This window comes from Amphiprion ocellaris, chromosome 2 (genome assembly GCF_022539595.1).
Source record: "Amphiprion ocellaris isolate individual 3 ecotype Okinawa chromosome 2, ASM2253959v1, whole genome shotgun sequence".
NCBI lineage: Eukaryota > Metazoa > Chordata > Actinopteri > Pomacentridae > Amphiprion > Amphiprion ocellaris.
In genome coordinates, this window is record NC_072767.1 from 5,468,337 (window position 1) to 5,540,425 (window position 72,089).

The following is a 72,089-nucleotide window of genomic DNA, read 5'->3' on the forward strand; positions in this document are numbered from 1 at the left end:
ACAACAGGAGAAAACACTCAGAGTCTATCAACACATCCTGCACAACCACACATACACTCACCAGAGAGAACAGTTCCTTTATTCCTGCTGTAGACTGAAAACATCTGACCTCAAACCATGAATATGAGACCAGAGATTTTACATGTTTTTGTGTTGATTTTGCATCTGTTTGTGTTGATGTTGCATCTTTTTGTGCTGATTTTGCATATTTTTGCATTGATTTGCAACTTTTTTATGGTGATCTTACATCTTTTTGTGTTGATTTTACACCTTTTTAACGTTGATTTTACATCTTGTGTAGATTTTCCATTTTTTGCGTTGATTTTAAATCTTTTGTGTTGATTTTCTATTTTTTGTGTTGATTTTCTATTTTTTGTGTTGATTTTACATTTTTTGTGTTGATTTGACATTTTTATGTTGATTTTACATCTTTTTGTGTTGGTTTTACGTCTTTTTGTGTTGATTTTGCATGTGTTTGTGTTTATTTTACATCTTTTTGTGTTGATTTTACATCTTTTTGTGTTGATTTTATGTCTTTTTATGTAGATTTTTCATCTTTTGTGTTGATTTTACATCTTTTTGTGTTGATTTTGCATCTGTTTGTGTTTATTTTACATCTTTTTGTGTTGATTTTACATCTTTTTGTGTTGATTTTATATCTTGTTCACATTTGTTTTCAGCTGGTACCAGGACTGTGGTAGCTAACATTAGTTCTTACATTGAGGTTGATCAGAAAAGTCTTTAACAACCAGCTTTTATCCAAGCTGCCATCAGTTCTCCAAACTTTCTGATGTCATTCAGTGCATCCTGTGGATCTTCTTCACAGCGGAAAATCAGACTTTAGGTTCATTAGTGCCACCTACTGGGCTGGAGTGTTCATCAGTGTTATCGGTGGGACAGAAATTAGGGAAAGATGCCATTAAATGTGCTATTTTTTCTGTAATTAATTAATCTAAATTAAAACGTTAACGTCCCAGCCCTAATATATATTTTAATTGTCTATTATTTTGCATATATTCATATGTTTAGGGTTAATGTAATTTCAGTTTCTCCATAACAGTTCATCGATTTCATAAATGCAACACACTATAGTTGTTTTATATATAACATGAAGGTAAAAAAAATATATATACAATGCTATTTTCATTTTAAGTGTCAGGTTTTGTGGCTCCTGGTGTTTTCTTTTCTGTGGATCCACATGGATCTGTGAGTGTTTAAGGTTTCTGACTCCAGACTTAAATATAGTACCTTCTGTTTGAACCGATTGCTCATGGAGCAGAACTACTGGAACATGTGACTGACAGGTGTGTTTTGTTACGTTGATTATTCAGACAATAAATAGCACTCCATGTCTACGTTCATTTTCAGGTTTGGGTTTTTTCTGCTGATGAGCAGAACTTCCTGTCCTGCCTTTAATTCAGAGAACAGCCACAGATATGATTGTGCTGCAGATGTAATACTGAGAGTTAATCAGCAGCTTCGATCTGCAAAACCTGCAAAAAATTAAAAACTTCACGCAGTAAATAGTTTAAAGCTCAGGGAGAGTTGAGCCAATTTCATTTCTACTGCCAGATATAATAAATCTGCTTGGAGGGGCTTCATAATCAGTCCAGATACGACGGCCTTGATTTAGATCAGAAACTCTCCCTGAAGTGCTCAGAAAACATTAAATCAACAGGACAGATAATCAGACTGACAATAAAAACCATTAACCTTCAGGTCTGGACTCTGACTCCTCCAGAACTTCTACCTTGTTGTCTTCAAACCACCTCTGAAGATCTTTGTCTGTTTGCTTCGACTCATCGTCTGGATGGAAAACTGGTTTTCTCCACATCTCAGTTCTCTTCAGACGGCATCAGGTTGTCCTCCAGGATTTCATTTACCTTCTACCTTTACAAGCCTTCCAGGACCTGCTGCTGAGGAACACCATGATGCTGCCACCACCGTGCTTCACATCATGATGCTGCCACCACCGTGCTTCACATCATGATGCTGCCACCACCATGCTTCACATCATGATGCTGCCACCACCGTGCTTCACATCATGATGCTGCCACCACCGTGCTTCACATCATGATGCTGCCACCACCATGCTTCAAATCATGATGCTGCCACCACCGTGCTTCACATCATGATGCTGCCACCACCGTGCTTCACATCATGATGCTGCCACCACCGTGCTTCACATCATGATGCTGCCACCACCGTGCTTCACATCATGATGCTGCCACCACCATGCTTCACATCATGATGCTGCCACCACCGTGCTTCATGTCATGATTCCGCCACCACCATGCTTCACGTCATGATGCTGCCACCACCGTGCTTCACATCATGATGCTGCCACCACCGTGCTTCACATCATGATGCTGCCACCGCCGTGCTTCACATCATGATGCTGCCACCACCGTGCTTCACAGTGGGGATGGTGTGTTTGTGATGATGTTCAGTGTTTGATGTCCATCAAACATATCATCTAGTCTGATGGACATAAAGCTCCATCCTGGTCTCCTCAGACCAGAGAACCTTCTTCCAGGTATCTTCAGAGTCTCCAAGTCTTCTGGTGAACTCTAGTCCAGATTTAATTGGAGCTTTTTCCATCAGAGTCTTTCTCTTTGTCTCCATAAAGCTTTGACTGATGAAGAACAGACAACAGTTGTTGGATGAACAGTCTGAAGCTGGAACTCCTTCAGAGGAGTCATAGGAGTCTTGGTGGCCTCCCTCACACTAATCAAGGATCACATCACTTCTGTCCTACCAACTTCACTTGACCCACTCCAGTCTGCATACCGTTCTAACCACTCCACAGAGGATGCCATATCCGCTGCACTTCACCTGATCCTGGATCCGTCCCCTCAATGGACATCGCCTGGCCCAGGTCCAGCAGAGAATGGTCCCTGTAACCATCTTCCTCTCTGATAATCACCAGGAACATCTGTCCTTCTGTGTACTCAAGACCCTGCACACCCCTCTAGTCCGAGGCTTTGCCTGGCTCCATCTGCACAACAAAAAGAAGTCTATTTTAGCGAACAATTTAATGACAATCTGACAAGAATTAATCTTTCTAATGATTTTTAATGTATTTGGATGAGAGGGAGTGCGTGTTTTGTGTTCAAACTGTTGAAATTCAGCCACCACAGCATCAACAAATCTCTAAACTGAACAGAATATCAGATCATGGGGGAAATCAATGATCGGTGTGCAGGTTCGACATGAAATGTTTCTCTGGGAAGCTTTTATTTTGACGGGTAGTTCCTGTGTCCATGTCAGTGGCTATGGAAGATGTGTGTTTTTAAAGATCAACAAATGGACTGAAACCTGAGAGCCACAGTAGTCTCTTTCTAGTAACTTCTCCAGAAGAGTCATAGGAGTCTTGGTGGCCTCCCTCTCTTGTCTTTTTTTCAGTAAATTCTTGTCCAAAAAGCCAAATTAAATTGCTGATGATTCATTGTTGCAAAATAATAAAACTTCTTGTAGGTGTTGTATGAAGAAATGTGTTTGCTCTAAACTGATTTTAATGAACCAGAAACTAGGTGTCCACTGGGTTTTGCTAGCAGGCTACAACACAATATAGATGAAAACATGACAGTTATACAACACTGCACATGTCAGAGATGTAGTTCTGAATTTACCGGTCATTTTAGAAGAAATATGTTTTATAATATTGGTTTTTATTGTATTTATTTGGTTGTAATCTTTTAAGATAATGTTATATTTGCTTGTGGCGTTGGCCTTTTGTGTTGACATAATACAATCAAGCCGCCATTTCTCCCTCAGATTTTTTCATTTTGTGGATTTGAAGAGGCCTAAAGGGTCTCAGATATATTGTAGGACTCCCCTGAGTCTCAGCCCTTATTTTGGGAACGTCTGACACCAGGAATGTTGAATGAGTGAACAGAGTATTGGTTTCTGCTTGTCTTCTGCCAATAAAGTTTGAGAGAATGAGAGTGTGGAGGTGGCACTGAACACTTTTATTATATCGACTCTCTGAGGAGCCTAATGAGGAACAAACAGCATCAACGCCTTGTTGTGTTTGTTAGCAGCACAAACGACGCCATGTTAATTAGGTCTTTTCTCTTGCAAATAGACTAATAAACGAACATAAATAACAAAATGTCAAATCTGGAAGTGAAGTGGAAATACCAGCAGCTTAAAACACCAACAGCATGCAGATATCTAGCACTTCAGCTCACATACCGTCCACTTTTACCACGTCAGAGGACAGAGCGTCTAGTTGAACTCATCTCTAGCTTTATTTAACCACCAGCAGTCTAAACCTGAAAACCATCACAGGGACTGATGGGGGCTTTAAGGTCTGCAGGGCGACTCTGTAAACCAGGGGTGTCCAACATGCAGTCCGCGGGCCAAAAGCGGTCCTCCAGAGGGGCCAATCCGGTCCTCAAAGTGTAAAAATTCCAGAGAAGACATTTACTGCAGATTGTAAATTAGTAAAACTATAAATTTAAAATAATTTCTAGACCATGACAAGTTGTTTTGATCAGAAAATAAAATATTAGATTGTTCATTGTTCTTTTGTCATTTTGTGTCTCATTTTTGTAATATTTTGTTATGTTTTTGTCTTTTTTTATCTGCATTTTGTCGTTTGTCTCACGTTTTTGTCGTTTTGTTTCTCGTTTTTGTCATTTTGAGTTGCCGTATTGTCTCTCTTGTGTCGTTTGTCTACTTTTTGTCGCTTTTTTCTCACTTTTGCAGTTTTGTGTCTTGTTTTTGTAAAATTTTGTCTTGGTTTTTGTCTTTTTTTGTAATTTTGACCATAAATCATTGTTCATTTGTCGTTGTGTCTCATTTTTGTCATTTTGTGTTTCCTTTTCGTCTCGCTTGTTCTTCTTGTCTTATTTTTGTCATTTTGTGTTTTGCTTTATTTGCTGTTTTGTGTTTTGTTTTTGTCATTTTGTGTTTTTTGTCTCACTTGTGTTGTATATTTCTTTTGCTGCTTTGAAACTTTTTTCTCAAATTTTTTGTCTCTTGTTTTGTTTCGTGTCGTTTGTGTCATTTTTTGTCTAATTGTGTCTCATTTTTGTAATATTTTGTCTTGGTTTTGTTGTTTTTTTTGTCTTTTTTTGTCTGATTTTGTGGTTTTGATCCTCCATTAAATCCCCTATGGTTCAGTTCCAGATGACTAAATGTTGTGTTCATTTGTCGACACTCTGTGATCTGGAAGTTGTAATGTGGAAATGATAAACTGAGGCTGGATGTTGATGAAACGGAATTTATTTTTCTTCATAAATTTCAGGTTGTTCATGATGTTTAGTAAAAAGATAATTCCTTAAATGTGAATATTTGTGCACTAAAACAAAGGAAGCGTTAGGAGTTGTGGTTATTTAGAGGTTTTTATGCTGTGGTTTTACAGGATGTGGAACCTAGACTAAGATCAGTTTGACTCTCCTGGTTTAAAAAGTCTTTAAGTTAAATTTCTGCTGAATCCTGATGTTTAATTCCAGGATTCTGACATCAATGGAAGTGGGATTTGATGGGAATTGTGGGAGAAAACAGCGTCTCTACTGGGCTGGATGGTGGTTTTAATGAAGTCTTCAAACACTAGGATTAATGGGTTTGTGTTTGGACGTTCTATGTATGTTCTGCATCACATAAGAACCCATTGTTCTAGTAATTAATGTCTCATTTCCAGTTCAATACCACAAATTATTTCTGGATTTCAGTACATACAGTAACATATGGAGAGTTGATGTACAGGTGAGTACGTTCTGAGAATGTTCTGCACAGTTCTACTTATATTTTCAGTTTTCTTTTAGTTCCCAGAATGTTCTTCTTGAAGGTAGGATAACTAAAGATGTTCCAAAAGTGTTTATAGACCGTGATGCCCCAACGTCCTCAAAAACTGAATGTTCCACCAAGAACATTCTTCTTTGGTTATTATGGAATGATGTTGAAGTTGTGCTCATGTTTTATAGATTCCACAATGTGTTCCTCAACAACGGTCCCCAAACATCCTCAGAACATTACAGCAGAACATTGTCACCTTTTTTAACTTATCGCATTACAGGAATGTCTTATAAAGAACGTTTTGTCATCTGAGGTCTTGCTAACATCGTGCAATGTTTTTTGAACGTTGCATTGAGAATATTGTTCCTTTGTTATCGTTGGGGAAACGTCTCAGAAGAATGTTCTATAATGTGTTCCCTCAACAAAAAGACAAAATGTTCCACCTTTAACATATCACACTGAATGTTGGTTTGAGAACATTTTTCCTCAGTTATCATGGAACATTGTGGGAATGTTTTATAGGTTTTATATTGTGTTCCCTCAATAACATCCTCAGGACATTGCAGCCAGAATGTTCCACCTGTGTTAATATTTCACATTACAGGAACATCTCATGAAGAACGTTCTGTCATCTGACGTCTCAATAACATCTGGACAGCATCTAGTTTGAGAAAGTTTTTTTCTTTGTTATCATGGAATATTTTAGAACATTCTTCTATGAAACATTCTCACAATGTGTTCCCTCAACAACATCCCCCAAATATCCTAAAGAACATCACATTACAGGAACATTCTTGTATGAAATCACTCAATAACATCTGGAAAACATTGTTTGAAGGTTGGTGTAAGGACGTTCTTTCTTTGTTATAATAGAACATTATGTCAGTGGCTTATAGAAGAACGTTCTATAATGTGTTCCCTCAACATCATCCCAAAACATCCTCACAACGTTCTGTATGAAAACACTCAAAAACATCTGAAAAACATTGGAACTATTTAAAGGAGTCAGCAGCTGTAGTCGATCAGAATCAGTCAGAAGAAGTTTACACAACGTTCTATATCAACACTGATAATTCAAGTTTCTGCATGTATGTTTTGTCATTATTCCAGAAATGAACCAAAGTTCATGATTGTTTTCAGTGACAAAGATTCAATGATTCCATCACAGAAAACCAAGTGTTCTAGGAGTCTTTGGAACCTAAAGACTGAATGATAAACATGGACTTTACCAACGGATGGAAAGGGTTGTTTCTGACTGTACATTTACTTTAGTTCTTGAGGAAGTATTTCTGATCCTAACCTCCTCACACTGCGCTGTTTCTGAACTGTCCAAACCAGCCCTTCACTGCCCACAAACATCCAATAAACCTCTGTCTGCATTAACATAAGTGTAAGTTGATGGTGCTGCTGGGAGGAGGGTTTCCACGGCGATGAACCACCATCAGCCAAATCTGATATTTATGGAAATAAAGTCATGCTGCTGTTTATGAGAACATCTGTTTGAGTGGAATAAAGGGGAACTTTGGCTCTCTTTTAGCTCCTGTCAGCTGCTGATAATTAAAGCTGCTCACGGACTCCCATGAAGCCTGGATGAGTCTGAATATGGCTGGATGTTTATGGGATGAGGGAGAAATGCAGCGTCGCACACAGCGCTGTTTGCAGAGTGATTAGCATCCATATTTATGAGCCACCACACCCATGGACCTGAAATAAACCTGGATCTGGATCAACGTGACAGGAAGCCGAGGGGGAATCTATTGTCTCTGGCTGTTAGCGTCTGAAAAGGACGACACTCGGCTCAATAAACACATTTTCATATTCATAATTGGTGATGCCTTGTGTAGATTTCTTTGAACGCTTATCACATTAACGCAGAGTGATAATTGTTTGCTATCTCAATCCCCAAAACTCTCATTTCAGCAGAGGTTATTAGAGAGGGAGAGCTAGCCGTTTAGCCCCCGCTACCTGAAATAAGAGCCTCGATCCAGCGATGAGGATGAAGGAAACATGTTCCCACTTCCCTTTTTATCTAGAACCTGTTATCGTAAACTCAAGAGGCTGAAATGATCAAAAATAGGAGGAGACATCAGGATTAATAAACAGGAACCAGAGCTGGAACATCCACAGTGTCCTCTGGTGGTGGAAGGATCTCAGAAGATGTTCTGTAGAGCAAAGTTCTGTAAGGTCAACAAAAAGATGCAATGTTCTGTCACATTTCAAGAACGTTCTGTAAGGTCAACAAAAAGATACAATGTTCCGTCACATTTCAGGAACGTTCTGTAAGGTCAACAAAAAGATACAATGTTCTATCACAGTACAGGAACGTTCTGTAAGGTCAACAAAAAGATACAATGTTCTATCACATTTCAGGAACGTTCTGTAAAGTCAACAAAAAGACCAAATGTTCCGTCACATTCTGTCATCTGAGGCCTTGATAACATCTGGAAAACATTTGTGGTTGGTTTGAGAACGTTCTTCCTTGATTATCATGTAACATTGCAAGAATGTTTTACAGAAGAACGTTCTACAATGTGTTCCCTCAACAAAAAGACAAAATGTTCTATCCCATTACAGGAATGTTTTAACACATTCTGTCATCTGAGACCTCAACAGCATCTTTTGAATGGTTTGAGAACGTTCTACCTTGGTTATCATGGAACATTGTGGGAATGTTTTATAGATTCTATAATGTGTTCCCTCAACAAAAACACAAAATGTTCCACCCTTAATGTTTCATATTGTGGAAACGTTTTAACATGTTCTGTCATCTGAGACCTTGATAAGATCTGGAAAAGATCTTTAGAATGTTGGCTAGAGAACGTTCTTTCTTTGTTCTAATGGAACATTTTAGAATGTTTTATAGAAGAACATTCTATAATGTGTTCCCTCAACAAAAAACAAAAGGTTCTACCTTTAATATATAACAGTGAAGAAACATTATAAAACTATTCTGTCATCTGAGGATCTTAAAAACGTTCTATGAATGTTGCATCCTTTCTTCATTATCCTGGTAGAAACATCTTACAGACAAATGTTCTATAATGTGTTCCCTCAACATAAACACAAAACGTTCCACCTTTAATATATCACATTACAAGAATGTTATAAAAACATTTTGTATAAAACATGTTCTGTCATCTGAAGACTCGATAACATCTGGAAAACATCTTTTGAAGGTTGGTTTGAGAACGTTCTTTCTTGGTTATCATGGAACATTGTGGGAACATTTTATAGATTCTATAATGTGTTCCCTCAAGAACATCCTCCAAACATTGCAGCTAAATGTTCCACCTTTGTTCATATGTCACCATCTTATAGAGAACGTTCTGTCATCTGAGGTCTCGATAACATCTTGAAAACAATTTTTGAAGGTTGGTTTGAGAACGATTTTCCTTTCTTCTCATGGAACATTGTGAGAACGTATTACAGAAGAACGTTCTATGAAGTGTTCCGTCAACAAAAAGACAAAATGTTCTATCTTTAATATATCACATTACAGGAAAAAACGTTCTGTATAAAAAATGTTCTGTCATCTGAGATCTTGATAACATCTGGAAAACATTTGTTTGAGGTTGGTTTGAGAACGTTCTTCCTTGGTTATCATGGAACACTGTAGGAACGTTTAAAGATTCTATAATGGGTTCCCTCAGGAACATCATCAAAACATTGCAGCTAAATGTTCCACCTTACACCCGTTAGTGTATAAAATAACAGAAGAGCCTTATAAAAAAACGTCCTGTCATCCGAGGTCTCGATTACATCTGGAAAACATTCTGTTAATGTTGGTTGGAGAACATTTTTCCGTAGTTATCATGGAACATTTTGAGAGTGTTTTATAGTTTTATGTGTTCCTCAACAACATCCCTAAAACATCTTCAGAACATTGCAACCAGAAAGTTCCACCTTTGTTAATAAACCATTACAGGAACGTCTTATAAAGAACGTTCTGTCATCCGAAGTCTCGATAACATCTCGAAAACGTTCTTCTAATGTTGGTTGGAGAACGTTTTCCCTTAGTTGTCATGCAACATCACTAGAAATGTAAATATTCTTAAAATGTTCTTTGAACATTTGATGAAAACGTTTCTTTAAAGAATTATTGTGGGAAATGTTCTCAGATTGTTGTGGGAACGTTCTCTAGCAGCTGAGTGTGCACACCAACTACGAACGCTCTAAAAACTGATGACCAACCAATAAAAAACTAATGATGCAAACATTAAGCTCCATAAATATTACACATGCTTCTTTCTTTTCCAGTACTTTCCTCCTGTTCTTGTAAACATACTGTACGTAGTTTAAAACTCTGAAAAGGTGGAACATGAACATTAATGAGCAGGAAGCGTCCACAGTGTCCTCTGGTGGGATTTACAACCGTCCTGTTTGTTTGTGGAGTCCAACAGATTTCCTCCTCTCTGCCAGGATGCCTTGACATCTGCCAGAGACCATCTCGGCCAGCTGTCTGAGAAGGAGGCAGCAATGTGGCGTGATTTGGAGGATTCTGCTGTTGGAGGGAGGGAGTCTGGGCGTCCGACGGGCAGAACGCCGTACCATTAGATCATATTTATCCTCACGTCCGTCAAGAAAACAAGCCTGTCGCCTTCGGTTTGCTCAGCTTCCTGCAGTTCCACCAGAAAACAATGAAATGCTGCTTCACTCCCTCGTGTTCTCTCAGCTCCAGCTTCCAGAACCGGTTCTTGGAGTCTCATTTAGCCATTAGCCATTAGCCAATGGCATTTAGCCGTTAACCTTTAGCTGTTTGTCTTTGGGGTCAATTTGTCCACCATTCAAAGTTCAACGTCTCTAAATAAATGAGTGACATCTTTTGCTTTCTTCATATTTAATGGTTTTTGCTACTTTAACACTGACAGCAGTTAAATGAACATGATGATGTGTTTCCATGTCCTGAACACGTGTCGTAGCATCAGAGTTCTTTGAGGCTTTTAGATTTAAAACATAGAAAAAATATCAACATTTCACTTTGTTTATTTTTGGGCTGAGGTCCCTATAACTTGCAGTTTTATAATCTTCAAAAACTGTTAGGGCCCAAAACTTTTTGAACTTGTGTTCGTTTTTCCTGAACCCAAACATAAAACACGTTAATATTCTAGATAACAGAAATAGTTTTCATTCCAAATGTTACAGAAAACAAAAATGCACAACTCTTTAAAAGTTTGGGTCACTTAGAAATGTCCTCATTTAGAGCTACTTTAATAAATATAGAGCAACTTTAACTAATATAGAGCAACTTTAATAATATAGAGCAACTTTAATAAATATAGAGCAACTTTAACTATTATAGAGCAACTTTAACTAATGTAGAGCAACTTTAATTAATATAGAACAACTTTAACTAATATAGAGAAAAGGTTAGAGTTCGGTCGCTCTAATTAAGTTCTAATAAAGGACCTGACACATAAACTTGGGGAACTCTTCTAATTAAAATCGTTTTCTGGATGTTTAAATTGCTGGAGTCAAACTGACGCCAAGGATAAAAGATGTTAGTAAATCTGAAGGTAGTAGGAGGTTAAAAGTGTTTTGGAAACGACGTCGGTCATCTCATCTCTGCTTCCGTCTTGATGAAACATCAGGATGTGATTGTTCTCCAGAGTTCCTCCTCTCTGTGTGGGCTGCTACCCAGAACACCTTCATCCTCATGATTCTCTCTTCAAGGCAGCAGAAACTCGAAGCTCCGTCTGATCTCGCTCTGATTCCTGTTCAGGATGAAACAAGCAAACGCTGCTCTGCTCAACGCTACCACCACAGAGGCTTTAAACCAGGGGTGTCCAACATGCGGCCCGCGGGCCAAATCCGGAACTCCAGAGGGTCCGATCCGGTCCTCAAAGTGTAAAAATTCCAGAGAAGACATAAACTGCAGATTGGAAATTAGTAAAACTATACATTTAAAATCATTTCTAGACCATGACAAGTTGTTTTGATCATAAAGTAAAATACTAGATTGTTCATTGTTCTTTTGTTGTGTTGTTTCTCGTTTTTGTAATATTTTGTTGTTTTTGTTGTTTTTTGTCATTTGTTGTCTAATCTTTGTCGTAATCTTTTGTCTCATTTCTGTCATTTTGTTTCTCATTTTTGTCATTTTGTTTGTCGTTTTTGTAATATTTTGTCTTGTTTTTGTTGTTCATTTGTGTCATGTTCTTGTCATTTAGTTTCTCGTTTTTGTGGTTTTGTGTTTCCTTTATGTCACGCTTGTTTTTTGTTGTCTGTTTTTTTGTCACTTTGTAACTTTTTTTTGTCTCTTTTTATGTTTTGTTTCATTCTGTGTTTGTCTCATTTTTGTCGCTCTGTGTCTCATTTTTAAAAAATATTTTGTCTTGTTTTTGTTATTTTTTTGTGTTTTTTTTTTTCAGAGTTTCCATCTCAGGCAGAAAGCGGGTCGAGGTTTCCTGGTGATTAGATTCACCACACGGGTCATCTGCTAATTATGACTCCTTCCTTTATTGTCTCTGCATAATCAGCTCCGTCAGGGATGGAATAATTGATTCCTCGTTTATGCTAATGCTGTGGATCTGCAAACACTCGTCCTGTTGTCTTTCAGGTCTGACATTTCAGACCAGTCAGATTCCAGTCAGATAGAAGCAGCTCCACACGTTTAGAGATCTTTGCTGCTGATGGAGGGAAATCAGAGCGACTCTCACCAATGAATGCCTCCAAACCGGAGCAAACAGACTCTCAGAGACAGAACGGAGACACATCTGGAGACAGAAACATCTGCATGAACATCTGCAGTTCAAGCAAAACATGAAGAGCGGCAGGAAAGAGCTGAAAACCTGGACGAGATGCAACAGAAAAATAATGGCTCTAAAAGCACCAACAGAAGAACGTCTTCCTCTGTGGTTCTTTAACATGTTAAAGGTTGTTTATGTTTATTGTTTATTTAGTTCAGTGGTGGGAAACAGCAAACAAACAAACAAACAAACCATCTCTGACTCTTGTTTCAGGTCATTTCTACGGTTTTTAAGCTTTTTCTGTCATTTTACAGCATTGAAATAACATTTATCAGAACCTAAAGATGTGCAATAAAACATCAAATGCAAAAATAATGTCTTCAGGTAACACTTGGCTCACTAAAACCCATGAAACCAGCTGCAACTAGCTAATATTTCCATAAACTGTAAATCATCAGAGAACACTGAGAAACACCCATCACCAAATCCACAATGGGGTTTTTAAGGTACTAAAGGTTTTACTGGAGTTATTTTGGTTGAAGAACATCAGACTGGAGCTCAACTAACTACAAGATGTCATTTCACAGCATTTCTTGCACATTTCACGTGTCATTTATATGCTTTTCTGTTTTTTGTATCATTTACAATGTTGAAATAACATTTATCAGAACCTAAAGATGTGCAATAAAACACCAAATGCAAAAACAATGGTGTTCTGGTACCACTTGGCTCGCTAAAACCCATGAAACCAGCTGCAACTAGCTAATATTTCCATAAACGGTAAATTATTTGGTCGATAAATCATCAGAGAACACTGAGAAACACCCATCACCAAATCCACAATGGGGTTTTTAAGGTTTTTATTGGACTTATATTTACACATGATGTCATTACACAGCATTTCTAGTTCATTCCATGTCATTTTTACATTCTTTCAGTTTTTTGTGTCATTTTACGGTGATGAAATAACATTTACCAGAACTAAAAGAAGTGCAGTAAAACAACAAATGCAAAAATAATGGTGTTCTAGTAACACTTGCCTTAATAAAACCCATGAAACCAGCTGCAACTAGATAATATTTTCATAATCAGTGACTTATTTGGTCAATTAACATCAGAAAACAGAGAAACTCCCACAACATGTTCATCATGTACTTTATGGGGTTTTATTAAGGTTTTTGGAGTTCTTTGGTTTGGTTGAAGCTAAGAACATCAGACTGGAGCTGAACTAACTAACAGCATTTCTGGCATCTTAAACGTCTAATTTCTCTGCATTTTTAGCTGATGTGCATCATTTTCCGGTGATGAAACACCATCCGGGTCGACTGTTGCAGCTACAGTTACAGCGATGGAACGCCAAATAAAAAAAAAATGTTCTGGAAACACTCAGAGTGTTAAAAATTTTTAAAACATGTTAATTTTTTTCATTTTTTTAAGAATCATTTGGTCGACAGAACATCAGAAAATAGTGAGAACAGCTTCACAAATCCCAGCTGGTGTCTGGAAACACCTCGTTCTGTTTCATCAACCCAGAAAAAGAAATATGGTCTAATACAGGGCATCCAACATGCGGCCCACGGGCCAAAACCGGCCCTCCGGAGGATCCAAACCGGCGCTCAGGAGGATCATAAAGTAAAATATTAGATTGCTTTTTTGTCATTTAGTGTCTCATTTTTGTAAAAGTTTGTCTCCCATGTGTTTTTTGTCTTATTTTTGTCATTTTGTGTTTTGCTTTATTCATTGTTTTGTGTGCCATTTTTGTCGTTTTGTGTTTGTGTCGTTTTTGTTGTTTTTCAATTTTTTTGTCGCTAAGTAATTTTTGTCGAATTTTTTGCCTCTTTTTCTGTTTTGTTTCATGTCAAATTTTTTGTCGTTTTGTGTCGTTTTTGTAATTTTTGCAATATTTTGTCTCGTTTTTGTTGTTTTTTGTCTGACTTTTGTCGGTTGTCTCATATTGTTGTTGTTTTCTTTCTTGTTTTTGTCATTTTTTGTCTCGTTTTTGTCATTTGTCCATTTTTTGTTGCTTTGTAACTTTTTTGTCTTTTTGTCTCTTTTTCTGTTTTGTTTCATGTTGTTTGTCAAATTTTTTGTCGTTTTCTGTCTTGTTTTTGTAATATTGTCTTGTTTTTGTTGTTTTTCTCTTATTTTTGTCATTTTGTATTTTTGCTTTATTTGTTGTTTTGTGCATTGTTTTTGTTGTTTTGTTTTTTCTCTCACTTGTGTTGTCTGTTTCTTGCCTTTGTCATTTTTTGTCCAATTTTTGTCATTTGTCCATTTTTTTGTCACATTTGAACTTTTTTGTTAATTTTTTCTTTTTTTGTTTTGTTTCGTGTTGTTTGTCTCATTTTTTGTCATTCTGTGTCTCGTTTTTGTAATATTTTCTCTGGTTTTTGTAGTTTTTTTTGTCTTTCTTTGTCTGACTTCTGTCATTTTGAACATACATTTCTGCACTAAAGCAAAGGAACCATGAGGAGATGTGGTTATTTAGAGGTTATTATGCTGTGGTTTTACTGGTTTTACTGGAGATCAGACTGGACTGAATGTGGAACCTGGACTAAGATCAGTTTGACTCTCCTGGTTTAATAGAAGGAACCCAGAAAAGCTGCAGATTCTTACATTTGACCTGAGAAAAGATTCATAAGTCGTGTTGTTAAAGTAGAACCAGGTAGTCGTACAAAAAACTTACTGGTGTCTATTATGAGGCTTAAAGGAACCATTTTGTGATGGATCTTTGAGGCCCCTTTTGGGTTCTTTAAAGAACGTTTTCTTTGTGGAACTAAAAATGCTTCTTCTGTGAAACTAACAACTGTTTTCATTCTCAATCAATGATTTCATTAATAAAACATCAGACAACAGTTAGAAATCTCTTTAAACATCTCAAAACATCCTCACTGTGTTCTTTAGAGGGTTCTTTAAAGTTCTAAGGGTTCTTACTGGAGTTCCTACATACATATATTATATATATTTAACATTTGGAGCGTTAAAAACCATGATTCCAGGCTGTAACTTACAGTTATTTTCATTTTTGATGCAGAATTTGATTCTAAAACATCAGAAAACAGAACAAGTTGGCATCTGGAATCACGTTCTGTCTGAACAAGAACCATAAATATCAAATGAAGATCCAGAAATTCTGTAAATTCATGCATTTGACCTTTTTCAAGATTCAAGTTATATTTATTAAGGGTTTCAAAAAAGAATTTTCCTGAAGATGTTTCATATTTTTTGCTAAAGTTCTTTAGAACTCCATTCATGGAAAGGAACCAGATTTATGGTTCTGTGAGGAACCTTTGAAAGAACCTTTTGATCAAATGGTCTTTGTGGAACTAAAATATAAGCTTCTCTTGTGCAGGTAGTGATTATTTTCATTATCAATGAATCATTTAGTCCATAAAATATCAGTTAAAAATCTCTGCAAACATCTCAAAACATGTTAAACATGTTTTTTATAGGGTTCTTTACAGTACTAAGGGTTCCTACATACATATATTATATATATTTAGCATTTGGAGTGTTAAAAACCATTATTCCAGGTTGCAACTTACAGTAATTTTCATTTTGATGCATAATTTGGTCCATGAAACATCAGAAAACAGAACAAATTGCCGTCTGGAATCATGTTCTGTCTTTAGAACTCCATCTTTGTTCTGTGAGGAACATTTGAAGATCTTTAAAGAACCTTTTGATCAATTCTTCTTTGTGGAACTAAAGTAAAAGCTACTTCGGTGGTGAAGAACCTTTCCCAGTTCCAGTTTGCACCTTTATTTCTGACCTCTCTGAGCTCTTTAAGGGTTTTAATTAGATTTTTTAAAAATGAATTCTTCATATTTCCATCCACTGTTCTCCTCACGTTCCTCCTTCAGTCAGTCAAAGGTTCCATTATTCTTCTAGAACCTCCAGATCTCATTCTATCGGTAGATCTGTTTTAATTTGGCGGTGCTGCGTTCAGCTCCTTCCTGTCAGATCTTCATGGAAACATGTCAGACCGCCTCCTCTCAGCCCGTCGCTCACCTGTCAGGTGGCGTCTGATTGGCTGCCGGCGCCCAGCAGGTGTCCTGCGGGTAGAGTCAATCAGGAGTTCTAGTGAACTGCAGGGGAGGAAGAGAAGAGGAAATGGAATAAATGGAATAAATGGAGTTAAAGTCGAGTAAAACTGAAGTTGCAGATAGTAAAATCTCACAAAGAAATTATTATCAGATGAAAACATCTGCTGGAGATGATATAAATACACAAAAAACTCAAAAATACAGATTCTTCATTCATAATTTTGGCTTTAACATGTAAATTAATACTTATTTTATTATATATTTTCTGTAATTTACCATCTTTTCTTGTTTTCTTAATGTTAAAAAGTGAGTTCTGCTAATTTGCATTAAACTGAACTTAACTTTTTTCTTTTTCATTGACCCTAAAAGCTGGTTAATAATAAAATCTGGTTAACTCAGCTTGAATTTGCTTCATTTTTTCTCCACTTGAGTTCAGGATTTCTGAATAATTGGTGATTTAAACGTGAAGGAAACATGAATGTCCTTAAATCAGTGTTTAATTAGTTAGTTTTAATTAGTTTTAGTCTTCTTTTCTGTACTATTTACTTGTTTATTTTACATTTTTTCTAGTTCTTTGGTTTGATTTCGTCTTTAATTTGTTACTTTTTGATTTCTAACTTTTAATCTTCAACCTTTTCCTTCCATTTTTAAAACGCCTTAGTTTGATAATCGAGCTAATTATTCATTTAACTTATTATTATTATCATCATTTTTACTATTTATTAGATTTTATTTTATGTTATGATTGTCAAAGTGCCTGGTGTATAAATGAAGTTATTATTATTATTATTATTATTATTATTATTATTATTATTATTATTATTATTATTATTATTATTATTATTATTATTATTATCCTTTGACTTAACAGAATGTCACAAGAAGATAAAATTAATAAACCTCCAATTTTATGGTCACACTGTAAAAGAACAGATCACGGTTTGGGACGAGATTTTTGTTCTATTTATTTTTATTCGTCATTTATTTTACAGTCAACATGTACATTTTTTTAAAATCCTGCAGTGGAATAAGACATTATCTGTACTTGAACAAAACAGAGGAAATAAACATTCTTTTTTTTTAAATTACCATTCCTCAATCCTTGATATGTAATTTTTCTTCCAAATAGCAGCAGATCAGATCTCTGTAAAATAATGGAATTTAGGATGATTTAAAATGACAAAAAAATGGTAATTTTGTTGTCAAACATATAAAAATACAAATTATTTATAGCTTTGGCTTTGACATGTAAATCACTAATTAATTTTTCTTGATTTTATTAGATTTTATCTGTAATTTACCAAAACGGTGAAACTTTGCAAAATAACAATGAAAAAATTAGAAAATAAAAATTAAATTAATAATTTTTCTGTCAAAATAACAGCAAATGTTTGTAAAATAGATTTTTTTCAGATATAAATACATTAAAAATGGTTTAATTTTACAGTCAAATGCTGTAAAAGAACTCATCATTATTATTTATGATGTGGACGTTATTTAGAGTTTTGTCAGTTTATAGTTTAATTCTATGGATAAAATTAGGAACAAAAACAAACCAGAAAAATTCAAATTATGAAAAAACACTTCTCAGTTCTTAATATGCAGAATTTTCTTTCAAATAACAAATATCTGAAAAGTAATGGAATAAAATTAGTCATTTATGCTATTACCTGTTATAAAAATACCGTTTTTTTTTTTTTACATTATTTATAGTTTTGGCCTCAAAATCATCTCTTATTTCCTGTGCTTTTATTAGATTTTATCTGTAATATATCAAAACAGTGAAACTTTGTAAAATAACAATTTAAAAAATTATAATTTTTAATTTTTTGCGTGAATATGAGTAATTTTTCTGTCAAATAACAGCAAATATTTGTAAAACTGATTTTTTCTGATGTAATTACATTAAAAACTTTAATTTTACAGTCAAATGCTGTAAAAGAGCAAATTATTATTATTTATGATGTGGACGTTATTTAGAGTTTTTTCCTGTTTTTAACAGTCAACGTAGAAAAAACATTTCTCTAATTTAATTAGACATTATCTGTAATTTTACCAAAGAGAGAAAATCAACAGTTATAATAAATATAAATTAACCATTTCTCAATCCTTAATATAGAGAATTTTTCTTTCAAATAGCAGCAGATTTCTGTAAAATAATGGACTTAAAATGACAAAAAAATTGATAATTTTATGGTCAAACATATCAAAATACAAATTATTCATAGTTTTGGCTTCAACATGTAAATCAGTTTTATTTTTCTTTGATTTTATTCGATTTTATCTGTAATTTACTAAAACAGTTCAACATCTATTGACCATTTTTAATCCTTAATGTGAATTTTTCTATCAAATAACAGAAAAAATCAGTTTTTTGTTTTCCTTTTTACTGAAAAAAAAAGAAATTAAAGAAAAAACCTAAAGCAGGAGTTGTAGAAATAAAACCAGTGAAATAAAAACATGAACAGACACAGATTCTACCGTTTTTATCCAGATTTGTAAAAACTGAACACTTCTGTTGGAATTTGGCTCCAGTTTTACAGTTTTTAGCAACAGAAATCTGAATAATAATAATTATTATTAGAAATCTGAATAATTCTGCTCTGATTCTGATCTTCAGTGAAGCTCTCAGCCTCCATTATTCAGGACCCGATGCAGGCTCATGTCCTCCTTCAGCTCCAATCTCCGTCTCCATGGCAACCAATTTAACGCTCCATTATGCTAATTGATCGTCTCAATCGACCGTCGCCGTGGCGATGGGAGCGACCGACCAATGGAGGTGTGACTCTAAAACCTGAAGAAAAACACAGAGAGCTAAAAATAAAACATGAAGAGATCATAAGCTGTCGCCATGGTGACAACTCTGGAAGCTACCTGTCCTGTTTTAGTTACCTGTCCTGTTTTAGTCCTGCTTTAGTCACCTGTTCTGTTTTAGTCCTGTTTTAGTCACCTGTGCTGTTTTAGTCACCTGTCCTGTTTTAGTCCTGTTTTAGTCACCTGTCCTGTTTTAGTCACCTGTCCTGTTTTAGTCACCTGTCCTGTTTTAGTCCTGTTTTAGTCACCTGTCCTGTTTTAGTCACCTGTCCTGTTTTAGTCACCTGTCCTGTTTTAGTCCTGTTTTAGTCACCTGTCCTGTTTTAGTCCTGTTTTAGTCACCTGTGCTGTTTTAGTCCTTTTTTAGTCACCTGTCCTGTTTTAGTCCTCTTTTAGTCACCTGTGCTATTTTAGTCCTTTTTTAGTCACCTGTCCTGTTTTAGTCCTTTTTTAGTCACCTGTGCTGTTTTAGTCCTTTTTTAGTCACCTGTCCTGTTTTAGTTACCTGTCCTGTTTTAGTCCTGTTTTAGTCACCTGTGCTGTTTTAGTCCTTTTTAGTCACCTGTCCTGTTTTAGTTACCTGTCCTGTTTTAGTCCTGTTTTAGTCACCTGTCCTGTTTTAGTCACCTGTGCTGTTTTAGTCCTTTTTTAGTCACCTGTCCTGTTTTAGTTACCTGTCCTGTTTTAGTCACCTGTCCTGTTTTAGTCCTGTTTTAGTCACCTGTGCTGTTTTAGTCCTTTTTTAGTCATCTGTCCTGTTTTAGTCACCTGTCCTGTTTCAGTCCTGTTTTAGTCACCTGTCCTGTTTTAGTCCTGTTTTAGCCACCTGTCCTTTTTTAGTCCTGTTTTAGTCACCTGTCCTGTTTTAGTCCCCTGTCCTTTTTTAGTCCTGTTTTAGTCACCTGTCCTGTTTTAGTCACCTGTCCTGTTTCTACCTGCAGCAGGGCAGAAACCAGCTTCAGTCACATCTGAATTAAACTCACATTAGAAACTCATCTGCACCTTCTTCTGTCACATCCAAGCGCATTCTGTGACACTTGTATATTCCGTAGACTTTTTCCATATATTTTACATTTTTAAATCTTATTTCACTTTATTTGATTTTTACTTAATTTATTTTATTTTTACTTATTGTCTTATTTTATTTTCATTTATTTGTCATTTTTATTTATTTTGTCTTATTTTACTTTCACTTTATACCCTAATATTCTGTTTTGTCTTATTGTGTTCTCCTTCATTTATTTTTTATTTTTATTTTGTATTTATTTAGATTTTATTTGTTTTAATTTTATTAAATTTTATTTATTTTAGTTCATTTTTTTACTGTATTTTTATGTATTTTGTCTTATTTTATTTTACTTCATGACCTAATATTTTGTTTTGTCTTGTTGTTTACTCTTCATTTATTTTTATTTTTATTCATTTTTATTTTATTTTTTATTTATTTAATTTTATTTTACTATCACTTTATGCCCTAATAGTCAGTTTTGTCTTATCGTGTACTCCTACCTTTATTTTTATATTGATTTTATTTTTATTTGTTTTAATTCAACTTAATTAAATAAGATTTTATTATAGTTCATTTTATTTTTATGTATTTTTTTTATTTTATTTTCACTTTATACCCTAATATTGTTTTGTGTTATTGTTTACTCCTTTATTAATTTTTTTATTTTTATTTTATTTTTATCTATTTTTATTTTGTTTTGTTTTATTTTTATGTATTTTGTCTTATTTCATTTCCACTTTCTACTCTAATATTCTGTGTTGTCTCGCTATTTACCTTTTATTAAATATCCAGCTGCTGTAACTGAATTTTCTTCCAGATATTAATAAAGTCTAAATCTAAGCAGACATTAATATCAGATGTTCACATGTGAGGACTCAGAGTTTTAGTGTAAAACAGTAAAACTCTGACAAGCAAATGAAAAAATTAAACAGCTAGAGGCGTGAAAATAAAATCTGTAAAAGAAACATTAACCAGAAAAAATACATGGGAAGAAATGGTGGAAAATAACAATAAAAAAATGATTTTAAAAAACGGTGTAAATAACAGCAAATATCTGTAAAATAATAGACTATTTTATTTTACTTAATTTTACAGTGTAGCTCAAATAAAGAGGAAGTGCAGCAAATCCTGGGTCTTCTAACGGTTGTTGGTGGAAAGATTTGGTTTGATTTTTGACTTTTCTCAGATTAGAGGACATTTGCTTCAATTTCAACCCACAGATTCTGTATTATTGGAACCCAAACTGGGTTCCTATTCTGTATTTATCCCCCGGCGACCCCGACGAAGACTCTGGGAAGTGGGTGAATTAATTTATCCGGGGCCTAATTGCATTTATTGGCGTCTGCAGCTCCTAATCCTGGATTATGATGATGCATTAGCGGCTGTTTACAGGCCTTTATTGGCCGCCAGCAGATAAATTCCAGCCATCTCATTAATCAGCTGCTGTCACCGGAAAGGTCCTCGTCGTTCTGCTGGAACTCGCTGGAACCTGAAGTGAATGAGCGGGTTAAACTCATGGTTCAGAGCGTCCATTTCCCCACATGATGCTGCTAATTGAAGTCAGGTCGCTTAATTAGAATCTGAGGTCGTTTACTGGGAACTCTTCTTTTCTTCTGTCACCAAACCTTCAGCAGTTTCTGTCTTCTGACACCAGAACAAACATCATCTAACACAGAACAGAAAAACAAAGCAGGAAATCTTCTATTTTACTGTGATTTTACTGTTTAATGTTCTTCTACGGTTCATTACTGGACGACTGATCACAAAACTCACAGCAGAGTACAAGAAGTGATACGTTAAATCAAGGCTGACAGTGGGATGAAAAATAGAACAGAGGACATAGCTTTACTCTACCCATTCTTTAAGAAAAGTGTTGGATGATGGAAACGACAAAAACAAGACAAAATGACAAAAATGTCATCAACAGGTTATGCCAACATGTTGTGGGACACGGGAATTAGGGATCTCGTAGCTGCAAGGCCAAAGTGCTATTGGAAATCCCATAAACTATCATTTTTTTCCCCTCCACAGATCAAATACGGCTTTGTTGAAAGAAGAAAGAATTGAATTGGTACTTCTCAGTAAGATTTGTAAGGTTAGGCTTAGTGGGGTTAGTAGGGTTAGAAGGGTTAGGCTTAGTGGGGTTAGTAGGATTAGAGTTGGTAGGGTTAATAGGATTAGTAGGGTTTGAGTTAGAAGGCTTAGTAGATTAAGGACTAGGAAGATTAGTAGGGTTAGTAGGGTTAGAGTTAATAGGGTTATTAGGGTTAGTAGAGTTAGGGTTAGTAGGGTTGGAGTTAGTATGGTTAGTAGACGTAGAAGGGTTGTTAGGATTAGTAGGGGTAGGGTTAGTAAGGTTAGAAGGGTTGGTAGGGTAGGGTTAGAAGGGTTGTAGGATTAGGGTTAGTAGGGTTAGCATTAGTAGGATTAATAGGATTAGTAGGGTTAGAAGAGTTAGTAGAGTTTGATTTAGAAGGGTTAGTAGAGTTAGGGCTAGGAAGGTTAGTAGGATTAGAAGCGTTTGTAGGGTTAGAATTAGGGTTAGTTGGGCTAGTAGGGTTAGTTGGGCTAGAAGAGTTAGCGTTAGTAGAGTTAGGGTTATTACGGTTAGTAGTGTTAGAGTTAGTAGGGTTAGAAGGGTTAGGGCTAGGATGGTTAGTAGGGTTAGAGTTAATAGGGTTAATAGGGTTAGTAGGATTACGAGAGTTAGAAGGGTTATAGTAGGGTTAGGGCTAGGAGGGTTAGTAGGGCTGGAAGTGTTACTAGGGTTAGAATTAGTAGGGTTGGTAGAACTAGAAGGGTTAGTAGTTAGAATTAGTAGGTTCAGTAGGGGTAGTAGGGTTAGGGTTAGTAGGGTTGGTAGGGTTAGAATTAGTAGGGTTGGAAGGGTTAGGGGTAGGAGGGTTAGTAGGGTTAGAGTTAGTAGGGTTAATTGGGTTAATGGGTTAGGGTTAGGAGGGTTGGGGTTCGAAGGGTTAGTAGGGCTAGAATTAGTAGGGTCAGCGGGGTCAGTAGGGGTAGTAGGGGTAGGCCTGTAACTTGGATACTAACACACCCCAATCAAATCATCAAGAACTTTGATATTAACGCACCAAAACCTCATTGACTTCTATTTTAACACAGTTTAAAATAGCAGAGGGTTAGGGTTTAAGGTTAGGGATTAGGGTGGGGAATCAGGCATGAAAATAACAAAAAAAGGAGGGTTAGGGTTAATCAGGCATGAAAATAAAAAAAAGATCCAATGAATAAGAATAATAATGATAATAATAGTAAAAATTATGATATTCATAATTTTATATAAATAAGATCATATTTATTTAACATTAATAATGATAAAAGAATAGACTAACCTAAAGTGTTAATGGAGATGGATTGATGATTTATTCCTCAGAGGAATAAAGTCATGTTCTTCTACGGTTCTTTAACTCTGAAGCAGAATGTGGATCATTCCAGAACTGCAGGACATCTGGGTTTATGAATGTTAACGTGACCTAATCTGTGGAGGAAAAATAACATTGTGGTTAAATATGTTATGTTATGTTTTGTTTTGAATTTAACAGGTCACATGACCAGACTCCGGTCACCTGTTGCATTCTGGGAGCTGCAGAGGGAACCAGAACAACCTGAGAGCTCATCTGGGATTTATATTTCCATTTGTGTATAATATTTATTAAAGTGTCTTTAAATGGAGGATCTGATGCAGTTCATGTTCTACTGACTTATTATAAATCACATTAGATTCTTTTAAACATCCCTGTGAGCTGCAGCCCTCTACTATCAATAAAGTTCCACAATAATTTAAGGTTTTAATATTTAAAGTGATTAACGTTTGGTCAATAAATCATATTTTATCACTTGACCCTAACCCTAACACTAACCCTAACCCTGGACTAAGATAAATTTGACTCGCCTGCCTTACAGGGAACAGATAATTAACTGTCCAGGCTGTTTTTTTAAACCTTTTGGCTCCATATTCTGACCAAAATGAAGCTGCTGAAGGTCCAGGAATCAGCAAAGCTCCCGTCTCTGCTGCCCAGAGGCTCATAAATCAGAAACACGATGATTAAAACAACACCATTAAAGATCGGTTCATCTCCACTGCACTCAATTAAATAAAGTCCTGAACATCAGCCGCGGCACTTCTCCGCTGTAGAAACAGGAAAAACAGACAGAGCGACCAGGAGAGGCTTTTATTTTGACAGGACAGGTGGACAAGAGCAGCTAAAACTGGAGCAGGTATTAAATCTACCTGTAGCTTCATCCTCCTCCACCTTTATTAATGACATTTATCTGATAGAAACCTCTGAAGAAATGAAAAGGAATCTGTTCCCAACACTTAAAGATAAAAGTCCTAATTTACTGATTTAGAGCAGAAATAACAACAAATTGAAGCTTAAATGACACAAAGACGCCAAACTGCAGTGATTTATCAATTAGATGTCAACTCTTCTGATAATAAATTACTTCATTTGTGAAGTTTTGTGGTGGTTCTCTCTCCTCATCCTGTAGATGTTTTTCTATCTCCATGTCTTCAGACTTTTCCTCTCTACTCTGCTCATCATCAGTAGATGTTTCTCCATGCTGGATGGATCTCCAACAACCTGCTCTTCTGTTCTGTTTCTGCTTCATTTATTTAGTAGATTTCATGACTGTTGGTTGCAGCTGAGTGAATTATGCTTTGCACTGAGCAGCACAGAATTTTTAGTTTTTGACAACAAACGGTCTATTTTTTATGAACTTTTTGAACGAATGTGTGAAATAAAGTCATTCTAAGCTTAGATTTAAGGCTAAAAAAGTTACATGATGCATTCAACCGACGTCTGAAAGCAGGAAACCCAACGACTCTTTCAGTTTCTGCAGTTTGCGGCGGATAAATGTTGTGATTATTTCAATAAAACGTGTTTTTCATAGGCAACTTATGGCTTAAATGTAACCGTACAACTTTGCTTCTGTAAGACAGAACCCCTGCAGCTCGAGCACACCAGCTCACCTACAGCAACTGAATGACTGAAGCAGACTAGATCCTCCTGGTTTACCTGTAGGGTTCAGATCAGATCCTCTTGGTCTACCTGTAGGGTTCGGATCCTCCTGGTCTACCTGTAGGGTTCGGATCCTCCTGGTCTACCTGTAGGGTTCAGATCAGATCCTCCTGGTCTACCTGTAGGGTTCGGATCCTCCTGGTCTACCTGTAGAGTTCAGATCCTCCTGGTCTACCTGTAGGGTTCGGATCCTCCTGGTCTACCTGTAGGGTTCAGATCAGATCCTCCTGGTCTACCTGTAGGGTTCAGATCAGATCCTCCTGGTCTACCTGTAGGGTTCAGATCCTCCTGGTCTACCTGTAGGGTTCAGATCCTCCTGGTCTACCTGTAGGGTTCAGGTCAGATCCTCCTGGTCTACATGTAGGGTTCAGATCAGATCCTCCTGGTCTACCTGTAGGGTTCAGATCCTCCTGGTCTACCTGTAGGGTTCAGATCCTCCTGGTCTACCTGTAGGGTTCAGATCCTCCTGGTCTACCTGTAGGGTTCAGATCCTCCTAGTCTACCTGTAGGGTTCAGATCCTCCTAGTCTACCTGTAGGGTTCAGGTCAGATCCTCCTGGTCTACCTGTAGGGTTCAGAACCATTCCAACTTTTTCTCTGCCAGCTTTCAGCTCGTTTGTTAGAAATCGATGCCGGCTGCTAGCAGAAGCTCCCAATTAGCTGCAGCTCCAGCGACACTTTGATTTAAGCGTTAGAGAGCTGCTCAGCGAGGCGTTAGTCGACGTTACCGAGGTTTGGATCCATGCAAATTATTGAAACAGCATTTTAGCTTCACCTGACACGGATTATTAGAGAAATGTGAGACAGTTTCTGTGTTTTTGTGCTCTAGTTTGGTTTCTGTAAGCAGAAATACCATCAGAACTCTCCTCTACTGGACGAAAACACATCCTGATATTTAATTAATGCATTAATTCACCTGCAGACACTAAATATATGATAAATACTCAGTAATGTTTCTCTGCTAAATATAGAGCAGAGTTTTTTATTTATCTTCTCTCAGAGCCAAGAAACAAAATGACAAAGAAACGACACGAACAAAAACAAGAGAGACAAAAATCAAGTAAACGACAAAAATTAGACAATAAATGACAAAAATGAGAAACAAAAGGACAAAAAAATGAGATGAGTGACAAAATTCAGACAAAAAACAAAAACAAGATAAAATATTACAAAAATGAGCCACAAAACAACCAAAACAAGACACAAAACAAGAAAAATGAGAAATAAAATGACAAAAAAATTAGACAAACGACAAAAGTCCAACAAAAGAAGACAAAAAACTACGAAAACAAGACAAAATATTAGAAAAACAGACCCAAAATGACAAAAAAATGAGACAAAAAGCATGAAACAAAACAAAACAGAGACAGAAAAGTTACAAAGCGACAAAAAATGGCCAAATGACAAAAATGTGTCCTAATATTTAATTAATGCATTAATTCACCTGCAGACGCTAAATATATGATAAATAGTCAGTAATGTTTCTCTGTGATGCTAAATATAGAGCAGAGTTTTTATTTATCCTCTCTCAGAGCCGTTCAGAGGACTTTTATGTTGGTTATTTGTTGAATTAAAGTTGAGAAAAGCTCTTTTAATCTCCAGGATCTCCCTGATGTTCCTCAGAACCTCACTGAGCTCTGATCAGCAGAAAGAAGCAGCTCTGAGAGGAAACAGAGCTAAACGCTGGTCTTAGACGACATCTGGTGGCTGAATCTCTCATCACCAGACGGCAACTTTGGCAGCTTCTGTGTTTCTAGCAGCTAAAAGTGGATCATGGATTCATGAGGAGGTACAGTGTGGGCAGCGTCAACAGAATCCATCAGAGAGAAGAAAGCAGGTTTTAATCAGACATGAGGCTCAGTTTCAGGATTTCTGCTGTTCAGGCTGCAGCTCTGTTTATGAAAACCTGAAAACTGAAATATTAAGACGTTAAGCAGCAGGTTTAAAGCTTTTCTCTGTGTCCTGTTATCATTTTATTCCTGTTTAATGTTGTGTTTTTTAATCTTTTATTATCAAAAGTACAAAAATAAAATATAAATATAAAACAGAAAGATAAAACAATTCAAACTTCATCATAAAGGATAAAACCACAGATGTAATTAAAGCTAGAGATCACAAAATGAATTTATATTTAGTTGTCATGTAGATTATGATTTTTATTTGTCTGATTTGCAGCATTTTAATGTTTAATGGTTCACTGACTGACTTAAAAATTAATTACAGAACATAAATCACTATGAAAATTGCAGGAAACATGCCCAAACCAACCGTATAAAATAAAGTAAATTAAATAAAGTAAAATTCAATTCAATTCAATTAAAGGTGATTTTTCTGGAATATACCTTTAAAATTGCAAGTAGTATTTTAGTCGGAATAAACCCTTAAAATCAAAACTTATTAGTTCGGAAAAAAAAAGCTATTTGGATTAAATAAACCTTTACAATTATAGAATATTGATTAGAAAATGGAAATAACCTTTAAAACTATAAATACATAGACAGAAATTAGTATTTTAGGTGGAATAAAATTTACAACCATAACTCAGTTGAAATAGCTTTGAAAACTTTAAATAAAACATTGGAATAAAAATTCAATTAAATACAGTTTTGGGTGAAATAAACCTGTAAATGCATAACCTGTTGGTTAGAAAGTGTGATTTTTCTAGAACAAACCTTTAAAACTGCAAGTATTTGGACAGAACGTCGTATTTTAGGTGGAATAAACCCTTAAAATCATAACTACATAGTAGGAAATAAAAACAATTTGGATGAAATAAACCTTTACAACCACAACATGCTACTTAAATAGTAGAAATAACCTTTAAAACTCTAAGTACATGGACAGAAAGCCGTATTTTAGGTGGAATAAACTTCTAAACTAGATCTCATTCTTCAGAAATCACTATTTGGCTGAAATAAACTTTTAAAGCTAAAAGCCACACACATTAATTTCATCCTCTGTCATGTAGGAGGCGCTGTTGGGACAAACAAGGATGCCAGAAATGTGAAACTGCAGCTTCCTCCGCTGCAGAAGTTTAATACTGAAAAAGGTCCTTTTTCAATAAATGTTTTTAAAAAACCACACCTGGGTGTATAAAAGCACATTTACGTGTCTGGCGTGTTTGTCTTCGGGATTTAGGATTATCAGAGTTAATTACCAACAATTTTGTGGTAATTTTGGTTTAATTTAAAACTTGTGTTCATATTTCTGATTATGAAGTACAGAAAACTTTAAAAATGTCTTATATATAACATGGAAATACAAATGCACCTTAATTTTTTTTTAGGAATAATCAACCTGAAAACTTGAGTTTATGCTACTAATTATTAAAGAATTTAAAAATATGACACTACAGGATTTGATGCGATCAGCTTTAGTGGGTAAATGTGCATCAGTACAGCAGTAAAAGATGCAAACATTTAAGAAATATCAGTAAAATTTAAATTAAAATTTAAATTAAACAAAAAATACGCATAAATTCTCGTTCAGATTGTCTTAATTCCTCTTGATGGAAATAAAACTTTTGAACAGATTATTTCCTGAGCAGACATACTGATAGAGGAGTACTAATATTACGTTTTTTTTTTTTTAATTTAATTTATTTAATCGCGTACCACCAGAGATGACTTTTGGCCCACCTCTCTTCCCGTCCTGAGGGAGGCGTCCCGCTCTCCGCTGTTGCACGAGTCCACACCGTCAGTCCGCTAACAGCTAACGGCTAACGGCACTAACATGTCGGGGAAGAGTTTCCGAGTCAGCGACGGGGACTGGATCTGTCCCGATAAGAAGTAAGTCCTCCGAACATTAAATGCAAACCGACTCAGTGCTCCCCGGGGGGTTAATTTAGCAGCGGAGGTTTTATTTTCTGATCGTGCTAGCAGGCTAACCGTAGTTAGCTGAGGCCTGCTCGTCTTTGGCTAATGCTAACCAGGTAGTTGCGCTAACCAGTGAGGTTTTAGCTCATGGTTTCCACCTTTTTAGCTCCACAGTAAACAGAATAAGGTGATATATTATGTATATTAAGTTAGGGAACAGTTTTGCGTGTAGAACATGAGGGTAAATTAGCAGGAACAGGACGCTAACAACTAGCCGCCGCTAGCTCTCTGTGAGCTGGGCTTAGATTCTGCTCTCTCCGATAATGTTGGGGTCTGGATCTGTCCTGATAAGAAGCAAGTCCTCCAGACATTGAAAATATACCGACTAAATGCTTCCCGGATGATTAATTTAGCAGCAGAGGCTTTATTTTCTGATCGTGCTAGCAGGCTAACCGTAGTTAGCTGAGGCCTGCTCGTCTTTGGCTAATGCTAGCCAGCTAGTTGAGCTAACCAGTGAGGTTTTAGCTCATGTTTTTCACATTTTTAGCACCACAGTAAACATAATAAACTGATATAGTATGTATTTTAAGCTAGGGAAGCGTTTTGTGTTTAGAACATGAGTGTAAAGTAGCAGGAGCAGGAAGCTAACGACTAGCCGCAGCTAGCTCTGTGGGCTGGGCTGAGATTCTGATCTCTCTGCTAATGTTGGGGTGTTTACGGCGTTGTAGGAGCCAAGTTCTTAATAGGGAATCAGCAATATCATGTTTCTGGTGAAGTGCATTAAAAAGGTGATGGACAGAGCAGCTGCAGATCCCAGGTCAGGAGAGCTAAAGCAGAGGCACATGGAATATAAAGCTGCTGTTTGTCTACAAAGAGCCTCGATCTGGTTATTTGAGGAGAAAGAAACTGGTCCTTGGAGGCATTTCAGCTTCATTTAAGAAGCTTTGGTGGAGGTGAAATCATGAAAATGTGTATTTTGCAGAAGCTCCATAGACCTGAGGCCTGTAACACATACAGGATTTATTTTATTATCATAAAACCAAACAGCTGCAGTCACATTAATCTGGGTTAAAAACAGTCAAATGCAAGCTTCTGAAGTTAGTTAGGAATACGTTCACATGAAAAGGGGAAGTGTTCTCACCAAATAACTAAACATGGACAGAAATACAGCTGCAGGTTCCTCATAAGGAGATTTCTAAAATAATGAGGAATTTAACATAGAAAACAACCAGAGTCAGCAGGAAAAGCTGAAAAACCGGTAAATTAATATTCTTAATAATATTCCTCTACCAATGTGCATCAGCTTTTAGTTTAATTATAATCATACATCACAACATTGTTCAAATAAATTACAGATTTTGTCCATTTATGTTGCTCATTAAAAAGAAAAGTTCTAACCAAGGTTTCTAACCAACAACACATAACTTGTTGGTTAGAAAGTGTGATTTTTCTGGAATAAACCTTTAAAACTAAGTATGTGGACAGAAAGTAGTATTTTGGGAGGAATGAATCTTTAAAATTAGTTAGAAAAAATATATTTTTGGATTAAGTAAGCCTTTACAATTATAACATATTGGTTAGAAAGTTAAAATAACTTTTAAAACTATAAATATTTAGATGGAAAATTGTATTTTAAGTGGAATAAAACTCATTAGGGGAAGTGGAAATAGCCTCAAACTATAAATAAAACACTGGACTAATAATATAATTTATATTATTAAATTAAATACAGCACATGTTTGGGTGAAATAAATCTTTAAACAAATAACCTATTGGTTAGAAAGTGTGATTTTTCAGGAATAAATCTTTAAAACTGCAAGTACTTAGACAGAAAGAAAGTGGAAATAACTTTTACAACTCTAAGTACATGGTCAGAAAGACTGTTATTCATTTTCTATTTTAGGATTTTATTGCTCTACAAAATCATATAGAATTAATTAAATGGTTTGAAATCGCTTTAAACTCTGAGTTTCCTTCTTCAGTTGCCTCGTTTGTCTCTCATGTGCTCGGTGTTCCTTAATATTGTAATTTAATGCAACAAGCAGGAAAATTGCTCCAGTTCTCATTGTGTCCTGAATATAATGTCAGTAAAGGCTTTATTTCCTCTTCTATTCACATGGAGCTCTGCAGGATCTTCAGCAATAGTGATGCTGTTTTCAGAGAGAATTAGTAGAACGTCATCTGGAATATACCCTGCTCCTTGGTAGATTATCTGTTCAGCAGTGGCCTGAAGTTAAATCTGAAGCTAAATCGGAATTTAAACCCAAAGTTTAGCCTGAAGCTAAACCCAAAGTTTAACTTGAAGCTAAACCCGAAATTAAACCCGAAGTTTAACTTGAAGCTAAACCCGAAATTAAACCCGAAGTTTAACTGGAAGCTAAACCTGAAGTTGAACTCAAAGCTAAACCCAAAGTTAAACCTGAAGCTAAACATGAAGTTAAGCCTGAAGCTAAACCTGAATTTAAACCCCAAGCTAAACCCGAAGTTAAACCTTGCTAACCTCTCACTACAGACTGCTGCACTCTTCTTTCCTTCCGCTTGTCTGAATGATTGTGTTCATATTCGCATTTTTTCTGCTCTCCCCAGGTGTGGAAATGTGAATTTTGCTAGAAGAACGAGTTGTAACAGATGTGGCAGAGGTGAGTCTCCTGTCTTTATTGCTCTGCATGTGAAAGTTTATATATATATATATATATATATATATATATATATATATATATATATATATATATATATATATATATATATATATATATATATATCTTACAGACGCTTAGAGGTTTTACCCCCCCAGAAAAAAAAAAAAATCTGCTGTTTTGCCTCCACAGAGAAAACCACAGAGGCGAAGATGATGAAAGCAGGAGGAACGGAGATCGGAAAGACTCTGGCTGAGAAGAGTCGAGGCCTCTTCAGCGCCAACGACTGGCAATGCAAAACGTATGCCGTTATTTTCCTCTGTCTGCAGCGAGAAATAGATTTTCTATCCACCTGTCACCGGATTGTGTTGTCAGAAGCTGCTGTATTAGACAAGATGCATTATAAGTGACAACATGAGTGATTAGTTTCACTTTTAAATGTGTTAAAATTTATTTTCCTCTTTGTTTTCTTAAAGGTGCGGTAATGTGAACTGGGCGAGGCGGTCAGAGTGCAACATGTGTAACACACCTAAATACGCCAAGCTTGAAGAAAGAACAGGTGACCCACAGATTAGTGCAGATTTATAGCTTTTAGTGTGTTTACATCCCCAGGTATTGATTGATTTTCTTCGTTTTTAGGTTATGGTGGAGGTTTCAATGAAAGAGAGAACGTAGAATATATCGAACGGGAGGAATCTGACGGAGAATATGACGAGGTGAGCCGTAACCGTGATGATTTCAGTCCAGTGCTGCGAAATTAAGGTCATAACAATAAGGATATGTTGTGTTTCTGTGCCACAGTTTGGTAGGAAAAAGAAAAAGTACCGCGGGAAGAGCAACAGCACGTCTTCCTCGAAAGAAAGTGAAAAGAAAGAAGTGGTGAAAGATCAGGAGGAGGAGGAGGAAGATGAGGAGGAAGATGAAGAAGATGGTGACCTGTCCAAATACAAACTGGATGTAAGATCACTGACTGCAGATGGAAATTCACATCTAAGATAATGACAAAAAATGTCCAAAAAGACTGGAAACCAGAGGAAAAGAACCGCAGGAAGAGCAACAGCACGTCTTCCTCAAAAGGAAGTAGGGCTGGACCCGAATATTCGGTCCCGACGGTGATATCCGGATATTAATTTTGAGATGTGAATATTCATCCCCACCCCTTGGTCGGATGATGCTGCGTGATCGATGTACATCTCGTGAATTCACCCAACATGTACGCCGGACGTTACTATACAAATTCGGCTCCTTCCTCTGTTAGCTCACCGACTCTGACCTCATGGACCGAAGCGAAGCTTGTAAAAGATGAAAATCTTAAAACTTGTCCATAATTACTCCAGATTTGTCCAAAATGAAAAACTCCCCAAATGACCCAAACCCTGTCTTAAGCAATCCAAAATTTGTCCAAAATGCCTTGAAAGTTCTCTAAATTGCCTCAAAATGCCCCCAAACATGACTGGAACGAGTCAAAGCGTGTCTACAATTACCAAAATGTGTCCAAAACGACTCGAAACCTGTCCTAAACTATTCAGAATTTGTTCAAAATGACCCACAATGTGTCTAAAATGGCAAAACCTTCCAGAAAATGGCTCAGAACTTGAACTAAATTATTCTAAACTTGTCCTGAGCCATATACAAGTGTACAAAAGGACACACAACATGTCCAAAAAGACTTGAAAGCTGAGAAAAAGAACCATGACTAGAAAAACATGTCTTCTTCAAAAGGGAGTGAGAAGAAGGAAAGTGGTAAAAGATGAGGATCTTAAATCTTGTCCATAATTACTCCAGATTTGTCTTAAATGAAAAACTCCCCCAAATGACCCAAACCCTGTCTTAAACAATTCAAAATTTGTCCTAAATGCTTTGAAAGGTCTCTAAATTGTGTCACAATCCCTAAAGCACGTCTGAAATGATTCAAAACGTGTCTAAAATTACTGAGACGTTTCCAAAATGACTTGAAACCTGTCCAAAATCACCCAAAATGTGTCTAAAATGACAGAAACTTCCAGAAAATGCCTCAAAACTTGACCAACATTGTTCTAAACTTGCCGAAAATGTAATAAAACTAGACAAAGTAAATGAAATGAGTTTTGTAAATGGGACAAGAACTTTAGGTTGGTCCAACAGAACTGATCGACACCTAAAGTTCTCCCAGACTCTCAACGTCTCGGATATTTTGGAACTTTTTTGCGCTTAATCAAACTGGGATGTGCAGCTGATTGACCAACCAATCCCTGCAGCTCTACAGCCAGTAACACCTGTCATATTAACACCTGTCTCTGTCCAGGATGACGATGAGGACGATGAAGACGGCGACCTGTCCAAGTACGACCTGAACGCCAGCGATGAGGAGGACAAACCGGCCAAGAAGAAGGGCAGTCGGTCGGGGTCGTCGCGCTCATCGTCGCGCTCATCCAGCTCCAGTTCTCGGTCCAGGTCCAGGTAAAAGGGTACAGGTCAAGGGTAACTCCGGGCAAAATGTCAGTATCAGCTTCAAACTTCTTCTGATTTACTCATCCATCATTTAATGTCCTGTTCTTTCTGTTGTTCTGCCTCCTCTCCACCCTCCTCCCTAACCAATCGTTTCTCCTGCTGGGTTTTCAGATGTCTTAAAATGAAACATGCATTATTTATTATTGTAGTTTTCTATTGGAGCACCGTTTTGTTTCTCGCTGATTTACCTGCTGGTAGGAGGTCGATGTGTTCAGGGTTTTGGTGTCTTATGATACAGTCATGCTATATTTAGTTGGATAATTTCATATAAAATCAACCAAACCTGGACAGAAGTCCCCCTCCCCCCAGAACCTCCTCAGAACATCTGGTTCTTCATCTCCAGTAACTTTATCAATGATCAGAGTTCTACCTTCATCCTGGGAATATTTCCAGAGTTCCGGGTCCTTGAAGTCCATAGAGGTGGGTCCAGATTTATCACTTTTTAATGGACTTTTTCCATCATTTCTGAGCCTCAACTTCATCAGTCCAGCAGATAGACACATCTGAGTTCTGGGAAAAATTGACACCAGATCAGTTTTACATCTATTTAAACTATGACATATCCCATTACATTAATACTCAAAGTTGGGTAAAGTTTACAAAATCCAGCTCCATATCATCACTTCCCCACCTCCGTGCTTCACTGTCAGGACTATGCATTCACTGTGGTAGTCCTGGTCACAAGAGACACCAAACCATTCTTAAATTTTACCCAGAAGTCCCTTTTTAAAGTTTTTTTTCTGGTGAATTATCAGAAACCAGAAACACATCCAGGGAACCAATGATTGTTTCTAGGACTCTCTGAGGCTCAGAAATGATAGGAAAAGTCCATTAGAAAGTGATAAATCTGGACCCACCTCTATGGACTGCAAGGACCTGGAATGTTCTAAGTGAGACTAAACTTAAAGACTGGAAGCAGGAAAGGAAAACGTCCCCTGGAGAAAGTTCTAGAGTAGACCTACCGACAACTGTATGAAGTTCTAGAGTAGACCTACTGACAACTGTAGAAAGTTCTAGAGTAGACCTACCCACAACTGTAGAAAGTGCTAGAGTAGACCTACCCACAACTGTAGAAAGTGCTAGAATAGACCTACCCACAACTGTAGAGAGTTCTAGAGTAGACCTAACCACAAGTGTACAAAGTTCTAGAGTAGACCTGTCCAGTTGTCAGTAGGTCTACTCTACAACTTTCTCCAGGAGACATTCTCCTGTATGGACTTCAAGGACCTGGAACTCTGGAAATATTCATAGATAAAGAACCAGCTGTTCTGAGGAGGTTCTGATTGATTTTCTTATATCAGCCCAGTCAGCTTGACTAAGTGCTATATTGTCTTAATAAAACTGTCAGACGGGGGTAGATGAAGTATTTCCAAACATTAAAGTGCCTTCTAATGGTCTGTCTGTGCATTGCCACAGTAGCCGCTCATTGTTATTGAGAAAATATTGGAAAGGTTTTTGTTTTTTGTCTTTCAGGTCCCGCTCTAGAAGCTCGTCCAGCTCCAGGTCTGGATCTCGCTCGAGGTCCCACTCCAGGTGAATGAGGTGACATGCACTCTCCAGCTGTAGAGAGTGGATGCTGGCCACAGAGCTTTACCTCAGTCTGAAACCATAGAGAAGCTCAGGCTGCAGTCATAGTTTCAGCCTCTGGGCTCTTAAATCAGCCCCGAGAGTTTAACTAGCACAGAGTTTGATTAGATCTGTAACATCTGGGGTCTTCATCAAGCTTCTCGCAGGACTGATTCAGGCTCTGAACTGAAGTAGAGTTAAATATTTCCTCATTTTGGATCCATTCTGAGAGCAGTTGAGGGCTCCTGACCAGAGGAGCTTGATGAAGGCCCTCCCTGCTGAGAACCTGCCTGGACTCTACTGACCTCCCTACTTGGTCTATCCCTCCACAAAGATCCAGCTCCAGGTCTCCCCAGAAGAGGTCCCGGTCCCCGTCCTCCTCCCCGGAGAGGAGGCCGAAGAGGAGTCGCTCCAGGTCCTCATCTGGAGGCAGGAAACGGAAGCGATCTCGATCACGTTCGTCCGAAAGGTTTGGGTTTCTGTGGAATCCACCATGGCTCTGATTGTTGTTTGCCGTCGGAGTTCAGATTTACAGAAAAGCGTTCACACTTTACGACATGTTTTAATGCTGATTACTGTCACCATTTACTCTGTAGGAAGGGAAATCTGACGTCTGTTAGATTTACTAAATACACAAGATAAGTTCATGTTGCCTTAATATAATAAACATGATTAAATAATGTATTTACCTGATAATATTCCAATAAATATGTTGAACATGATTAAATAATGAGTTTACATGATAATATTCTAAATTTATATGGTAAACATGATTAAATAATGAGTTTACATAATAATATAACTATCATTAGATATTAATGCTGAGATAAAAATGTGTTAACGTACCTCGTAAACAATGATGTATTTATATATAACTATGCACAGAACCAGGAAATATGTTGATTTAACCCCAATTATATACTATGAATACAATATACTAATACTGTACATAATTTAATTAAATTCATCCAATAAAGTTATTTTAGAGTGCAGTTAAATATGGTTACACTCACGTCATTATTTGGATTAAGGTGATAATTAGTTGGTCCAACTTGATTAAATTATGTTGGATCCAGCTTAATCTACTTGTGTTAAGGCAACACAATTTGTTTGTTTACTTTCCATATTTAAGTTTATTTAAAGAGTTTTTTTGAATGCATTTAAAGTTATAATTAGTTAGAATTAAGATAGTATTGAGCCATTTTGTTGCACCACTTTAATTTACTTGGGTTGAATCAACAACATTCACTAGTGTAATTCTTAGTACTGTAAAATTAGTTGGGCCAAAATGATTACATTTAGTTGGACCAAGCCTTGGAAATAACTTTCGTCAACCCTGACAAATTAGGTTGACTCAACACAAGTACATTAAGCTGCTCCAACAGAATTGATTTAAGCTGAAAGAAAACTGTTAATCATGTGGAAATACATGCCTAGCCTCAATTATTAGTATAGTATTTAGTACTTCAGATTAGTTTGGCCCAACCTGATTAAGTTGAATGCAACTTTTGGGAATAAGTTAAATTAATTCTAAGAAATGAAGTTACTCCAACAGAATTGGTCAGTGCTGAAAGAAAACTGTTTAATCATGTGAAAATACTTGATTTTATTAAATTCATTTTAAGAATGTAGTTTAATGGGTTTACACTAAACTTTTTAATTTAATGAAATCACTGAAAATATTTCCATGTGATTAAATCACTTTCTTTCATTTCTGTTTGACTAGTCTCAGTTGTTAGTATAATTTTTAGTACTGCAAATTAGTTGATCCAGCCTGATTAAATTAAGTTGAACTCAACTTTTGGGAATAAGTTAAATTAATTCTAATAAATTAAATTGACTCAACACAACTAGGTGAAGTTGGACCAACAGACTTGGCTGATCATGAACAACAGCTGTTTAATAATGTAGAAATACTTTACATAATTGAATTACCGGTAATTCAAAGAGTTTTTTCTTTTAGTTTTTTTGAGGCAGTTATTAATTAATCAATTAATCGAGTCATGGAAAGCATTTCTTTGTGATTAAATGACATTGTTTTTAAATGTAATTTTTAAATACTAAAAATTAGTTGGCTCAATCTACATGAAGTCAAACCAACCTTTGGGAATAAATTAAATTAATTCTAATTAAGTTGACTCAACACAGCTCAAATTAACTCTAATAAATTGACTCATCGCAACTCTAACAAATTAAGTTGACTCACAACTCTAATAAATTGACTCAACTCTAATAAATTAAGTTGGCTCAACCTAAGTACTTTAAGTTGCTCCAAACAGACTTGGTTATTGCTGTACTGTTCTTTAATTCATGTCTAGACTTTCTCTGGTTGTTTTTAGGATTCAGACTGATGTATTTTTTTGTTGTTCTTCGTGTTTTCTCGGGCGGTTTGTCGTCTGACGTTCTTCTTCTTCCCCGGTGTTTATTTCGTTTCAGACGCCGCGGCCAGTCGTCCGGATCCTCCCATTCCGGCTCCAGTTCTAAAAAGAAATAACTTTATCACGGCCTTTTAAAGCAGAGAGGAAAGAAAAGAGGAATCGGAGTAGAAGTGCATGTTGTGTTCAAAGACAAAGCGACACATCCTTCAGTCTGCTGTTCATTCTCATAAAGTCTTACTCCCCTCAAAAAAAGAAAAGAAGCAACACGACATCTTTTTAAAACCACTCGACCCGACCTGTGCTAAGTGTTTGTGAAACCCCAGAACCATCAGAGAACCTGTGAGGAACATTCAGCTTCATGACGTTTAGTTTGAGCCTCATGTGGAGCAAAGACCTGCTGAGGAGCTTTTTATGATCCCAGAAATGCCACAAATAGAAGGTTTTTCTTGACATAATGAATTCATTTCTCCAACTCATGACATGTAGCTGTGAAATCTGGCCTTTTCTGTTCGTTTCTCTGTAAATCTATTTTTAGTTTTTGTGTTTTCAAGGTAAGTATTTTACTTTTTGATATTTCTTGTGTTCAGTGAATGACGGCGACTTCGGCTTGCTTTCATTTCACTGGATTTGGGGTTTTATTTTTTTGGTTAAATCGACTTATTCCTCTTCAGTACACAAACAAACGAGCTCCATGAGTCTTTTCCCTGCTCCAGTTAGAAGAATAAGAAACATTTCTGGTGAAACGTGGCAGTTTAAAGTCTTTTTATCGGTAAAACAACTCATGTTAACATGTAAATAAAATCCTGTCCACATCCATTCCTGAGAATACTGTGTTTAATGCAAACGGAGTGTTTAAATCAGGGCTCAGACTGGTTTTAGTCCAGGTTCCACACTCAAGCGACAAACAAAACGACAAAAAAGAATAACAACACAAGCTTCAAAAAAACAGACAAAACACACAAGTGAGGCAAAAAGGAAAAAAAATGACAAAAACAAGACAGAAAACGAAAAAAACGAAACAAAATGACAAAAACGACAGAAAATGACAAAAACGAAACAAAACGACAAAAGACAAAACGACAAAAACAAGACAAAACGACAAAAACAAAACAAAATTAAGCTTATGTCAAGAAACTGATGACCAAGGGCCGCTACTCACAAGATGTGTGGAGTTAGAGCCTCATACCTAGCCTCACTATTTACTACTAAGATGGTAGTTTTAAAGTTTCTGTTTTTGTTATGTTTTGTGTCTCGTTTTTGTCGTTTCTTGTCTTATTTTTGTCATTTTGTGTCTCGTTTTTGTCATTTTCTGTCTTGTTTTTGTCATTTTGTGTTTCGTTTTTGTCGTTTTCTGTCTTGTTTTTGTTGTTTTCTGTCTTGTTTTTGTCGTTTTGTGTCTCGTTTTTGTCGTTTCCTGTCTTGTTTTTGTCGTTTTGTGTCTTTGTTGTTTCCATGATCCAACAGTGTTCCTAAAGAATGTGTAGAGCAAAGCTATGTCCTCTCTTCTATTTTCCATCTTTTCATCCCATTGTCAGCCTTGATTGAATGTCTCATTCTACCTCATATTATCAGGATCAGACTCATTCTTTTGACTGTTTTCCATCAGTCAGTTTGTCCTCTTGGTCAGCAGTAACAGCAGCTAAATATCTAGCTTCTACTGCTGAGAAAAAGATCACATTAGCATGGATTAGCAACCCTGTTACTGTGATTAGAGTAGGGTTAGCAAACAACATAGAAAACATGGAATAAAAATGCTACCATTGATGTGGAAGCTGAGCCAATCAATACCTATTATTGATCAATATGGAGCAGAAACCTGGAAAACAGAAGATTGATTGTTCAAATGTCATCTGTTAAATATTAGCAGCAGCTTTAGAGTTATTTCAAATCTGATGGTGAGTTTTGTGTTTTCATGTCTGAGGTTCAGTTCCTGGTTCTGGTCAGCAGGTGGCAGATCTGGACCTCAGATTCTTTTAATTAAACCTGAGCTGATAAATGAGAACATGAAGCCTTTCTGATGCTAAACAGCAGCGATTTTGTTTAACCCTCATGTCGTCCTGCGGGTCAAAATTGACCCGTTTTAAAGTTTGAAAATGCGAGAAAAAAAATATTTTCACAGTCAAACTTCTGATGTCCACATTTTCAACATTTTTGGGAAATTTTTCAACATTTTTGGTGGAAAAAAAGAAATATTAAAAATATTTCGTAAGAACATTCACAAAACAAAATCAACCAAAATCCAGCGAATTTCGCTGGATTTTCGTTGATTTTTATGTGAATGTTCTTAAAGAAAATATTAGAAGTTTTACTGATATATATGGAATCACTTTAGATATTTTTAGGATTTTTTTTTTTTTTGGAAGATTTTTCCTCGTTTTTTGAAACTATTTACAAGAATTTTCTTGCCAAATTTGGGTTTTTTTCTTGTTTTAAATAAAACTTTTAAGGGAAACTTTTCAGGAATTATTGGAATTCTCTTCCTGAAGGTTTTGCAAATTTTCAGAAATTTGGGGATTTTTTTGCTGGATTTTTTGATTTTTTTTTCAGAAAAGGAAACAATATTTTTTGGCGCCTGTAAATGAGGACAGCAGGAGGGTTAACAAGACACAAATAACGGTTGATTCAAGTTTGACTCCAGAGATAAACGGTTTTAATCTGATTAGTTCTTTAATCGCTGAAGTAATTCAAACTTTCTGTTCTCAGCTTCATTAAAAGCAAGAAAATTAATCTAATTTACTGATTTAGATGAAATGTTTGAGCTGCTGATGTTGTTTTGTGGGACTCAGTTCATTACTGGGTGGAATTTCAACCCAAATGTTTAAATTCAAGATGAGGAAATCTAAGAAACTGACTAAATAGCTTAGAATAAAATAGAAATTATATTTATATTGTCGATGTAAAACAACTAAAGACAGTTAAACAGATGTTTTTTTCATTTGGAATTCAAGATTTGCACCAGAAACAACAGGATAATTTAAGAATCAGGCTATAGAACTATGATAAGAACAGCTTTTCAGGATCATTTCTTTACTCATAGTTTCTGCAAAAACAATCAATTTTTCTGAATATCTCGTTTCTGACGTCGCTGAAGATTCAGATCAGTCTTTATGGACAAACTGGACCTGATGGAGGAGAAGCTACAGGAGTGAGAATCTGATATTAATAATTAACTTTAACTCTGAGATGATCCACTGATCAGATTCCTCCATCCGTGGGTTCAAAATAACACCTATAAGAGTCATTTTAGTCATTTAGGTTCAGAATAATCACTTCTATGATTGATAGTTTTATATTTTTGGGTTTGAAATATGCTTATTTTTCACTCTGTAACAGATTTTGATGATTGAAAAAGAAGAATATTATTTAAAAGTATTAAAGGGAATTGAAAAATGTAAATGGAATGATTTCAGAAATACGTATTTTTGAGGAATAGCTGAAATATAAAATGATAAAAAACTTTTCATTCCACAGATATTGTAATAAAACGGCGTCACACTGATGATCTGAGGTTCCTTCGGTTCATGAAGCTAAAAAATGCTTTAAACTTTCTGCATTTCATCAACCTGTAATCTTGTGTATATATTAATAATTATTAGGTAGCTGGTTGTTAAATATCTTCTAATGTGAAGGAAAACATGATTAATGCTGCTGCTTGAACAGAATCTAATCAGAAGTTTCTGATCCAAACTATTTTATTAAAGTCTGAACCTGAATAATTGAACTGGATGGATTTAGAAGATCAACCGTCTGTTTAAGGAGTTTATAGTCGCTCTGATAAACTAATAAATTCTCCTAAACATGATTTTAACCTTCATAAACTGTATAATCTGTAGACTCTCTGGTTCAGTTTTATTAATTTCTCTAAAATAAATCATGTTTGGTTCTAGAAGAAAAAATTACTTCCATATTCATGAGTTCTGACAATTTCTGAACTTAAAATCTAAGTTTTTTTCACTTAGACGTCCAGGTCATGATAATCCTGGAGCCTGAAAACCTACACAGAAACTTATTTAAGGTTCTAGAAGATGTTCCACCTTCATCCACGACGGTTCTTCCGGTCTCCAATGTCCTCTAGAACCTTAGTAAGAAGTCCACCTGTTTTTATTTCCCTTAGACTTCCAGGTCAAGACAATCCTGACTGAAAATCTACACAGACACTTATGCAAGGTTCTAGAAGATGTTCCACCTTCATCCAAGAGGGTTCTTCAGTTTTCCAATGTCCTCTAGAACTTTAAAGAGAGTCCAGCTGTTTTTATTTAATGTAGACTTCCAGGTGATGATAATCCTGGGAGCCTGAAAACCGACACAGACACTTATTTAAGGTTCTAGAAGACGTTCCACCCTCATCCAAGATGGTTTTTCAGCTCTCCAACATCCTCTAGTTAATTTAAACACAAGACACTAGTGCTAGTAGAGGACATTGGAGAGTTGAAAAACCTTCTTGGATGAAGGTGGAATGTCTTCTAGAACATATTCCACCATCATCCAAGAAGGTTCTGCAGTTCTCCAATGAACTTAAGAACCTTAATAAGAAGTCCAACTGTATTCTCAAGAACCAAAAAGGAAAAAAAAAATCCAGCTTCTGTTTTTCACTGAAGCTTTTAGGATCCCCATGACCTGGAAGTCTGAGAATCACAGAGAACTGGACTCTGCTTTGTGGTTCTCCATGTAGGGAACGTTCCCACAACATTGAAACTTTACGAGAACTTGTAGAGAACGTCAGCCAAAGGTTTAATCTAACGTTTTAAGAATGTTTGAGGGTATTTATCATATCAAATAATGTTCCTATGAGGTTAAAAGTGAACTAGGACAGAACATTTTAATGTTCAGAGCAGGTTTATAACATGGTATGGAGAACAGTTCCCAGCTAGAATGTTTTTCTTTTGGTTCTAAAAATGTTCTAAGAAAGTTCTAGTAATGTGTTTTTTTTTTTTTTTTTTTAATAGTTCCTCGAATGTGCATCTTAAAGGCAGAATAACGTTCTCTAAAGATTCTTAAAAGGTTTGTTGATAATGTTGTTGGACTGTTCTGCCCAAACGTTATGGAAATGTTCCAGATGTTGATCTGTTCCCCTGGAACATTGTGAGAAGGTTCCATAGGAGACCTTCCAACTAAATGGTTCTAGAAGAAAAGTTTATGAGTTCAGACAAATTCTACTGAAATTCTGTACAACCAGTGAATCTGCTTTTATTTTGAAATATTTGATAACAGGAAACAAAAGTTTTTAGGTTAAATTGTTCCAACTAGTTTTCATTTTATTCTAAGGGACGTTTTTAACTGTTCTGTTCTTGATTGCTATAGAAATACTTGTTAAAGTTTGCGTGTTTCTAAAATTAATTAAAGTTAATTATATCCAAAGTTCAGCGTTTTGAAGATGTGATTTAAAATCCTCTGATCGAGGCAGTTTTATTCATTTATCTCAGATTTAGTTTAGTTTTAAATCAACTGAAGCAAAAATATGAGTTTAAATTACAAACATGTCAATGATCAATATAAGGTTTACAATTTATAGGTTTGTCTTAATCACTAAATTCCATTTTATTATTATTATTATTATTATTATTATTATTATTATTATTATTATTATTATTATTATTATTATTACTCCTATTAATATTAATTTTTTAGTTTTTTCTGTTGTAAGCATGCATTTCAGTTCCTTAAATTACAAAACGCTGAACACAAAATAGTTTTCTCACTAAAAGTCATGAATGATATCAGATAAAAGATGTAAATAGTTCATATTGAGGCTTTTACTGTATTTTAGCCATCTGTTTTTTAAATTTCTCTCATTATAAACTATCTCTAGGAATATTTTCGTGGATAACTTTTTACAGTGTGTGACTTTTCCATCCTGTTTGCTTCCTTCAGATGTTTTCTGATTTTCTAACCGTCATGTTAAGATGGATTCTGCTCCGTTTGCTGATAAATAAATGAAATAAACTCCCAGAAGGAATAAATCAGCAGAATCTGGTTTTCTCACTCGGTTCGTGTCTCCTCCTGCTGGTCTCTCTGGTCTCTCTGGTCTCTCTGGTCCCGCCTCCTGCGCTTAAAGGACTGGACGCGTCTTTACGCAGCGCAGTGAGCTGGAGGTTCCGGACCAGGACTGAGCTGGAGGTCTGGACCAGGATGGAGCTGGACGGATCCACGCGGAGCCTCCTGTGAATCTGAGCTTCTCCTGCAGAGAGGATGACCTCGGACAGCTGCGGAGCTCCAGAGGACTCCAGGAGCAGCTTCGGAGCGATGCTGGGCTCCAACGTCTCCAAGACGCTGCGCGAAAGCAACGCGACGAAGAGCTGGAGCTGCGGGTCGGTGTCCGTGGGGTTCCCCATCACCATGATGGTCACCGGGATGGTGGGGAACTGTCTGGCTCTCCTCCTGGTCTACATCTCCTACAGGAAGAAGGAGAACAAGCGGAAAAAGTCCTTCCTGCTCTGCATCGGTTCTCTGGCGCTCACCGACCTGTTCGGGCAGCTCCTCACCAGCCCCATCGTGATCTCGGTGTACCGGGCGGACCTCCGGTGGGAGCGGATCGATCCGTCCGGGAAGCTGTGCGCGTTCTTCGGCGTGTGCATGACAACTTTCGGCCTGTGCGCGCTCTTCCTGGCCAGCGCTATGGCCTTAGAGCGCGCCATGGCGATCACCAACCCGCACTGGTACTCCAACCACATGAAGACCAGCATCACCAAGCAGACCCTGGTCCTCATCTGGGTCCTGGTCCTGCTGTTCGCGCTGCTGCCCGTCGCCGGGGTCGGGAAGTACACGCAGCAGTGGCCCGGGACCTGGTGCTTCATCAGCACCGGGGACAGCCACACGCCCGGGAACTTGTTCTTCGCCGTCACCTTCGCGGTTCTCGGGATCTTCTCTCTGCTGGTGACGCTCTCCTGCAACGTGGTGACCATCAGGGGTCTCATCCTCCGCTGCAGGACCAAGTCCGGAGCGTCCGCGACGTCCCGCCAGTGGGAGCGGCTCACCACGGAGACCGTGATCCAGCTGCTGGGCATCATGAGCGTCCTGCTGGTCTGCTGGTCCCCGCTGCTGGTACGTTCTATCGCAGAACACAGCAGAACGGTTCAGAAAAACATCAGGAAAAAAACAGCTGAACTATTCTTCAAGGTTCTAGAAGACGTTCCACCTTCATCCAAGATCATCCTTCATGTTTTACAAATTCTCTAGAACCCTAAAGAGAAGTTCAGCTGTTTTTTAAAATTTATTATTATTTCACCGAGACATCCAGGTCATGATAATCCCACTTAAAATCTACACAGGTAATTCTTTAAGGTTCTTGAAGACGTTCCACCTTCATCCAAGATCATTCTTCTGGTCTCCAACGTCCTCTAGAACCTTAATAAGAAGTCCAGCTGTTTTTATTTCACACAGACATCCATATCATGATAATCCTGCCTGAAAACCTATGCAGACACTTCTTTAAGGTTCTAAAAGACATTCCACCTTCATCCCAGATAATCCTTCATGTCTTATAAATCCTAGAACCTTATAGAGAACCCCAGCAGTTTTGTGTTTTATATTATTTCTCTCAGACTTCCAGGTCATGATAATCCTGGAGCCTGAAAACCTACACAGACAACTCTTTCAGGTTCTAGAAGATGTTCCACCTTCATCCAAGAGGGTTCTTCAGTTCTCCAGTGAACTCAAGAACCAAAACGGAAAAAAAAATCCAGCTTCTGTTTTTCACTGAAGCTTTTAGGATCCCCATGACCTGGAAGTCTGAGAATCACAGAGAACTGGACTCTTCTTTGTGGTTCTCCATATAGGAAACGTTCCCACAACATTGAAACTTTATGAGAACTTGTACAGAACATTAGCCAAAGGTTTAATCTAACGTTCTAAGAATGTTTAAGGAATTTATTATCTCAAATAATGTTCCTATGAGGTTAAAAGTGAACTAGGACAGAACATTTTAACGTTCAGAACAGGTTTATAACATGTTATGGAGAACGGTTCCCAGCTAGAATGTTTTTGTTTTGGTTCTAAAAACATTCTAAGAAAATTCTGCAAGGTTCTAGTAAATGTTTTCAGTTGTCCAGTGTTCCCTGTAGATGTTTTTAAATCACAGAAATGTTCCCACAACATTAGCTAACGTTATCTACGGGTTCTAGTGATGTTTTAAAGTTTTAATCTAATGTTCCCAGAATGTTCTGAGGACATTTATCATTTCAGAAAATGTTCTAGGAGGTTAAAAGAGTTAAGACAGAACATTTTAAAGTTTGGAGGACGAAGCTGTCAGATTATGTTCCATGAAAACAAAGGAGGAACAGAACATTTAACAAATGTTCTCCAGATGTTATCAAGGCCTCAGATCACTTTTTATAAAAACTTCCTCTTGCCTGCGTTACACAATGTTCTCCTAAAAAATGTTCCTACAATGTTTTGTGATAACAAAGGGAGAACGTTCTCAAAACAACATTCAAAAAATGTTTTCAAAGCCTCAAATGACAGAGCTTTCTTCATAAAACGTTCCTGTAATGTGAGACATCAACAAAAGTGGAACATTTAGTCTGCAGTTCTATAAAACGTTCCCACAATGTTACATGACAACAAATCAACATCTGGAGAATGTTTCCCCAAAACATCCTCAGAACATTGCGGTCAAAATGTTCCACCATTTTAAAAAGTATCCCTTAAAGGAACATTTTATAAAAAGACATCGAGGAATTATCTGTAAAACATTTGTTGAATGTTCCATGAGAACAAAGGAGGAATGTTCTCAAAGCAACATTTCACAAATGTTCTCCAGATTTTATCAAGGCTTCAGATGACTTTTTTTTTTATAAAGTTCCTTTAAGAGAGGTGAGTTTTTTTCGTGCAATATTCTGTGCAATAAACAACTTTCTCCTACAAAACGTCCCCACAGTGTTTTATGGTAACAGAGGAAGAACGTTCTCAACAAAACATTCAAAAAATGTTCTCCAGATGTTACCAAGGGTTCAGAAGACAGAACTCTCTTTATAAAACGTTCCTGTAATGTGAGACATCAACAAAGGTGGAACATGTAGTCTGCAATTCTTCTATAAAACGTTCCCCCAATGTTGCATGACAACAAACAAACATGTGGAGAACATTTCAAGAACGTCAGCAGTCATGAACACTGAAAATTCCTAAAATGTTAATATTAACCATCCTTTATTGTCATTCTATGATAGTTTGATTAAAATGTTTTCTTTAGAACATGATTAGAAACTTTTGGTAACGTTAGCTAACATTGTTGGAACGTTTCCTGTCAGCTGAGACCAGTTAGAGATGTTATATTCTTTAAAAGACCTTCTGAGGAGGTAAAAGAACACATTTCTGTGTATAAAAGTACAGATTCACCTGTTTTTTTTAGGTTATTGTGTAAATTATTACTGAATTTTTCTGGTTATTTTTTGTAAATGAACAAATCTGGGAAATAACAGCTCATTTTATAAAGAAATTACAGTTAAACAGAGTCAAAAACATGTATTTTTTACAGTGTGGCTGTGGTTGGATGAAGGTGAAGTGTCTTTAATGACCAGAAATCAGGACTAACGTGACCTGGATGGTCCAGGATCTCCATGGATACGTTCCTAAAGCTTCAGGATAGAATCAGAAACATGTTTTATACTGATGTTAAACTGTTTATTCTCATATTCCCACACAGTGATGGCCTTTATTCCTGATATAAGAACACCTTTTTATCATCCGCTGCTCTTCGTTTGTCTTCCTGTTCTCCTTCATTTCCCTCCTCTGCCTGGATACCGGCCAGTCCATCTCCACATTCGTGCCATCATGTATGATTCCTTTAAAACGCTGCTGCCGTCCTCCATTAAGGTGTAATCCATTTAGAGTCTGAGGGTCTGCTGCTCGCCATGAGGTCATCCACGAGTTCAACAGCCCCACCGAGGATATTAATAGAAACTGGAGCTGCATTCAATGTAAAGGAACCAGAAAAAACAACCAGAGCTTCATTCTGGCTCAGAATCAGAACATCTGGATTATTATCAATGATCAGAATTCTACCAGAACCTCCTCAGAACATCTGGTTCTTCATCTCCAGTAACTTTATCAATGATCAGAGTTCTACCTTCATACCGGGAATATTTAGAACATACTTAGAACCTTCTAGGTCATTGAAGTCCATAGAGGTGGATCCAGATTTATCACTTTTTAATGGACTTTTTCAGAACTTCATCAGTCCAGCAGATAGACACATGACATTTAGGAGGAAAAACACATCTGAGTTCTGGTAAGAACTGACACCAGATCAGTTTAAATCCACCCAGGAGTCATAATCTGAACACTGACTAAAATTTGACAAATTTTGGACAATTTTTGAGTCATTCTAGGGAACTACTGAGTCAATTTGAAAAGTTTTTGTCATTTTTTGGACAAATTTAAATCATTTTGGGACAATTTTGTGTAATTTTGGGCATCTTTTGTCATTTCTAATAGCTTTTTAAGCCATTTCTGAAAAATATTGAGAAATTTGAGACTATTTTTGTGTTGTTCCTTGCCAACTTTCATGACATTTTGATCACTTTCTGATGACTGAAAGACACATCAGAGTTCTGGTAAAAACTGACTCCAGATCAGTTTAAATCCATCCAGGTGTCTCAGTCTGAACATTGAATCTGGTTTCTGTTCATTTGGTTGTTTAAGTCGGTCCAAAATGACTCAAAATGTCCCATAATTCGCCTAAATGACACAAAAATTTTCCAAAATTCTTAGAAACTTTTCCAAAATGACTCTAAACTTGAAAAACATGACGACAACATGTCCAAAATTATTCAAATTCTGCCTAAAATGAGTTAGAAATAACTAAAAATGGTCCAAAAATCACCTGACTGATCTAAAATGATTTTTACATCATCCAGTCTACTTCAAGCTCATCTAGAACACCTCAAAACCTCTCAGTCAACATTCTAACCAACTGTGACCATCAGTATTATGGGATGTATCCTAGTGTGAACATAAGTATTATGGGATGTATCCTAGTGTGAACAGTTTAGAGTCCTAGAAACAATCATTGGTTCCCTGGATGTGTTTCTGGTTTCTGATCATTCACCAGAAAAAAACTTAAAAAATGACTTCTGGGTAAACTTTAAGGCTGGTTTTGCGGTGGTTTTGTGTTTCTTTGGGGTCATTTTATGTGTACTTGTGGATGTTTTGTGTCTATTCTAAACCAGGACTACCACAGTGAATGCATAGTCCTGACAGTGAAGAACAGAGGTGGGAGTTTGATGATATGAGGCTGGAGGAAACTTTAAAAGGTCATTCTGGGTGAACTTTAAGGCTCATATCAGCCTGTTGGTAGGTGGTTGCTGAATGTATCTTCTGGCTCTGAAACACAGAAAAAACTTTGGTGTTTTATGGAACACTTTAATCTCATTGATCAAACCAGTTTGCAGCATTCTGAGCTTGTTGAGTCTTTCGGCTTCTCTTCTGATTCTCTAGTTCAGGTTCTGGTTCTGGTTCTTTCATTTCTTTCTGTCTGAATGAGACCAACAGAGATGTTTTGTCAGCTTGTTATTTGGGTATTAATTCGTCCCATTCTATTCCCAAACTGACTTTATGGCTCCACATCATGACCTGCTGGGAAATCACTGCTTTCATGATGTTATTACCATCAGGACTGAACATGTTGATTGTTATAGCAGCATGAGGTTGAAATTGAATCTGCAAACCAAACCTTGGAACACGTCATAGATGGAGCTCTGACACTCAGCATCATGAGGTTTTAATGATGTTCTGAGGAGGTCAAGAAGGAACTTTAGACCTATTTGGTTGATTTTTTTGTGCAGAAGTTGAGTTTTTGTCGCAATTTCACCTGTTGTGTGGTAATTTTCAGTGTTTCTGCCGGCATATTTGAACCTTTCAAGGTAGTTTTGCTCTTTTTGGGGTAGTTTTGTGTCTTTTTGTGGTAATTTTTGCAGTTTTGTGTTAATGTTGCAAGTTTTTGTGCCAAATTTGAGTTTTTGTCGCAATTTCACCTGTTTTGTATTAATTTTGCTCTTTTTTTGGTGATTTCGGGTGTTTTTCCTGACATTTTAAATCTTTCAGAGTAGTTTTGGCTCTTTTGGGGTGATTTTGTGTCTTTTTATTATAATTTTGGCCTTATTTGGGGTGGTTTTCCAGCTTTTTTAGTCATTTTAGTTGCAGTTTTTCGCCAGAACTCAGATGTGTTTCTCCTCCTAAATGTCATGTGTCTCTGCTGGACTGATGAAGTTCTGAGGCCCAGACATGATGGAAAAAGTCCATTAAAAAGTGATAAATCTGGAAACACCTCTATGGACTTCAAGGACCTGGAATGTTCTAAGTGAGACGAAACTTAAAGACTGGAGGCAGGAACGGAGAACGTCCCCTGGAGAAAGTTCTAGAGTAGACTACTCTAGAACTTTCTCCAGAGGACGTTCTCCTCTATGGACTTCAAGGACCTGGAACTCTGGAAATATTCCCAGTATGAAGGTAGAACTCTGATCATTGACAAAGTTACTGGAGATGAAGAACCAGATGTTCTGAGGAGGTGTAGGGGGACGTTCAGTCAGATTTGGTTGATTGAAATCATTATCAGGAGATGTTTGATCAGTAAATCTTTCTTAAAGGAACATTTCACTACAAGATTAGCTAAGGTTCTCTAAGTTCTGTCCACCATCTTCTCCTCAGGTGCTGATGCTGAGGATGATCTCCACCCAGGTGTCCTCCCATCAGTGTAACTCCACGTCGGTCACCTCCACCGGTGCCTCCAGTCAGGACTTCCAGCTGGACTGTAACTTCTTCCTGACGGCGATCCGCCTGGCGTCCCTGAACCAGATCCTGGACCCGTGGGTCTACCTGCTGCTCCGGGAGATCCTGCTGAGGAAGTTCTGCATCATGGCCAATGCCATCTCCAACTGTTCCCTGGAGGACCAGAAGGAGACACCGACGGCTCTGGATGCCATGAACAAGCAGAACCAGGAGAACAAGAACCTTTGCAAGTCTCAGGGTAACTGAGAAGGTAGCTGCTGTCCTGGAGTCTGAGGACAGAAATGAAGAAACAATGGTTGGATTGGACTTCTGTCCACATGACGACATTGTTCAGCAGCAGATAGAGGAGCGTCTGTAGCAGCGGGAATGAAATCTATGAGCATTTGTTGAATTCCAGTCAGAACCAGCATGTGGACGGGAATTCTCTCATCGCCATTTTGAACTAAAACTCCAGACCTGACTGGAGGAGGAACATCTCATGATCATCGTCTGAAGCCATAAGCTAAACTCAACCTTTCTGTGAATGTAATTTAAGACACAAGCTGTAAATTTAAGCTTAACTTATGATGTAAATATGTTGGACGTTGTTCCAAAAAAGGATGAGGAAACATTCCAAGCTGGATCCGGTTGTTGTCTGATTATTTATTGACTGATGCTCCTGCCGGGTGTCACTTCCTGTCAGTGATCGGACCCTGTGATTGGTTTTCCAGGACCACTGAATGTGAAGTCGCCAGTTTCCCTCCTGAATATGAATTCTGCTAAATTATTGTGTGGGTTTTTTTTTTCTTCTTGAAATGTTTTTGTGATGTTGTGAGGAGGAGGACTGGAGATGTGAGAAGATGGATCAGAGTTGAACCATTTCCACTGGACTGAAGGAGTTTAAGATGTAAGTTCATTCTGTGCAAAGACGAGTACGACTACGTTCAGCCAAACGTTTTCTGAGACAGAAAAAAAGATAATTGGAGTGAATTTTGACTGACTATGAAAGCAGAGAGATGGAGATCTTTGGTTCAAAAGTCCAAATCATGAACGTCACATACACAGCAGATAAAAAGTCTTCAACCTTCACCTGGAAGTTTTCTCCTTTTACTGCTTCTCAACATTGAATCCTGGTTGATGTAATTGGTCTTTTTTGACAAGAATTTACAAAACAGATTCTTTCATGTCAATTAAATACATCTTCCAGTCAGTAGATGAATCTCCAGCTCCATCATTGGTCCTGTTGGTCTCCATCAGTCTGAACATCTGGGCCGCCTTCATCTCTATAAACTGTTAAACTCTGCCAGGTTCCTCAGGGATCCTGATCAACAGAACTTTTCTAGTTCTCAGCTGGATGGAGGTCTGGACTCTGACTCCTCCAGAACTTCTACCTTGTTCTCTTCAAACCATCGCTGAGGATGTTTTCTGTTTGCTTCGACTCATCGTCTGGATGGAGAACTGATCTTCTCCAAGTTTCAGTTCTCTTCCGACTGCATCAGGTTGTCCTCCAGGATCTCATTTACCCTCTTCTACCTTTACAAGCCTTTCAGGTCCTGCTGCTGAGGAACACCATGATGCTGCCACCACCGTGCTTCACATCATGATGCTGCCACCACCGTGCTTCACATCATGATGCTGCCACCACTGTGCTTCACATCATGATGATGCCACCACCATGCTTCACATGATGATGCTGCCACCACCATGCTTCACATGATGATGCTGCCACCACCATGCTTCACATCATGATGCTGCCACCACCATGCTTCACATCATGATGATGCCACCACCATGCTTCACATCATGATGATGCCACCACCGTGCTTCACGCCATGATGATGCCACCACCATGCTTCACATCATGATGATGCCACCACCGTGCTTCACATCATGATGATGCCACCACCGTGCTTCATGCCATGATGATGCCACCACCATGCTTCACATCATGATGCTGCCACCACCATGCTTCACATCATGATGCTGCCACCACCATGCTTCACATCATGATGCTGCCACCACCATGCTTCACATCATGATGATGCCACCACCGTGCTTCATGCCATGATGATGCCACCACCGTGCTTCATGCCATGATGATGCCACCACCATGCTTCACATCATGATGCTGCCACCACCATGCTTCACGTCATGATGCTGCCACCACCATGCTTCATGCCATGATGATGCCACCACCATGCTTCACATCATGATGCTGCCACCACCATGCTTCACATCATCATGCTGCCACCACCATGCTTCACATGATGATGCTGCCACCACCATGCTTCACATGATGATGCTGCCACCACCGTGCTTCACGTCATGATGCTGCCACCACCATGCTTCATGCCATGATGATGCCACCACCATGCTTCACATCATGATGCTGCCACCACCATGCTTCCCATGATGATGCTGCCACCACCATGCTTCACATCATGATGCTGCCACCACCATGCTTCACGTCATGATGCTGCCACCACCATTCATAGGAGTCTTGGTGGCCTCCCTCACTAGTCTCTTTCTCCTTCAGAGGAGTCATAGGAGTCTTGGTGGCCTCCCTCACTAGTCTCTTTCTCCTTCAGAGGAGTCATAGGAGTCTTGGTGGCCTCCCTCACTAGTCTCTCATTGTTTCTCAGTTTTTAAGGCTAAGAAGATTTTAATTATCTGACATCACTTTGTAGAATTCAGTTTCCACTTTGACATGAAAGAGTCTTTTTTTTATTCTTGTGAAAACAGCCAAACTAACTCATTGTGATTTAAGGTTGAAAAGCTCTAAAAAGAGAAAACATCCAAGAGGTTTGAAGACTTTTTATATCTGCTGTGATTTTACTAAAATAATATTCCGGCCTGATATCTGGTCCTCATGATGTATTGTGGATAGATGAGTACAGGTGCCAGCATTTAGGCGTTGTAGCTGCAGGCTGAGTGAGTTTTTAACGAAGTATTGATTTCATTTCATCTGATGAAGGTTTTCCTTGACAGTTTTCCATATTTTTCCCAGTTACCTTTCATCCTCGTGGCCTCAGAGAGTCGATGAGGAGGTGTTTAGAGCCAGCTGACTGGGAAAGGACGATCACGACATCCACTGATGTGTAAATCTGCTCTTTTCTCTCTGCTTTGTCTGTAAAACATCGTCTCACTGCTGCAAACGTTTACATCAAGATCGCTCTAAGGTTTTTCAAGGATTTGTGCGTTCGTTGCCATGGTAACCTTCGGTTCACGGGACAATCTCTCATCACCATGAACCAACAACTCTGCCTTCTCATCACATCAGCCACCAGATCAGACTAACGCACTCGGCCTGTTGGGACGGTGAGAATCACTCGCTGATAACAGCCTTATCAAAAATCTGCAGCGTCCACGTGAAAGAAACAAGCGTTTATCTGTTCATCTGCAACCAGAGCTGCTGTGGAGTTTATCTACTCAGGATTCACCTCGTTTGCTGAAGGAAAACTAAAAGCGTGAAGGAATTATTCAGGATTATTTTAGAGCTCGTTGTTAGAAGTGATGTAGAAAAAGGAAACAGCTCCTTCAGGACTGTGCGTTAGGAACATTCCTTCATTTACACTTCAGCGTTCACCGCCGAGGTTTGATTCATGACAAGAAAAACTGCCTTCAATTAAAGTGAACTAAAGATATCAGTGAGAAAATAATGACCCAAAGGAACCTTAAAGCTGAACAAGGAGAATTATTGGACCAACTTAAAGAACATGCAGCTGAATGAAGGTTTTGATGAGTAAAATTATTGCCTCTGCTTTAACTTAGATTATTGAATTACTCCAGAATGAGCTGCAACTTAATTTTAAGAAAGTCAGTTTACAGTTTACAGTAAGAACTTTCTGTTCTCTCCTTTTCTTTACTCAGTAGCCTGGAAACTTCAATTATCTGAAATTAATTGTTTAATTGTTGTCTGAAACCATGCGACTGAAATAAGTTCATCCAGATAAAGTTATAAAGTCAGATTAATGCCACTGGTTTAAACTAGACGTATTATTTAATTACTGCAATATGCAACTTGATTTTAGGTTAAAAAAATAAATTTAAAAAAACAACTTGAAATTTCCAGTTTCTCCAACTTATATATTCATTTTACCCAAACAAAAATGCAAAACATGATTTTGACATTAAACTTCCTGTTCTCTTCTCTTCTTTGTAAAGTGAAAAAGTAGGAATTGTGGGACAAACTTAAATTAATTGTTTAATATGGAACCATGTGACTGAAATAAATTTCTCCAGATAAAGTTATGTAGTCAGATTAATGCCTCTGATCATTTAATTCCTCTAAAATGAAGAGTAAATCTGCATTGCTGCAACTTCATTGTAGGAAAGTATAACTAAAAGTTTTAAATTTTTCTAAAATGATTTGCTCTGTATGAATGTAATGAAGTTCTTTCCTTTATTTAACTGTAAAAAAAAAGAAAAGAAAGAAAGAAAAAGAGTATTATTGGACCAACTTGAATTAATTGCTTCATTTGGTGACATGCAGCTTAATTAACGTTTATCCAGAATAAAGTTAAGGAAGATGAATTCCTCTGGTTTAAGATAGATAATAGATGGATTTAATTATTCTAAAATGAGCTGCAGCTTTATTTTTAGGAAAGTCAGCTTGAAGTTTCCAATTCAAACAAAAATGAAAAACATGATTTTAACAATAAAATTCTTTTCTTTATCAACTGAAAGTGTTGGAATTGTTGCATCAACTTAAATTAATTGTTTTATTTGGTGACACTGATTAAATTCTACTCTTAAAATGAACGTGCTTTGAATGAACTTGAAAAAAATCATGGAAAGAATTTCCACCAAATTAAATGGCTTTCTTTAGCCTCTTTAGACATTATCCATTTCAGTTTGAGTAATTTGATTTACTCAAACTAGATTAACTTCAACTTTACTTAACTTTACCTGACAAACCTAAATTAAATTGGACCAATAGTATGAAAAAGGTTCGATCAACCTTTAGGAAATGAATGAATTCAAACAAATGAAGTTAAATCGAGTTTGTTAAGTTGGATGAAAATAATATATTCATGCTTTATGAAAGCAATTTAATCACGTGGAAGTTCTTTCCATCATTTTTTAAGTTCACTGAAAGAGTTGGGGTTTTTTTTGAATAATTTAAGTTTATCCAGATCTAGTCAACAAATAAGTGGTTCAGCTCAAATTGACTTAAATTATTTGATTCCTTTCTGCTTAAGCTTAAAAAAGAGAATATTTGGATCAACTTCATTTAATTACTTCATTTGGTGGCACAATAAATGTTAGATCTACTTAAATTATTTGATTCCTCACTTTGTTTTGCTGCAATTAAATTTAATGGAAGCTTAAATATTTGCTTTTTCCCTCCAAACTTAAAACAACTTTCTAGCATTAGACTTGTAATTCTTTATTTCTGTTTAATCTGTAATTCGACTTAAGACAGCGACATTCTGAAGAAACATGGCCGTTAATAAGATGCTAAACCTCATTTTCAGACATTTGATCAGCAGTTTAAAGGAACTAAATGTGATTTAAAGTTGACAGAATCCACAACACTAAACTGACATCAAACAGAAAGATTAGTGAGGTTACAGCTTAAATACATGTTTTTTGTGTGTTTTTTTTTTACAGTGTAAATGTGTTTTATGAATGTTTCAGGCTCCTTCTGCAGAGAGGAAAATGGAAAATAATAATTCATCCAAATATGATTGTTTTCGACCTCCTTAATGGAGGCAGGAAGAGAAGACACGATATTTACAGCAAGAGCTTCACGTTTGTTTTTGGTTTTTTTTTTATGAAATATGAATCTGCAGCAGAAATATGAAGGAAAAACATCTGCAGGTCCAGTTTAAGGTTAAATATTAACACTGAAAACTGCTGGTTTTATTTAAAACTGAGCCAGAGTTTGATTTGCTTTCTGCAGAAGAACGATTCGCTGCAGAATCAGACGTTCCTCCTGATGTTCTGGATGCTCCAGTTTGGTTTAAATGTGGTTCCAGAACATTTCAGCTTCCAGAGGAGTGAAATCACTAAATGAATTAACGGCAGCCGGCTCCATCGCTTCACTAATAAAAGAGATTTACTGATGCCTTCATGACCAGACGTCTCCAGATACACTATCAGAAGAGATCTGATAAAAAAATAAAAATGTCTCTGTGACATTTTTCACTTTAGCTTAAACGAGGATTTTCCAAGAAAGACATTAATGGAAATGATCGGACCATATCTGTTCAGTAATTGGTGCATTCTTGTCAGATTCTGAACTTCAGCCTTTGTTGTTTCTTGATTTTATCTCTTCTCTGTAATATTATGTAACTCAGACTCTGTCCTCTACACTCTAAAAAAGTCAATCAGAAAACTTCCTGCCAGTAGATAATTAAATGCATGTTTGAAAGATAAAAATTAAACTCAAATTTCTGTTCAAAAGATTGAAGTTGTAAATGAATTAATGTGTCTCCAGCTGAGTTCAAGATTGCATAAAAGCTTAAAAACTTTGGTTATTCTACTGATTATTAAATAGGTTGGTAATTTTAAAAATAACTAACTGTAGAGGAAAAGATGAATCTGCTAACTCAATATAGTTAATTGGTCAAACATAATTTTATTAGAAGTTCTCCGAACTCAAAAACATTGATGTAACTGCTTCATTTTTCAGAAATTTTACATTTTTAAGTTGCAAACATCATTTTCATGAGTTGTGACTGAATAACTAATAATTGTATGTGTAATTTAACTCAAATTTCTGCATTAGTTGACATAAAATTAAATTCAAGTTGAGGCAACTTAATGAAATTAGCTTTCTTAATTTATTTTTCTTCAAGACAAACCCAGTTTTTATGAGTTCTGTTGACATTAAAATGCATTTAACTTAACTTTGTCTGGAATTTAAACTCACATTTCTGTGTTGAGTAAAAACAACATCCAAGTTGTAGTAAATTAGTTAAATTAGCTTGATAGCTCCATTATTCTCCACATTGAGGTTCTTAAATGCTTAAAAACTTGTGTTTATGCTGCCAGATATGAAGTAATTTAAAATACTACTGATAACTGCTGACTCATAGTTGGTTCAACATGATTTCATTAAAAGTTGTCTGAACTCAAAAACTTTGATTAAAACTGTTTGTTTTCTTGAACATTCCTGCATCTCTTTGCGATTCTCCCTGTAAGCTTCCAGATGTGTTTTTGCAGTTTTGCGACAGGCGTCCATTTCAGAAACATCTGGATAAGATCTTTCCAGCCGCTTGGTTTTGTGGCATGAAGAATCTGCAGACCGTCCAACACGTGGAGCAGCTCACTGATAAACTAAATGATGATCCTTTTATCAGCATCTTCAACTCAAATTAGCTTGAAATCTTGATTCCAACTCAATAATCCAACAGTAGAACCAACAGTTAGAACATATAAAGGTTCCTGGAGCTGGTTTAAGATTCAAGATTCCTTTAATGTCGTTGTCCTTTAAGTATCTGCTTCCATAGTCAAACAATATAAGGTTCTAAAAACTAAAATATAAGAAAAACCTTCAGATAAAAAAAAACAGATGACTGAAAGGATGTAATGAGCGTCTAAAACCAGCAGCAGGTTAAACTTAACAGATAAGAAGGATAAAGAATGTAAAGAGAACCAGATGGAGTCCAGTAGAACAGGTTTGTCCAACCACATGATGAATTCCTGATGTTCATCTTCTTGTCTTTTGTTCACGTTCTGCCTTCTGCAACTCGTAACAAAGTTTCTCCAGATTCTCACAAACTCTGAGACTCGATTCTCAGACGAGGGCTAAACTTTCCGCTGCTTCCTGTTCCTGTAATCGCTGCGACCTTCCGGTGTTTCTACCTTTGGTTTGTCTGTTCTGGAAGTTCTTACTGCTGATGGAAACAGTGACGTGTCCTTTGGTTGTTTAACGTCTTTGTCTCATGTGGTGACGTCTTGTACTTCTATTAAAGGATATCAGCATGTCTTTATTGGCTGCTGAAGCACGTTTCCTGATGAAATATGTGTACACCTGGTTAGTCTAATGTGAACTCTGCTTAAACTGAACCAAGGAATGTGTAAAACTACCATTTTTTATTGTCCTTATTTTCACTGGTTTGTTTTTGAAAAACAAAAAATAAATAAATGCCATTCCAGAACAGGAGGACATCTGGGCTTCAAAATGTCTGAAAAATCCACGTTCTCTTTCTCTCTCAAAAACGAGACACAAAATGGCAGAAACGAAACAGAAAATGACAAAAATGAGACACAAAATGACAAAAACGAGACTTGAAACCGACAAAAGGAGACACAAAATGGCAGAAACAAGACAAAAGGACAAAAGCAAGACAGAAAACGACAAAAACAAGACACAAAATGGCAGAAACGAAACAGAAAATGGCAGAAACGAAACAGAAAATGACAAAAACGAAACAGAAAGCAACAAAAAAGAGACACAAAATGACAAAAACAAGACGTAAAATGACCAAAGCAAGAACCGAAATGACAAAATCAGCCTTGTGTTTTCCAGGTTTCTGCTCCATATTGATCAATAATAGGTATTGATTGGCTCAGCTTCCACATCAATGGTAGCATTTTTATTCCATTTTTATTCCAATATTAAAAACATTCTTTCTCCTAGTTTTTATAGATTTGCTCTCAGGACAAGAACATTTACACAACTACTATCTCTGTCTCTCCTTCAGAGGAGTCATAGGAGTCTTGGTGGCCTCCTTCACTAGTTTCTTTCTTGCTTCATCTCTCAGTATAAAAGTATGTTTTCATTTTGACATGAAAAAGTCTTTATTTAGTAATTTCTTGTCCACAAAGCTCAGTAAAACAGAAACCTTCCAGGTGAAGGTGAACATGTTTCATATCTTCAGGGTTCTTTGTCTTTATCTGCAGGGTTCTTCAGAAAATATCAAACCTCCATATAATTAAAAGGTTACTGAACTCCAGTACCACTTTACACGATGCTAATTCATAAAGCGAGAGGCAGCTTGAATCTCCTGAATGCCTAAAATACTAATGAGGATGGAATTAATCTCTAACTACATCTGGCTGCCTTCAACCTTGACTTTATTAGAAGGAAGTGAGATCATTTCTGTGGCTACAGTCAGGAAGCATTCAGGCACTTTAAACTGGAGTGTTTGACCTGCTGAGTAAATACTTGGTGGTTCTGGGGTGTAAATATCCTGAAAGGTGCAGATTTGAAGTAGGCTGCAGAACAGAGCCTGGAGTTCTGGTTCGTTATGGCGTCTATAAATAAATGGTAAAGACCTTCGATGCATCGGTGACTAATTCAGAGGCTTTAATCCAGCTGGTCATGAATTAAATCACTTTGCTCAGTCTGCTGCCTCTGTAGTCATTTTACTGCTGAGTCAGGACACTGTCTGCATATGAAAAATTCTAGGTCCATTAGAGGCTTTAGAGTCCCACTATTTATCGCTTCTAGGCTCTATAGACCGACCATGTCTATTCTTTACGAGGACAGCACAGGGAGAGACAATACTGCTGCTGTATGGGGATTTTAATATGATTTATAGACATAAAACTGACTGAAAAGAGCTGAAAAAAGGAACAACAATACACTGAAAACACAAATGCCAGAAATGAGACAGAAAGTGACAAATACGAGACACAAAATGACAAACATAAGTGAGAAAACAACAAAAACAAGACACTAAATGAAGAAAACAGGACATAAAATGACAAATAAAGACACAAAACAACAGAAACGAAGCACAAAACGACAAAAACAAGACACAAAATGACAAAAACCAAGACAGAGAACGATGAAAACAAGACGAAACGACAAAAACGAGACACAGAACGACAAAATCAAGGCACAAAATGACAGAAACAAGACAGGAAATGAAAATAATGAGACACAAAATGACAAAAAAGACACAAAACCACAAAAAAGGCACAAAACATGACACAAAATGACAAAAAGAAAGCAGAAAACGACAAAAACGAGACACAAAACAACAAAAACAAGACAACAAAATGAGCTGTTCTGGTTTAAATTGTGTTTGTGCTGAAGCTGAAGTGTCTCTGAGTGACGATAACCAGCGAGGACTGAGTCACATAATGGTTCACCTGGAAACTAAAGAGGCGTAAAAATAGGAGGTAATTTCCCCACATCTGAAGCAGAACATCAGGATGGACAGAAATGGGCTTCGATGGGAAATTAAATCTGACCTGCAGCTGACTTCAAAACTGCATCACTTTTAGTATCTTTATTGTCACTAAACGGGAAACACGTTTAATAGAAATACACTCAAGAAAATGAAGGTATCAACTGGACCAAAATGATGCCAGACAAGAACTATTTTTAGTTCCACAAACGAAGTTCTCTCGGGAGAACTTCCGAAAGTGCTCCAAAGAACCAAAAAAAGACAGTTCCTTTGGGCACCATGAGCTCTTGTCCAAACAACCTTAGTAAAAATAGGTTCTTTAAGGAGCCATTTTCAAGATAGTTTGAGGATCCATCTGGTTCTATCCTGATAACAGGACTTAATAATCATAGTTTACAAGCAAATAAAGTCAAATCTAAGGATTTCTGGTTTCCTTCCATGAGGATATTTTGAATATTTTGTTTTGTTGGTCAAACAGAACACACTTTGCCTTCTTTCTGTCTACTTCCTGTCTACTTCCTGTCTACTTCTTGCCTTTTTCTTGTCTATTTCCTGTCTACTTCTTGTCCACTTCCTGTCCACTTCCTGTCTACTTCCCATCTACTTCTTGCCTTCTTCCTGTCTACTTCCCAGCTACCTCCTGTCTACTTCCCATCTACTTCTTGCCTTCTTCCTGTCTACTTCCCAGCTACCTCCTGTCTACTTCCCATCTACTTCCTGTCTACTTCTTGTGTACTTCTTGCCTACTTCCTGTCTAGTTCTTGCCTTCTTCCCATCTACTTCTTGCCTTCTTCCCATCTACTTCTTGCCTTCTTCCTGTCTACTTCTTGCCTTCTTCCTGTCTACTTCCCATCTACTTCCTGTCTACTTCCCATCTACTTCCTGTCTACTTCTTGCCCCCATCCAATCTACTTCCTGTCTACTTCTTGCCTTCTTCCTGTCTACTTCTTGTCTACTTTCTTTCTACTTCCTGTCTACTTTTTGCCTTCTTCCTGTCTACTTCTTGTCTACTTCCTGCCGGATTCTCCATGTGCTCTGGTCTTGTTTGCCTTCCTGCCCTGATCCTTTGTGTTTCCATGTATTTTGGATTTTGTAGTTTTTTTTGGATTAGCGTCTTCGCATTTGAATTTATTTGGCCCGGATCCCAAACCATCCTTTTACTGTAAGTTTTCTGAAGTAAAGTTTTATCTTTTTGTTGCCACAACTTTTCTGCTGTGTTTAGAGGATGGTTCTTGATGTTGTCACTTTCTAACATCATGAAGAACCATCCTCTAAACAAAGAAGTTCTTCAACTGTTGATGGCACTTTGAAGAACCAGAGAACCTTTAAAAGAACCATTCTTTTTCTGACATATTCTATATGTTCTGACAAAAAAATCAGGCTAAAAAAACAAACAACAAAAGTGCTGACAGCTTAAAAGGTTTATTTAAATCAATAAATTAGAATTTAATTAAGTGGTAGCAGGTCCTCAGGATTATTATTTATTGCAGGTGAGTCACACTTCTCAGTTATTGCTCTGTGTGGTTTTACTCCAGGGTTTCTGTTCCTTCATGCTTGTCTTCATACAACATGATGCTAACCGAGATAAATGTGTGTTTACTCTGAAGGACATAATTGGTCCTGCAGGGCTTCTGAAGGAGCGTCGGAGACTCGACGTTAACCGAATTAATCAGAGCCGTGATGGATGAAGCTGCTGTACCTGCTTTTAGTGCCCACTTTAGAGTTGAGGTTTTCTTCAGACTGTTCAGGGATCAGATCAATGCTGCTGAATCCAGAAGGTCAAATAAACAAGCCAGACGAGAACAGAAGTTACAACAAGAGAGTCCATAATCCGAACACAGCTCCTCGGATCAGGATATTAATTCGCTGTGGAAGCAGAGGTTTGGATCAGATGCTGGAGGAAGTGAGGAGATGCTCGGTGAATAAGAATGAAGCTGGAATGGAAACAGGTTGTGGTACTGTAAGAGAACAGAAATGGGATGTCCATAATGTTGTTTTAATGTAAAATCATGGTAAAATATGACTGTACAGCTGCCAGTAGCTTTAGTGTTGGAATTTATTTAACCAGCTAATCATTTTTTAAATTAATTCCAGCCTTTACAGTAGAAAATGAGGTCTATTGTTTAATACAGTAACTAGACTTTCCAATAATAAAGTGTTTTTATATCACGTCACTGCAATCTTGTAATTTTTTTTTTAATTTGGTCTCAGGACAAGTACATTTACACAACAACTGCATGTTTTAGTATATTCTAGATGGATTATGGGTGGGACATAAAATGTCCTCCAGTTATGGAATGAGCCATACACTACCGTCTTTAGTTTGGACACAACTTCTCATTTAACGGTTCTTCTTTATTATCATGACTATTTCCATTGTAGATTCTCACTGAAAGCCTCAAAACATTCAACTATGAATGAACACATCTGGAATTATGTAGGAAACAAAAAAGTGTGAAATAAGTCAAAATATGTTTTATATGTTAGATTGTTTGCTTTGATTCCTGCTTTGAACACTCTTGTTATTCTCTGGAGGAGCTTCATGAGGTAGAACCTGCAGTGGTTCTCCAACAGTCTTGAAGGAGTTCCAGAGATGCTGAGCACTTGTTGGTCCTTTTGCCTTCACTCTGTGGTCCATCTCATCCCAAACATCTGGATTGGGTTCAGGTCAGGTGACTGTGGAGGCCAGGTCATCTCCATCTTCTCCTTCTTGGTCAGATAGTCCTTCCACAGCCTGGAGGTGTGTTTGGGGTCTTTGTCCTGTTGGAGAACAAATGATGGTCCAACTAAACCAAACTGGATGGGATGGCATGTTGCTGCAGGATGCTGTGGTAGCCATGCTGGTTCAGGGTTCCTTCAGTTTGGAATAAATCCCCAACAGTGACCATCACACCTCCTCCTCCATGCTTCATGGTGGGAACCATGCATGTAGAGACCATCCATCACCTCTTCTGGTCTCACAAAGACACGGCGGGTGGAACCAAAGATCTCACATTTGGACTCGTCAGACCAAAGCCCAGATCTCCACTGGTCTAATGTCCATTCCTGGTGTTTCTGGGTCCAAACTAATCCCTTCTGCTTGTTGCTTTTCCTTAGTAGTGGTTTCTGAGCAGCTATTGGACCATAAAGGCCTGATTGGTTCAGTCTCCTCTGAACAGTTGATGTAGAGATGTGTCTGCTACTAGAACTCTGTGTGGCATTTATCTGGACTCTAATCTGAGCTGCTGTTAACTTGCCATTTCCGAGGCTGGAGGCTTGGATGAACTTCTCCTCAGCAGCAGAGGAGACTCTCAGTCTTCCTTTCCTGGGGAGGTCCTCATGGAGCCAGTTTGGTCGTAGCGCTTGATGGTTTGACAGACTGAACTTGGAGATACATTCAAAGTCCTGGTAGGTTCCTGGATAGTTCCTAGATGCTTCTTGGATAGTTCCTGGTAGGTTCCTGGGGAGTTCCTAGATGGTTCCTGGTAGGTTCCTGGGTAGTTCCTAGATGGTTCCTGGGTAGTTCCTAGATGGTTCTTTGTAGGTTCCTGGGTAGTTCAGTTCCTAGATGGTTCCTGGTTAGTTCCTGGGTAGTTCCTAGATGATTCCTGGGTAGTTCCTAGATGGTTCCTGGGTAGTTCCTGGGTATTTCCTAGATGGTTCCTTGGGGATACATTCAGAGCTTTTGCAGTTTTCCGGACTAGCTGACCTTCAATTCTTAAGTAATGATGGACTGTCATTTCTCTTTGCTAATTGGTTCTTGCCATAATATGGATTCTAACAGTTGTCAGATAGGGCTGTCAGCTGCTGACCAGCCTGACTTCTGATGGTCCCAACCCCATTAAGAAGGAATAAATTTCACTAATGAACCTTGACAAGGAACACCTGTGAAGTGAAACCATTTCAGTTTCTACCTCATGAAGCTCATCCAGAGAATAACAAGAGTGTTCAAAGCAGGAATCAAAGCACAGAATCCAACAGAACAGATTCTGAGTCTGTATTGGCAATTTTTTATTCAAACTGAGTCATTTTGAACAAACTTTGAGTTTCTTGGGACTTGTTCAGGGTTAACTGGGACTTCTTTTGGGTCATTTGGGACCAGATTTAACTAATTTTGGACAATTTTTAACATGTTTTTAGAAGTTTTGAGTAGTTTTGAACAGGTTTCAAGTCATCGTGGACAAATATTTACTCATAGTGGATAAAGTTTGAGTCAGTTTGGATGATTTTTCAGTAATTTAGGACACATTTCCAATCACTGAGCACAAGTTTCAATTCATTATCGAAAAACTTCAAGTCATTTGCTACAATTAAAGTAGCTTTGGACAAATTTCAACTGGTTTTGCAAGTTATTTTAGACAGATTTTGAGTCATTGGCAATTTTTTAACAAATTTTGAGTTTTTTGGGGGGACTTGTTCAGGGTTATCTGGGACTTCTTTTGGGTCTCAGATAAGATAAGATTTAACTAATTTTGGACATATTTTGAGTCACTTGAGTCACTTGGCACCATTTTTAACATGTTTTGGGACATTTTGAGTAGTTTTAAACAGGTTTCGTGTCATTTTGGGCTAATTTCAGCTTGTTTTACAAGTTGTTTTGGACATATTTTCAGTCATTATTGGCCATTTTTAGTTCAAATTCAATCATTTGAAGAATCTAAAATATAAAACATGTTTTGACTTACTTCACCCTTTTTTGTTTCTGACATAATTCCAGATGTGTTCATTCAAAGGTTTGATGCCTTCAGAGAGAATCTACAATGAAAATATGTCATGAAAATAAAGAAAAACCATGAAATGAGAAGCTGTGTCCAGACTAAAAACTGGTAGTGTACGTCTTTTATTATCACAGACAGAACTGAGCTCCATCAGATGAATTAATGAGGCTGTAAATCATCTCCTTTCTGCTCAACACCTTCAGTCCTGCAGAAAAACATTCGTCTGTTTTATGGTTTCAGCAGCTAAATCTGATCATCACACTTAAAACGTGAGAGCAGCGAGATTCTGCAGTTTATTCAGGAAGGAAGCTAATGAGGAGACTGAATTAGAGCATCATAAAGCTTTTATTAAATCTATACCACTCTGGATCAGTGATCATTTACTAGAATAAACGTCTCATTCAGTCTCAGATTTAACCTAAATAATCATTAACAGTGTGTGTAGATGTTCAAACAATCAAACGTGAAGCAATTAGAAACACAATGGTGCAGATTTAAGAAAAATAAACCACAGAGTGATACGTTTTCAGACAACAAACATCTTGACTGCTGGATTTTCCAACAGTAAAAATCCTGCAGGCTGAAAACCAACATCCTGAAGAGTCTGAGGACTGAAGTTCTGTCTGTAATCAGAGTTTAATTTGAGGCCGCAGAGACAGAAAACACACCGATCTGATTTAGTGGATTCAAATCAAGAAAAAGGAGGCAGTTGGCAGGATGGCAAAAACGGTTACCATGGAGACACTCCCTCTGTTTGTTTTATTATCAGAGTATCAATAAAACTTTTCCTTTTTTTCACATCCAGATCACAGCGACGCCAAACAAACAAGGAATGAAGACGACGGAGTTCACGTTCACAGAAAAAACGTCAACAGCTCAGTGTTTACTTCCTGGTCTGTTGCTACGGTAACAAGCGATACCAGTTTTTAAAAAGCCAGATTAATATTTTAATATTTAGCTGTAGAGTGACTGTTCTGGTTTATAGAGGAAAAAATAAGAAAAATAAGCTGTTGACTAAAATAAAATAGTGGAATATATACAGTGAATGTATGAATATATAAAGATAAACAGATTTAAAATGATTATTAATGAATAATCCTCAAAACATCAGCTGGTCGTGAACTCAGAAATAAAATCATTTGTTTTCAGATTTCCAAATAATCCCAGAAAGTTTTAAATAATAATTCATGTAAAATAAAAAAATAATTCATCTTTCAGTTTATCACAGACTTTTAAATCAAACAAAATTTTGATTCTTGATATTAAAATTCAGAACTTTAACACAGGAAAATCAGAAAAATGTTCAGTTAAGCTCCACTTAAACATGAGCAGAGTTCACTGTTTACTGTGTTTTAATAACCAAACCTTCAATAATCAAACACATTAATCCCACAGACATTTGATAAATATCAGTAGAACAATAAATAAATAAATAAATAAATAAAGCAAAAATAGACAGAAGTTCAGATTGTCCAAATTCCTCTGCATGGAAATAACATTATTGCACATATTTTTTTGTTTTGCAGATTCTTTCATGAGTAGAAATTCTGATAGGGAAGTATTCATATTCATACTGCACAGATTTTTGTACATGTAGAAAATTTTATATTGTAGAGTTTTTAAAAAATGTATAAAATGCTCTGGACTGATTTACAGATTGTCAACTCCTGACATCATGTAAAAACTGTAACATGTTCGGAGTTCATGTTCGCTGCTGCTGAGTTAAATCAGTTTATGGAGGTGAAAGCCTCCTAAAACCTTGTTAACGTCGTGGCTGCCGCTCCTCAGTAAAATAAACCAACATCAGGGACTAATCATGCTCCATCTACAATAAAGACAGAAGTACAAAATAAATCCGACTGTTTCCCTGAACTCTGTTGCCCCCAGATCACAACAAACATCTTTCTGTTTCAGTCTGTTTAACCTGAACAACGTGAAGTTTCTCCATGTGTCTGAGAGCCGTTATGCTCCTCCAGTATTATTCCATAAAATATACCATGATCTTTATGCCCTGCTGCAGAGAAACAACATCAGCGTCCGTCTTTAGAACAGCCTCAGTGATACGATCCAACAACAACAGAATCACCAGATGTTGTTGGTCTGCTGAAGCAATTTATTGATCGGTGGCAAATTAATACAAATGAACAGAGATAATATAAACACAAGAGGGCTGGTGGATGCTGCTAAATCAAAGAACTGATGAAACCAAACCAAGGCTAGCTGAGTTCTTAAACTAACAAAAACAGAACAACTAAACTCCTTATTAAACCCTAAACCCAGCAGCAACACCCACCACAAGTAACTAATAAACGAGTGAACAGTAGAGACAGAACTAATTGAACTAAACTGCTGCCTCTAAACCAGGGACTTATTTTAGCTCTGGAGCTACATTCAGTCCAATTTGGTCTCAAGTGGACCGGACCAGTAAAATCATAACATTATAACTGATAAATAACCACAACTCCAACTTTTTCCTTTTGTTTTAGTGCAAAAAAGTTCATTCTGAAAATGTTCACATTTAAGGAATTATCTTTTCACTAAACATCATGACCAACCTGAAATTAATGAAGATTCCAGACTTCCAGATCACAGAGTGTCGACAAAGGAACACAACATTTAGTCACCTGGAACTGAACCATAGAGGATTTACTGGAGAATCAAAAGTCAGACAAAATAAGACAAAAAAACTACAAAAACAAGACAAAATATTACAAGAATGAGACACAAACAACAAAAGCAAGAAGCGAAATGATAAAACATGAGACAAACGACATGAAACAAAATAAAAAAGAGACAAAAAATTTGATGAAAAAGTTATAAAGCGACAAAAAAATAGACAAACAACAAAAAAAATGACAAAACCATGAAACAAAATGACAAAAACTATGCACAAAACAACGAATAAAGCAAAACACAAAATGGCAAAAATGAGACAAAAAACACAAGCGAGACAAAAAGGAAACACAAAATGACAAAAAACAGAAACAAGTCAGACAAAAAAAGACATAAAAACAACAAAAACAAGGCAAAATATTACAAAAATGAGACATACAATGACAAAAGAACAATGAACAATCTAATTTTTTACTTACTGATCAAAACAACTTGTCATAGTCTAGAAATTATTTTAAATTGACAGTTTTACTAATTTACAATCTGCCGCTTTTGGGCCACGGGCCTCATGTTTGGCACCTCTCGTTTATGACGTCCTCAACTTACAGCGTTTCATTGTTACGTCAGAACTGGTTCATGGAACTAGTTGATGAGCAGAGCGGATGAATACGTCGTCACACAGCGCTATAAGATGGTTTTGTTTCCATTCTCTGGTTGTACGCCACCTTGAATTGTGCTACATTCACTAACTTTCTGCTCTTCATTACGGCTCCAAGCGTAAGTCAGACTCTTCTGATGCTTGGAAGAAAAGGAAAACCGTCTCCATGGAAGTGAAATTCAATGGAATAAAACACTGGGAACAGGAAGAAACACCGACCAACATCAGCAAGTTGTAAAAACAGGTCAACATATTCTGTTATCTTCTAGTAAAATGATTCATACATGCATGAAAGTCGTTGGTATTCATGACATGAGTTCCGACTTACGGAGAAAATCGACTTACGTTGATCCATACTCAGTAATGCAGTGACATTTTATTTTATTTTATCTTATTTTATTTGATTTTATTTGTTGATATGTGTTCTATTGTTCCTTTCTTTTAATTTGCTTTTATTTTAATTTTATTGTTTGATTTTAACTGGAAAGCACTTTGGTCACCTCTGAGTGTTGTAAAGTGCTCTATAAATAAATCTTGATTGATTGATTGACTTGATTGAATAATAAACAGCTACTGACCCCTCAAAAGGAAAAACTACTAAATGTCCAATCCAGGCTGGTCTAGTGTCTCCATAAAGTTCCTGTAAGTGTATATCTATGGATGGATCCATATTTCTACTAAAATACAGCCTTTGATCCACATTTCACCAACTGTTGAGGCTCTAACATCAGTAGAATCTGATGGGTTAAAGTTTGACCAGACAAGGTTCCAGTTTTTGGATATTTGAATTATCTGAAAATATCAAAAAATGCGTCCAAAATGACTCAAAGTTTGTCCAAAACTACTTGAAATCTGTGCAAAATGAACAGGAATTTGTGAAAAAAAAAGATAAATATTGTCCAAAGTAGCTGAAAACTGTCCAAAATGAAAACAGTGAATACTTGTTGGTAATAAAAATGAAAAAAAAAAAACACAAACTGACCCAAAATTGACCCAAATATCTTAAAATAGGTGCAAAATTATTTAAAAATTGTCCAAAATAGGATAAAGATTGTCCACAAGGACCCAAACAACATCAGTAGAATGTGATGGGTTAAAGTTTGACCAGACAAGGTTTTTAGATGTTCAGACCATATATATATATATATATATATATATATATATATATATATATATATATATATATATATATATAATATATATATATATATATTATATATATATATAAAATATATATATATATATATATTATATATATATATATATATATTATATTATATAATATATATACAAAGTTAAACCTCGTCTTGACACACATCACTTTCTCTGTTTATTTCAGTATTTGATTGGGAAAATTCAGTAAAATCTGCCTCTTATGTTGTTAAAGTACCACATGAATCAACATGAAGCAGCTTTTAACTCTGAAGATCTACCACCAACATCTAGACCTCCATGAACACCAACACCTAGATCTCTATGAACACAAACATCTAGACCTCTATGAACATCTAGACCTCTATGAACATCAACATCTAGACATCTATGAACAGCTAGACCTCTATGAACACCAACATCTAGACCTCTATGAACACCATCATCTAGACCTCTATGAACACCAACATCTAGACCTCTATGAACATCTAGACCTCTATGAACACCTAGACCTCTATGAACACCTAGACCTCTATGAACACCAACATCTAGACCTCTATGAACACCAACATCTAGACCTCTATGAACACCAACATCTAGACCTTTATGAACACCAACATCTAGACCTCTATGAACACCAACATCTAGACCTCTATGAACACCAACATCTAGACCTCTATGAACACCAACATCTAGACCTCTATGAACACCAACATCTAGATCTCTATGAACACCAACATCTAGACCTCTATGAACATCAACATCTAGACCTCTGTGAACACCAACATCTAGACCTCCATGAACACAAACATCTAGACCAAAAGTTGGTGAAATGCGGATCAAAGACTGTATTTTAGTAGAAATATGGATCCATCCATAGATAAACACCTACAGGAACTTCATGGAGACACTAGAACAGCCTGGCCTACTGAACATTTTATTACACTTTTATTTTCAAGGGGCAATTATTATTTCTTATTGTCATTTTGAACAGTTTTCAGTTGGTTTTGAACAGTCTTTGTCTTACTTTGGACACGTTTCAAGATATTTTGGACAGATGTGAATAATTTTAGACAGATTTCAACTTATTATGGATAATTTTGAGTCATTTTTGATTCTAACTAGAAACATAAAGAATCTTTACATCCTTTAAATCGGGTCTAAGGAGAATCTCTCTGGAGCTGCATGCTTCAATATAAAATATCAAATAAAAGAAGCATCCAGTGATGATGAGGACTTTCTTTTATCCTCAGTCTAGTTTCTGTGGTGATTTATTGCAGCGTCCAGCAGTAATTGAGCTTCAGAACGCTGCAGAACGATGCTGCTCGGCTGTGAAAAGCTCCGGGATTGTTTCTCCGGACTGGACAGGAATTAAGTTCATGGATTTATTGTTTTCTATGAATTGAACCAACTGGAATCTGACAGTGATGAATCACAGACGCCACGTTCTCCTGGAAAAACAGGATTACAGGAGAGAAGAATATAAACCAGAGCTGAGCAGGACTTCACCTCCTGCAGCAGTAATCAGATTACTGTTTCCTTCTCCAGTCCATCAAACTGCAGCTCTGTGGTGTTTCCTCTTCTTTATTTCCTGCAGAAACTCATTAAATCTCCTCCACTTGTTCTGTGCATCGAGGCTGAATTAAAAGCAGGTTAAGATAATTCAGCTAATTGTCTTTTCTTCCTCCAGTTATTTCATTTTATCGTCTGAGGCGGAAACAAGGAACTCTGCATTCAGGAGGAATTATTCCAGAAACGTCCCAGAGACACAAATTTGAATTATTCTGTAAAACAAACATTTAAAATCATTTATTCTGGGGATAAAATTTCAACTCACTGGGAGGAAAATAACATGTAGAGACGCTGAATCTCCTCCGTCAGACTTTGAATCTGATTTCTGGCTGCTGCTGACAGACTGATTTAAAGCATCTCTGCTGGAAAACAGAAAAGCAGATTTAA

At 37.0% G+C, this 72,089-nt stretch overlaps 2 protein-coding genes across 3 annotated transcripts; both read left to right on the plus strand.

Annotated features, from left to right (window-relative positions):
• Positions 1-28,978: 28,978 nt before the first annotated feature.
• On the plus strand, positions 28,979-39,036 carry zranb2 (zinc finger, RAN-binding domain containing 2). Its single transcript, XM_023293405.3, has 10 exons — positions 28,979-29,123; positions 31,737-31,789; positions 31,979-32,087; positions 32,263-32,345; positions 32,426-32,502; positions 32,588-32,743; positions 34,071-34,225; positions 35,750-35,809; positions 36,177-36,311; positions 38,279-39,036. Exons 1-10 carry the CDS (start codon positions 29,068-29,070, stop codon positions 38,334-38,336), a joined length of 942 nt encoding a protein of 313 aa, XP_023149173.1. The 5' UTR covers positions 28,979-29,067; the 3' UTR covers positions 38,337-39,036.
• A 5,276-nt stretch (positions 39,037-44,312) lies between these two features.
• Positions 44,313-59,035, plus strand: ptger3 (prostaglandin E receptor 3 (subtype EP3)). Of its 2 annotated transcripts, XR_002747553.3 has the most exons (3): positions 44,313-45,261; positions 50,863-51,829; positions 53,930-59,035. XR_002747553.3 is itself a non-coding variant. In XM_023293404.3 (2 exons), exons 1-2 carry the CDS (start codon positions 44,410-44,412, stop codon positions 51,187-51,189), a joined length of 1,179 nt encoding a protein of 392 aa, XP_023149172.2. In that variant the 5' UTR covers positions 44,313-44,409; the 3' UTR covers positions 51,190-59,035. The 2 variants fall into 2 exon arrangements, 1 of the variants encoding a protein (XP_023149172.2); XM_023293404.3 differs by having other exon boundaries at positions 50,863-59,035.
• Positions 59,036-72,089: the final 13,054 nt, after the last annotated feature.

What these genes read in the sequence shown, in the direction of transcription:
- zranb2 (XM_023293405.3), top strand. Translation starts at nt 29,068, where the DNA reads ATGTCGGGGAAGAGTTTCCGAGTCAGCGACGGGGACTGGATCTGTCCC. An exon ending in TGTCCAAATACAAACTGGAT is followed by an intron (nt 32,744 to 34,070) that starts GTAAGATCACTG and finishes GTCTCTGTCCAG; the next exon opens with GATGACGATGAGGACGATGA. An exon ending in CGATCACGTTCGTCCGAAAG is followed by an intron (nt 36,312 to 38,278) that starts GTTTGGGTTTCT and finishes ATTTCGTTTCAG; the next exon opens with ACGCCGCGGCCAGTCGTCCG.
- ptger3 (XM_023293404.3), top strand. Translation starts at nt 44,410, where the DNA reads ATGACCTCGGACAGCTGCGGAGCTCCAGAGGACTCCAGGAGCAGCTTC. An exon ending in TCTGCTGGTCCCCGCTGCTG is followed by an intron (nt 45,262 to 50,862) that starts GTACGTTCTATC and finishes TCTTCTCCTCAG; the next exon opens with GTGCTGATGCTGAGGATGAT.